This window comes from Quercus suber, unplaced genomic scaffold, assembly GCF_002906115.3.
Source record: "Quercus suber isolate HL8 unplaced genomic scaffold, Cork oak 2.0 scaffold_278, whole genome shotgun sequence".
Classification (NCBI taxonomy): Eukaryota; Viridiplantae; Streptophyta; class Magnoliopsida; order Fagales; family Fagaceae; genus Quercus; species Quercus suber.
Genome location: NW_027069734.1, coordinates 434693 through 506210, shown reverse-complemented (window position 1 = coordinate 506210; position 71518 = coordinate 434693). Strand labels below are relative to the sequence as shown.

The following is a 71518-nucleotide window of genomic DNA, read 5'->3' as shown; positions in this document are numbered from 1 at the left end:
CTTACAAATGCATTGGTATCTCCCATTCTCTAAAACTTTTGTGTTTGATGATTTTTATCTAAAGGTTTTACATTCACTTTTAGTTTTCTCATCCATGGTGCCACTATCCACATATAGCTTCGTAAAAACAGATGTAACCTTGTGTGGGGATATCATGCACAAGGGCTTTTGACAGTTAGAAATTCTTTTTCCTTTTCTTTAACTATTCAGGGACTTTTAATTCTGTTAATAGATTATGTTAGAGAGATAACTTTTCTTTCACTGTACTTAATTATGGTTTCATGTATTACTTTGAAAAAAGAGATATCAAGCCTACTTCAGGCATATCTTCGTACATAAAGTGAGCAAATTAATATTTTCTGTTCTTATATAATTATATTCAGATTTTCCTGAATATTTTCTCCTTTGTTATGGTCCAATACTTATGTGACTATGTAGATCATAATTTATTTGTTGCTGTTAATGCTAAAAGAGAGTTTTTGGAAGTTACCTCCAGTTGCTCATTGTGATTTCTTAGTAACTCCAGCTTGGTGTTGTCCACAACTGGAACCTCTTTAATGACTGGTGGAGCTTCTTCAATGGCTAGCTTTGCTGCTTCTTTCTCATGAATGATTGCAGCATGGGCTTCATCCAGTTGCCCTTGCATTTCATGTAAAGCATTTTGTAACTTTGCAATTTCTTGCCCTTTAGCCTCTTCAAGATCAATCTGCAAAACATTGTTTTCTGATGAACCTATAGTGGACCAACTCATTTATGGACTCAGCATCAAATTGACATGTTCCAGTTGATCTGGACTGCTGTAGAATTGATTAGACTGAATATGGTGACAGAAACTTAGAAAATGTGATACAGGGTTTTGTTGAACCAAATCTAGATGAATTAAATTGAAACTACAATTCAAAAGACGTGTTAAAAATGGCTGAGTCTCCCCAGCTAGAACTGTGGATATGGTACGGACAAGAAAGAGTTCAAGAGAAAACAAGATTAAATACCAAAAGAATCAAGATTTGTGGTCTAGTTTTGATTTCGGACTTTCTTGACACCTTTAATAGGTTGTTTTAGTTATTATTGAGTCTTAGTATTGAGTGTTTTAGGTTGGGGAGCTTTAGAGCAGTTTCAATTAAGTTTACTAGAATAAGGGCAATTTGGTAGTTTCATATTTTATGGAATGGGCTGTCCTAGAGGCCCATGAGTCTTATTTTATGTTTTGAGTCCTACTCCTATTTGTTTAGGAGCTATTACATCCTTCTTTGTTTGTTATTATTATTCCTAGTCATTCTAGGAATATGTTATTTAGAGTCCAAATACATCTAGGAGGGGATTAACAATAGCCTCTATATAAAGGCTTTATTGTATTCAATGTTATTTGAATGGTGATTGATTAATAAAATTCAGCAGCTTATTTAAGTTTCAAGGGTGTGATTGCTTTCTCCTACCTAGCTGTGATTGCTTAGGAAGTCCTAGGTGTGATTGCCTAGTGTTTTATTTATTTTGTTTTCTGTTTTTTCTTTGTTTCCACCCCAAAACAGCCATCAATTGTCCTTCTTTTCTAATTTAATACTCTTTAACATCAATCCTTACTTATCAAAAAAAAAAAAAACATCAATCCTTACTCAAAACTCATTAATAGACCTAGTATAGTGCTGAATTCTAAAAGATCCTGCATCAGGATATTTAAAAACTTTCTTTCTTCTTTCTTTCTTTCTTTCTTTATGACAGTCACAAATGTTGAGTTCTCTCCCTCCCCCACCCTCCCCCAACTCCCTCTCTCTTCCCCTTCCTACCATCGGCTGTCCCTCATATTCCTTCCCTCCCTCCCTATCCTTTTCTATTTCCACCTCAACTCCCACCTTTTGGATTGCCAACATACAACTTTTGTCATCCCTCCATCCCTTCTAGTTTTTGCCCACCGTCACACCCCTTTCAACCATCCACATTGCCTAACAAACCTTCTGTGCCTACACCTCCACTGTTACTCGTTATCTCTCTTCCTAAAACTGTTGTCAAACCAGTTTCAAACCTTTATACCTCTCCATCTTTATCGGATGATGGGGGTAGTAAGTCTCCTTTCTGCATTGATGCAAAACTTTTCTCTTTTTCTTTCAATGGTCGGCGACATGATTCGTATGCTATACATGAAAGTAGCCGACATGTAAAGAACACTATTTGGGTAGGACGTAAAAGATTGGAGTGGATCCTTTCTTGTTTTGTTGATATTCGTGATTGGGTTCCGGGAAATATTTCCATTTGCAAACGTTTCCGGGAAAATAATAAGTTGTTGGAATTTTGTGGGAGGTCGAATAAGGTTGGTGTTTTTGTGGTCATAGCTGAATACTATGGTGGGGCTCGCCGAGGGTGTGTTATGATACCAGCAAGCTCCAACCGTGCAGGTTGGTCTCTGTTTCAAAGAGAGTTGAGGAATTTTTTCACTGGTGCTAAACTGGGTTCTATGGCAGATGTATCCTCCAAAAATGGTGGTGGTGGAGGTGGTCTTTCTGTTGGTGGTGACCGGAGTGAGAATCTTTTGTCTGCTTCTGGTAATCAGCAAAAGATCAGGAATTTTGAAAAATTTGGAGCAATTTTGGGGCAGAATGGGATTCCTGGAGTCCCTATAGGAAATGGTTCTGTTTTAAATGACAATGTTTCAGTCATAAATGGCAGATCCACGCAGGCTTGTACTTTTAAGTTGACTCCTGCATTTTTGGCTTTGAGAGTGTGTAAGTCTGAGGGCGAGAAATGCACTGTGACTGTTCTGGGTGCAAAGGATGTTAAGTTGGCCCAAGGTGTCAAGTGGAGGGCCAGAACTTTTTAATCAATCTGGTGGGCTTGTCAAAGCACATCCCGTGGATACAACTTTAGCACTTAAGGGTACTTTGGTCAAACCCGGTACATTAAAAGCCTCATTTGATAGTCAGTATTTGTGGGCCAAAGGGGAGAACTCGAGAGGAATATCGGAGTTAGTTTCCGGGTCACTGGTGCCAGCAGCGGCGTAGGCGAGTTCATCGGAGGGTTCCGGGTCGCCGATGATGACGGCGGCGCCGGCGAGTGCAATAGAGGGGGTCTGATCTTGGGTTTTTTGGTGTGGAGGTGACAAATCGGAGGTTGAGGGACGTAACCCATTCTCTGATAGCTGGTGTTTTGAGGGTTAGGGTGACGGCGAGGCCTATGGGTCCTGGGTTTGATGCCCAAAACTCTTTTTCTCCTCTGTCATGTTTGGGTAGCGAGGAGGGTCTCTATTTTGGTAGAAGAGATGACTCCATGGTGGTTTCAGGCGACAAGGGAGTAAAAAGGAGAATCCGATTGTTGAGGTAGGGTCGTTGAGCCATTTGGAAGGAGTTGAGTACTTGAATCCAGCTGTAGAGTCGCGACTTCATGGGGATCATGATTTTGTGGGCTCAAGATCATTTTTGCCCCTGGGTAATTGGTGGGCTGACTCTAATCGTTTTTCTATCTTGGCTAACTCGGGTAGAGAGGGGGATCCTTGGTCTGTGGAGGAAGTGGGTGATGTTTTTTCGGAGTCTCAGACCGAGGTGTACGACGGTGGTGCTCCACACACAGGTAAAGAGTTTGTTGACGGGTCGCTTAGTGGGGGGTCGGAGCTCTTGCTTCTCCCACGGGAGCAAAGTGGAGCGTTTTCTAGTCTTTTTGGCAGTGGGGTGCATGAGAGTGGCCCTTTGGAGTGTGTATCATTGTCTTGGTGGGATCCTAAGGTTGCGAAGGATTTGGTGTTGAACAGGGGTGAGGATGAGGGTGCACAATCTAAATGGGTGTCCAATATGATGTGTAGTTTTTGCAAAATGGTGGGTTTTCCTATTGTAAGGCATGAAGCTCAGTGTGTGGCTTTATTTCGCCTCTTGGAACAAGAATTTCTTGAGGTTGTTAATGAGGGGAGTGGTTAAAGACCTTTTAAACCTGGTCAGAAAGGTCTTAGAGAACTTCGGGGTCTAGTTTCCACTGTAAATTACGATGGTTCTTCTTCTCGTTTTAGAGTTTCGTCGAATAGTTTGGGGGCTATTGGCAGTTATAAATGACTTTAAGACTTCTTTCTTGGAATGTTAGGGGGTTGAATAATTCCCGAAAGAGAGAGGTTTGTAAGAATCTTCTTAAGGAATGGAGGTGTGATATTGTTTGTCTCCAGGAAACTAAGCTTTCTTTAGTAAACTCTGTTGTCTTGCGAAGCTTATCGGGTAGTCCTTTCAATGATTGGGCTGTTTTGGATGCAGTTCAATCATCTGGGGGGGTTCTGCTGGTCTGGGATAAGCGGGTGGTCGAGAAAATTGATGTGTTGGTTGGTCAGTTTTCAGTTAGTGTTCTTTTTAGGGGTGTTGTGGATGGATTTGAATGGGTTTGTACTGGCATTTATGGTCCAAACGCAGACCCTCATAGGACTGTTTTGTGGGAGGAGTTATCATGGGTGCATACTCATTGGAACAAGTCCTGGTTTTTATTTGGTGATTTCAATGTTATTAGATATCCTTGTGAGAGGCTTGGCTGTGACTCTTTTAGCCCAGCCATGTTTGCTTTTTCAGATTTTATAGAAAATAATTTCCTAGTAGATTTACCATTAGAGGGGGCTTCTTTCACTTGGTTTAGGGATTCCGACCCGAAGTCTGTGTCCCGTATTGACAGGACGTTGGTCTCTGCAGATTGGGAGGATCATTTTGGAAACGTGTCTCAGAGGGTGCTTCCTCGGGTTATTTTTAATCATTGTTCGATTTTGGTGGAATCTGGTGTTGTGGGGAGGGGGCGCGGTGCTTTTAAGTTTGAGAACATGTGGTTAAAGGTGGAGGGTTTCGTTGAGAAGGTTCAACAATGGTGGATCAGGTATTGCTTTACGGGATCACTTAGCTTTGTTTTGGCTTAGAAATTAAAGGCTCTTAAAGAAGATCTAAAAAAGTGGAATAAGGAGGTTTTTGGGGATTTGGCTTTTAAGAAGAAGAGTTTGCTGTCTGAATTGTTGGGTTTGGATGCCAAGGAAGATATTCTAGGCCTTTCACATGAGGATCAAGCTCGCCGTACTCAGGTTAAAGGTGAGATTGAAGTTTTAGCTTGCATGGAAGAGACTTTTTGGAGACAAAAGTCCTCAGCTTTGTATGTGAAGGAAGGTGATAACAATACACGCTTCTTTCATAAATTAGCAAATTCTCATAGAAGAGCTAATAATATCAGTAGTGTTGAGGTGGAAGGGGTATTATATGAGGATGAACCTGCTGTGCGGGCTTAGGTGGTCCAATTTTATCAGGAACTTTATACAGAAACGGACACGTGGCATCCAATTGTGGATGGGTTGGATTTTGCTAGTATTGGTGAGGATGATAGGTTGTCCCTTGAGAGGGAGTTCTTGAAAGAAGAAGTCTCCTAGGCGTTGGCAGAGATGGAGGGGGATAAAGCCCCTGGCCTGGACGGGTTCACNTTTGGTAATTTGTTTTTAATGTTAACGGTTTTTATGGATTTGATTAAATGTTTTCCATAATAGTATAATCCCTAAAACCTATTTATCTAGCACTCCTGTAATGGTGAAAGAGAGATGAATTTGAATAAGATTAATTATTATGAGTTAAGAACGTCCCTCTTTTGTTCTCTCTGTTTGGTGGCGATACCAGACTCCCCTAGGTGGTGGTGATGCCTAGGGTTTGCAGACAGATTCTAGTTGGTGAAGCCTAGGGTTTGTTTTGTTGTTACTTTCGTATTTCTTATTTTCTACTGTGCTCTGCATCAATCAACCTGCCCAAACCCCCACAACTTTCCATGTCCAAGGTCAAGTTTTCAACTACAGCTCAACTTCAAATCCTTTCAAGTTGTAACAACTTACACTTTAATGATTAAACTTTACAACTATGAAAAATCATAGCTAACAGTTCATGGTTAGTTGATATGAACATTTAACTACAATGAATGCATTTCAGTTCTCAATACAACTTTAGCACTGCACAACCCAAACTCTTTGCAAAAAATTCTTAATGTGATGCTCCTAGCATATACATGTTGCATTTTCTACTTCTTAACAGTCCAGATATCTCTATATATAATAAACTATACAGAAGATCCACCAAGTTTATGGAACAACTGCAACTTTAAAGACCTGTAGAAACCTAGAGATATGTTCAACCCAGAATCAAAATTTAGAGATTGCACTGCTGTCAAAATCAAGTATCATTATGAGCGTTGCAGTGCAATAAGCTGATGAAGCCTCAGGTTTATGATTAATACATCAAGAAGAATTTGCATATCATATTGCACAACGAGAGTCATATCTCCAAGGTGAAAGCTATGCAAACAGCTTCAGAACCAAATACTAGGCAAGATCAGAACTACCAGGAAACTTTTATAATGGACTGTATTTGCAACCTAAAAGAGAATGCTCTGAATTTAGGCTTACCGAACAGAGGAAAATAAATTAGTCCAAAGATAATGTCTAAAAATGGTTTTAAAAAAATATTTAAATGAGCACCTCTTCCGTCACGGTTTCTATGGCAACCACCATAGGAGTCTATCTTGATGTTTGCCTTTTCAAGTCCTTCAAGAGCTTGCAAGCGGAAATTGCGAGCACCACAGTTGGAAATAAAAGCAGCAGCAAGCGCATTCTCAGTCTTTGGCTGCACTGGTGCCATGATATCATACTCAGCCCAGGAAAAATATCCAACAGGAACGTCTGATGAAAGACTAGTTGTCATTATAACATTATATCCCCTCCTAATACAGCCAAAAAAAGAAAAAAGAAAGAAATTAGTCTTACTAACAATCATTGGCCAGGAAAAAAATTTACAACTTAAAGTGATCATCAGAAAACAGCAAGAAATTTGGTTGAGGAAAGTTAATGGTGTTTTATGGTTTGTGTGCTTACCAATAGAATAATATAATAATATGCCACAGAAGGATTGCTCTTAAATGTTTCCAAATAGTTATGCTATTTCTATTGCATTGCAACATGTTTTTGTCTAGAAAAAAAAAATGTATTTGAATAGAAAGAAATAACTGAACATTCAATGTTGTAAAATCTCCTTGAATGCACCAAGATCTTTCTTTTTGAGATCATTGTGTTTGTACTTTGTACAATAAATATCAAAATGGCTTCCTTAAAAAAAAAAAAAAAAAGGGTGGAATAAGATCAAAAAAACACAACAAAAAAAAAAAATAAAAGAAGTTACAACCATAAACAGAAGTTTCTTTTTCTTTTTCTTTTTTTCCCCTTCTAGCTTCTTTAGTCTACTTTGATCCTTAGTTACTAATATTGGTGCAGTTCTCACTTAAATCTGTGGATGCAATAGAAGTGAGGCCAAATATCTCTCCAGTCCAATATAAAAAAACGACACTTTCAGCGGAATCTGTGGACCATCTTCTCATTCATTGTCCGGTAGCTTATGCTTTGTGGGTGCAAATGTTACAAGCTTTTGGGATTCAATGGGTTATGCCAGGTTCTGTGGTGAGTTTGGTGTCTTGTTGGAGTAATTGGTTGGGAAAATATGCTTCCGATGTATGGAATATGGTTCCTGGTTGTTTGATGTGGGTTGTTTGGTTGGAAAGAAACCGGCGCTCTTTTGAGAGTTTGGAGAGAACGCTTGATCAGTTACAAGCGATCAGCCGAAATACTCTTTTTGAATGGGCTAAGTGTTGGGGTTTTTCAAACTGTTCTTCTACTTTGGAGTTCTTTTCTACCCTTAGTAGTGCCTCTTAAGTTGCTTCTCTTATTCTGTTTTTAGTTGTTTTTGTTTGCTGTTTTTTTGGTTCACCATCATGAACACCTGTAATGGCTGTTTGCGTTCTTCTTGTTGAATAAAAGTCTTATTACTTATCAAAAAAAAAAAAAAAACGACACTTTCTGATTCACTGTGGCTATTTAAAGTTAAACATGGTACACACGGTGAAGCTATTTAGTATTAAAATTAGGTCGGTGCCTAACTCCTTCCAACCCCATCAGCTAGTCCCTCAAATCATGTGGTTTTGAATTGTTTCATTCAAATGGACCCATCATTCTTGATTCCCCAGCTAATACTCATAGTTCAATATCTACACATCTTTTCCATGCACTTCAAACAGTATCTGATGAAAAAATGCTTGCTACATCTAACTAAAATTCAGCTCCAAAACTGATACACAATTTTATTTTATATGATTTTTTCTTCCAAACAACTGACTATAGAAAATTACCAACATAGATGGAAACACTAATCAGATTAGTAACTCCCACAGAAAAAGAAATAGCTAATGCAAACAAACTTGAAATGTATTTGCATTTGTTCTCAAATAGTAGGAATACCTAGTTCTGTCAAAATGCAATGAAGCTATATAAGATTGTGCTTACCCACCGTCGTGCCTGATCAAGATTATTCTCTGAATAATACTGAGCTGATTCCATTGACCGGAGAACACTAGCTGTTCCAGCTTGTTGAGGTAAACCAAATGCAGCGTCTGGAGCCCTACTGGGATTAAATCCAAACTGGCATCCAACAGAACAAGAATTCCACTCCTACATAGAAGTGAACCCAAAAAATTAAAGAATATACATTGAGACATAAGCAAACTACTATATTACCTAAAAAGGAAAATGAAATAAGTTACTTTTCAAAGATCCTTATTGAATTCCTGGAAGAAGTTTAACTCAAAATAGACTCCAAAGCTACAAAGATTATCTCATGAACCAAAAAAATAAATTGGAAATAGAATTACTCAGAACCTATATGAATTATATTAAAAGCTAAGAAAAGTAGAAAGGCCCACTTAAACTACATAAACTTTTTGCTTTTCAAATTATCTTCCTATGGACCACAAAAGATAAGCTTAAAAGTATCATTTAATGTAGATAGAAAAGAAACAAAATACTCGTAGGCCTATATTACATTTAAAGAATTTGATTGAATTCATCCATAAATCTGTAATCAATTTGATAGATCACATGCTTAACTCTTCACTGTCACAATTTAAGTAAACAAGAATTTGATCAAACTAGGGAGTTGAGGAAAGAATTATGAAGGATTCCAATCTTCAAAAATGTTTTTATGGGCAGAGCTTTCAACTATCGATGCTTGACATTATAACTTAATAATAGAATTATTAGTGATTACAAACAGCTAATTTCTATAAGACATTCCCAGTCGAACAAGGTAAAATTATTTCAGTCCACAACCATACTCCACCAACATGTTTTTTCTATTGGTAAGTTACACACACATCTAGTGGGTCTTGAACCTAGGCCTCACCCTCCATATCATCATTATGGAAGAAATAAGTGTCATTTCAGCTAGAGCTTCTAAGCCATACTCTACCAACATTTAACCACCATTTCCATGAAAGCAATTAGGGTTATCATGGTGACTCAAGTTCCATATCTCAAAATTTATGTTCTTATGTACCTAAGATTATCATCTAGACTAAGATTGCTTCACCTCGTTGAGTCCTTTTGGGTGGACTCATAATGTTGAAGAGATTGCTTTTACCCACTATTCTTTGATCCTTGAAAATGCTCATCCACACTTCACAATTACAGTTACACAACACTTACATTTCAAATTCCTCCAAATCCACATTCCAAATAAGCAACCAAAATACAATTTTCTAAAACTGATCATACAATTCCATATTTCCATCTCCCAAAGTCATACTACCACTACCCCCATTTTCAAAGTCAAAAATCATAATCCACCAAAACTACAACTATATAACAAAAACAACAACAACCCAATAAAATTACCATCAAAACCAACTAGCTTGACCATAAAAACACAAAAGCTACACACGAAAGAACATGTAATCAAGTTGCATAAAACATTTCCAAAAACAAAACAAAAATAAAAAACTTAAACCTTTTCAGCCCCAGAAACGAAGACGGGTTCTTTCTCAAAGTCCCTAGAATAAACCACAGCATCCTCTTTCTCCAACCAATCCTCGCAACTCTCAGACTCCGAAATACTATTGTTTACACCCCACGAGTCCAACAAATCTTCCTGAGGCGGCGAGCGATAGAACAAGTCAGCCCAAGAATCAACTAAAGCTGCGTTCTTGGCCATGTCAAGACGACCCAGAAAGGCGATCTCTGCTACGACCACAAGAGCCACCACCAAAGGCATCAAATTTGACCATTTCTTCTTTGCCACCGATGAAACCCCATCAGTAATCGGTAAGCTTTCTTGGGTCGTCGTCGATGATCCTCTTAAGCCTCTTAGATTCGAAAGAACACCCATCAATCAAAATCCCCTGTATTTTGTTTGGGTCAGATTTTCCTTTTGCTCTTTCCCGAGAAACTGGGAGAGAAAAAGAGAGGTTTTTCTTTTCTTTTCTTTTTTTTGTGTTGTGGGGGTTAACTAAATTTGCTTATAGCTCTGGTTCAGACAAAATAGTAAAGACTTGAAAACGTGGGTACGAGAAGAGAGAAGTGTTTTGAGGTATAGTTTAGTTTGTGTGTTGGGTTTGGAGCATTTTTTATATCTGACAAACAGCAATATGATAAATCTTTGTGCGTTGTTTGTTCAAAGAGAAAAAAATATGTTTTTTCTTTTTTTTTTAATATTTCAGAATAAAGCAAAGTCTTGAGGATCAACCAACCATAGATACTTTCTTTTTTCACAATTCAAAAAGTCCACGTTGAAATACTGTTACAGTGTATTTGAATATTCAATACGAATAAAGGAGGGTTTGCTCATTATGAACCAGTGTTAGTGTTTTTTTAGGTTCCCACAAAGTCTAATTGAGAAAAGACTGGACCTAAAGGAAAGAACGAAAATTCGAGATCAGAAAACTTTTGGGCATTTTTATTATTCTGTTGCTTTTTTCTTTTTCTTTTTTTGGTATAAGAAAGAAGCTTAAATTCAATATATTCCTAGAAAATTGAAATGCGTTATGAATCTTTTGATCATTTTTTGTAGTCGAAAATAGCCAAATAGCATCTTTTTGCAAAGTATATTACAATCTACTACTGTTTCAGAAATATATAGAAGTCTACCACTTTTTGGGTACTCAAGTTTGGCGAAATCAAATTTCCCATGAAACTCGAGTACCATGGAAAAAAATTTCAAAATTTTTTAAAGTATATTTTTTCAAAGAACTCGAATTCTAAAGAAGTAGTAGATCCCTACATATATTCCAAAACAGTGGTAAATTGCTAAATTTTTTCCTAAATAGTGATAGTGCACCACTTTTGCCTATTTTTGTATGCTTTAAAAAGAGTCAAGTTCGATTTATTCAATTGTGACAATTAGGCCAATTATATGTAATAATGGCAGGGATTAGTTACAACATTTAATAAAAAGAAAGGAGGTTGGTATTTATTCTCCATTTGTTTCGGCAATAGTATTTTCTAAAAAATTAGTCATCTTTTATTAAACTATCACTTTTTCTTATATTTAGTAGCAATCTTAAATGAATTAAAAAATAATATCTTATCTTTCTTTATTTAGCTAATTGAGAGATAGATTTAATTTTCAAGAAAAAGAAATTAGTGAAAAAGAATCTCTAAAATAAAGTCATACTTTTTATATTGATCAAATATAGTTTTAATTTGACTCTTTTTTTTTTATACTATCAAATACCAAAAAACAAGAAAAATTATATTTACATAAATTTTTTCATTAAAACAGATATAACGAGATAATAGGGCGACCTAATAATTACATAATTATATTTCAAAAGTGAACTTATTTAATGATGACAAAAACCTATATCTCATTCTTTGATTACCAGTACTATTTAAGGTGACTAGTGGTAGGAGTAAAGATTGTATCGGTTATAAAGTACACTTTCAAGTCATGTTTATCAACTAACAATTAGGAATTCAAAAATGCTTATCAGCTAAAAGTTGTCATGTTTATCAACTAACAAAAATTAAGCTATAAAAAAGAATTTTGGAATTCGAATGCCTCTAGAATAAAAAGTATTGAGAAAATTACACTTTATCCCAAAAGATATTAGCATCACGCTATATTTAAACCTCTTCTTTTTTTCTTTTCTTTTTCTGAGAAAATAATCCTTTTTTTTTTAAGGATTTGTTGTGATGTTATGTGAGATATTACTCCCCCAATCATAGGATTGGCTTTCTCTAAATGTAGAACTATCAATTTTAACAAAGATTGGAAATTATAAGATGAACCACATATCATGGAATTTCTACCATATTTGCAAGCAATGAATCTAGAATCAGCTTTAGGAAGCTTTTGAAAAGTGAGAATAATACTGAGGTTAGGTCACATTTGATTGGTTTGATAGGATGGCTGGACCATAATTGAAATCTTTCCATCTTCTTGAGAAAACTCATCTCACCTTTTCTTGCAGAGAGTTCACATTTCCTTACTACTCACAAAGACACCTAATCTCTCTACATGCTAATCATAGATCGTATGTATCAAATGTCTCACATCCGATGTAGTTATCGACTGTGATAGTACACTATTAAGAGGCCAACATCCCACTTTTAAGTCTTAACTATGCATATATCTCACTGTTAAGAGTGAATTTCTTGTTATTTAGAAATTGCAGGAAAGCCTGTAGTTGAAAAATCTAATATCTGGGTCCCCATAGATTCGAGTGGTACAAAGATTCAGGAAAAATTAAAGGATTGTACATCTTATAATGGTGATACATTGAGCTTATCAATTAGTTAGTGCTTTGTAAAGTGTGGATTTCTCAATTTATATATCTAAATAACAAATGTGGAAACTGATACAGTATACACTACGCCCACTGCAAATTCTCGTATCAACCACATAGTCACAAATACAAAATATGCGTCCGTATACGTAAAACTTAAATTTCAATCTCCTTTTTCTTTTTTTCTTTTTGGCTAGAAACTCAAATTTCAATCTAGTGACATCCCGCTTTGTGGGATTTAATTCCGAGTTGAATTCCCTTATTTACACTTAACAAAAAATTAAAAATCAACTAGGCGTGCGTTTAGCTCCAGCTTAAAAGGCCAACTTATTATACTATTCAGCTTATTTTTTATATTATTCATGGACCCTATTGCACTTTTTGATATTATTTATAAGTTCTAATGTACTATTTTAGCTAACTTTTACCTTTATCTACAATACTTTCAGCAAAAAAATTTCAATTTCAGCAAAATAAGCAAATCTCAAACAGACCCCTAGGTGTGCTAAATTACATAACAGTTCATTATGGTTTATACCTGAATGAAATGTTCAAAAGTTACCAAAAATATCAGTGAGTCTCGTCAGGTTGCTGAATCTTATTTTCTGGAGACACATTAATTCAAAATTGATCTATAATATGCAAAACAATGAATCAAAGTATGAAACTAACATATGAAAGTTCAAGAAACCTTGCAGAAGTGTGATATCACTGGAAGCAAAAATATTATACAATACGTGGAACACAACGACATGAATGACAATCAGCTAGATGCATCCACACGTTGACCCGTATATATCAATTACATTACCTACTTTATCTGTCTAATAGGAGTTCAAGCTTCACTTTGAAAGCAAAATTGAGGAAAATTATACGAAAAGAAAAGAGAATCTTATCTTGAATAGCTAATCAACATGGCAGTCATCATCAACTTCATGAACTCCATATACATCTTAACGAAGATAGATACTAGATACAAGCAAGCTTCATAGCCAATATGAATTTTTTCTTCCTTCGGAATTTTACAAAAATCTCCTATCAGCATTACCACCACATGAACCCCAGCACCTCTATAAGAAATAGTCACCATTTACATCTTTGAAGTTTGTTGATCAACTAGTTTCTGCAACTCTTAATTTGCTTTTCTTTTGGTGTATCACTGTCAATAGCTATCTATCAAACTTCAGATTCCAAGTCACAACTCAGCTCCCTTTCAAACAATAATGCAGATCAGATTTGGGGCAGACAAAGCTCTCAGGGTGCTCTGACAGCAGTTCATAGGTTCCTTCTTGTTCCCTCTCTGATGAAGCATTATTGACTGTTGAAACATCTGTCATATGAAACTTTCCAAGAGGCACAACCTGAAAGAGCACATTAAGGAGAGGACAAAAGTCAGACTCCAAATAATAACAAGTCTGCAACAAACACAAGATCTTAAAGATAGATGTGATAAGCCAAATAGCAGGAACATTTTCTTTTTATATCATTACTTGATCATTGTTTGTAGCATCAACTGAAGCAGTCTTCAACCTTTTCACCATAGACGCACTGCTTGACATCTCTCCTTGGTCTTCATCCTCAAAGTTCTGATCTGAAACCTCTGCAGACAAACCAAAATGCATAAGAACAAATATAAAAGAAATATCACAAATGACTATAAGAATTAACATAATACACCAAACAACTTGCAAGAAAGGGATTTCTACAGCAATCACAAATGCTTGAGTTCTCAATTATCTGGACATGCAAATTAATAAGTGATATTTCTGGACCATCTTAACTGAATCATTTTCAGTCACCTTAAAGACATCATAAGAAATTATTACTTAATGATTCAAGGATACCTGTGGTTTCATCTTAAAATTGCATTGCTGTTTCGCATAACCATGGACTTCAGAAATTACTATTTGTATTCTCTTTTTTCTATTTTATGACACTAAATTTACATGTTTTCGGCAATGCATATGAATTAACATTTTTTGTGCCCAAGGAACAAGGATTTGATAGTGCCACATTATGGTTTGCCTGGCTTTTGCCAAAGCAAATGTATATAAAATTTATAAACGCTGTTAGCATATTGTCATTGTACTGTCACCAAGAGACTAGGGTCAACCTGACTCATATATATACCTTACTTAGGGTTCATTGTAAATACAAATTCATCATGATAAAGATGTTACTGTCTAGGCTTTCTGCTATGGACGTAGGCCATCAGACTACGTGAACTCCTGCTTTTTTTTTTTTTCTAAAACTCCTGTGTTATTGTTTTCTCTTGCTTCACTCTTTCTCAATCTACAATAAACATCACTCTCTCTTGTTCTTTAGATTTCAAGAAAAACATTAGGAAAAAAGTTAAGACCATGAAGATGCCCAAACGAACTGGATATTTTTTTCAACCGTTGCAGGCTTAACCCATCTACACTGTAACATAATGATGTGTAACCAGAGTTTCTGCAAACAGAATTTGTAACCAAGATATATTTCTAGATGATTATTCAAAATAGTAAAGCTGTTCATCTAATAGGCACCATAACCACAGAATCATCAGATAAATATACATAAAAAAAACTTTTAAGGATAGATAAACAGACAAACATCCACAACTAAACACAGAACACCAAACTTCAAATTTGCTAAAAATCATCACATGTATCCAATTACAAAGCATAGGAAATTTTTTGCAGCCCTATGACCTTGACCCCAGAACAATAACACTATGATATCCCTGTGACATCCAAGAATTACTAGCATAAATATAGAAAAATGAATACGTAAAGGAAAAAGAGATAATGGGTACACTAAAAACTATGCTTCACCCTTCCTATTCATTCAATTACAAGAATTGGTAAATGACCCAAGGAAAATAAGTTCCTCTTTTTTTTCCCTCCAAAAAACTCTCGGTGCCACCTTTCTAATTTTAGCGTTCTCATAATAATTTGTGCTAGCTTTGGTCAAGAAAATTTTAGTGCATGAAATTTCACTTCCCAATGCATTCAGCACATGTTAAGAAGTCATCAGACCCCAGTTCATAAATTCATAGCGCAGATATCTGGGAAATTTAAAATAAGTCCAATAGTTCATTGAACTTCAATCTATTGACAGAAGTGGGGAAGAACAGATCAACTTGTACTAATATCCATGCTATTTTCCAGTTGGTACTTAAATTGTCTCTCTGAATGTCAAGATAAAAACTCTTATCAATTACTTATCATAAAAAAAATAAAATAAAAAGAAAGAAAAAGATAAAAACTCTTATCAGGAAAAAAAAAAAAAAACCGTCAAGATAAAAGCAAATGGAAAAGGGGCACTTTTATTTGAAAAAAATGGTTAACCAGACTCATCAGCTGCTATTGTTGTCCAAGTTCAGTAGTATCAACTATCAAGTATTGAAAATTACATTTATAGAGCAACCAAAGCAACTTGCTAAAAAAAGCTCCAACGTGAGAATTGAGGTGCTTGGGCAAAGAACAAAGCAGATATTCTTAATTTCCAGGTCAATTTTTCTTGAGACCTTAAAATGAGATCTATACTATTAGTATTAGAGCCTTTATGAGTTAAGCCAGTAATGTAACTAAAAAGCTTATTTTATCATAATTCCAACCTGAGAAAAGTGGAGACATTTAATTTTCATGCCACCCATTTTTTTGGGGGCTGTTGAAGTGGTTTTATCAAGTCTGCCTGCAATAAATATACACTTCTCTAACAACCTCTACCATTAGTCAGTATCCTTGGAAATCGAACAATTTTGTTCAGACAACTATTTTTTACCTAGTGAATGACTTGCAGGTGTGTGTGTGTGTGTGTGTGTGTGTGTGTGCGCGCGCGTGAGAGAGAGAGAGAGAGAGAGAGGCATGTGTATATGCATATAAAAAATGAAATTAGGGATTGAAACTTGAAAGAATATATTGGTAATTATGCCATGGAATAACTATTGTATACAAGCTGAGAAGGGAAAAGCTGGAAAAGAAAAGCAAAGCTAGTTAAAATTACCTGTAATGTTGCCAACCAAATCCTGATGGCACGGGTGACAAACAGAGTGCTGCTCCAAACCTCTCGAAGATCCACAGGAGGAAGTGAAATTCTCTTTTAAGAGGACTGCTTTATTGCAAACCATACCATGTCCTTGGGCATCAGGAGACCTCACAGTCCGCTGTTTACTTGAAGATGTAAAACGGCGTATCCATGGAGTTCCTAAAACAACATGAGAATCAGCACTGCTGTCCGAGAAAGTATCATTTCTTTCAAAGTTAATCTTCTGCCAGCAGCCATCTCGTAGAACAAAAAACTGACCATGAATAAAGAAAAAATAAGATTACGACACCAGGGGTCTGCATAAGACGAGGAAAACAGACATTGGACATATTGAACATATGCAATCATTTAATTTCTAACCTGGTCTGAAGAATTACGAGTTTTTGCTTGAGGTTTTTCAGATGAAGATGCCCTCCACATGTTATCTTTTGAGCGCAAACCACGCAAATGCATGGAACGGTGCAACTCAGTAACAAATGATGCCTCTAAAGAATCAAGATATGAACTGTGCTTCTCATCTGTCCACTCTGTCAACTGCCCCTTCTACAAAAATACCAATATGATGGCTAAATATTTTTTGACCAACAATGGAAGAGTACAGCTTTGTCATTAGTTACTGAGCAAAGACGTTAAAAAGAAAAACAAAAATTCATAAACCACAAATGAAATCTTTTAATTTTAAACCCAACATATTGACGAAGATCCTGCTAACATGTTTTTACTCTTCTTCTTATCCATTGGCAAGCAATGGAGGAAATTTTCAAGTGCAAATACTATAACCCAGGCTCAAGGACCAGGTGGTAAAACACTTAATTCTGCCCTGAGGAAGATAAGCATCATAGTAGCAAAAACCTATCCTGTAGCAACATATTGATTTCATCCCTCATGAAAAAGCTTACACTGTAAGGTTCAACGTACACTACAGGATGGAAATTCTGCACTATTTATATAAGAAACGTGGGAGCAAAATCCCCTGTTCCTGTCTGGAGTACACTGCTACTTATAGGCTTAATCCCCTATTCCATGGAGGAATTAGTAACAAAGACCCACCATGCGGGGACCATCAGCATATCCGGATTCAATGGGGGCCTGATATCCAATGGCTGTAAGCAAAAGGAGAGTAGTTCTACTTTCTCAAAACAGGACACTCAAATATCTAAGGCATAACATCATAGCCCTTAATTATTCACACAAAAAACATAAAACAGCTCTTAATAAGATCAGTTGAATTCATGGCCCAACTAAGTATTCAAATCAAATCAAGTGATTACATATTTGGAATCAATATCAATATTTTTTTTTTTTTAAATACAAAAAACAATCTTTTTAATTTTTCATTCTCTGACTGCATCATGAGCACTGAATGATATTCACCACCCAAAAATATTAGAACCTTGTAGCCCTTAAAGATTATTTGCATCTACTCTGTACCTTTCTGAAGATTTAATTCTCATTACAACCTGTCATAGGTAATTATCCTTCCTTTGACGCAATGTCCACTGTATGTTAAGATTTAAATTTAAACCTTTTTTAAGGAGCAAAAGTGGGGTTTCTATAGTGCTCTGCCAAGTATTTACGGCCTCCGATCTTGAAAATCAGGAGGATCTGGTGGTCTAAACAAAGGAAGGGGAATACGAATTAAAAACCTAAAACATACTTTAGTAATATAGAACCTAAAACATCAATGTTAGCCACCTTATTATTCATATAATCATATTACCAGCTAGTGCAAAAGGGAAATGAGGGTTGAGATGTTCTCTTTTAGGTTTTATTAACTGTGTTATTTATATAATCAAAGTTAACAACCATATGTTCCTCTCTAAAAAAAAAAAAATTAACAACCTTATTATTCATATAATTCTTTTAGCTCCACAATCAGAGACAGACCTACATTAAGAGCAATAGGATCCATGGCTCCCCCTGCCTCTATCTCGCTCCAATTTAAATTTTCTTATTATAAATATAATTACATAAATATTTCATTTTGGTCCCTAGAAATTACATCTGACCCCAAGAATCTAATTGGCTCAAAGTTACCACGCCCAAAAAAAAAAAAAAAAAAACTGGTCCATGATGTCTGCTTTTAACATAAAACTTTTTTAATATATTATTTTCTAAGTATTTTTTTTTTGTGTTTTATGAAATTAAAATCCTTTAGTAAAACAAAATCTTTTCCTAATCAACAAAAAAAGGGGACAAACTGAGAAATAAGAGACTAAGAGCTTCAAGCAAGTTTACTCTTTTATTTCTATTATAAAGGTAGTTCCTTGCTATCAGATATGTGAATGTGTACTTTTTTAATCAATATTTCATGTAACTTTTTTTAAAATTAATGGGTTTTATTTAATCATCATTTTTTTTATTGAATTTTGCCAACAATTCATGGTTGGTATGAAGTGTGAACTAAAAAATTAACAACCTACCAACTAGTTTATAGAGTGGTTGCACTTGTGCTTACTCTTCTAAATTCCATTCCAACTATGGAACAAGCTTTTTTTTTTTTTTCTTTTTTTCCTGAAATATTGTCAAAACTGGGCTTCAAAACAGCAAAGGAAGACTATTTTCTAAATGAATATTTGATTATATACATTGAAATGGAAATTACTGCAAAAATCTTAGTATATAAAATAAACTATTTTCAGAATTTAAAATAATGTCAAATTTCATGATATTTGATTGATCTACAGTGTATTAATAAATAATTATTTCGTGTTTTTTTATTATTATTTATATTTAATTACCAATTTTGCATTGAACGGATGCTAGTTTTATTTTCCATGTATTAATTTAGTCTTCAACCTTTGTGTGTGTCTCTATACACACACATATAAATATAAATTATATATATATATATATAAAACCATTAGCACCACAATTATAACTAATATTTTTAAGAAGAGAAAAACATTTTAAAGGGAAATTATTTAAAAAAAAATAGAAGTGAAATCATTTTATATTTTTCTTTTTTTTTTCTTTTTTTATAACACTCATTTCATACAAAATTTACTAATAAAATTTATAAATAAATTTTTTTTTTAAAATCCAATGCGAAGCAAAAAAAAATAAAAAAAATTGTATGATTTAGCAGATAATCTCAAGCAATCAAACAAATAGGTACAGTGCTAACACAAAAATCAGATTTTTTTTAAAAAAAAAAAAAAGATATTTATGAAATATCGGGAAATTTTGAACGTGAACTTTGAAAAAATGAAATTACCGGCGGTGGAATTTGAGAATGAGGCGAAGGTCGTGTGGAAGCAACGGCGTCGACGGTGATGGCGGAGGAGTCGGAGTTCGTACAAGTCAACTCGGCCCCGCAACCCCGAGTTGCGTCAGGATCCGGAATATTCGGCCGGAGATTCTCTCCCATTCTTTCTCTCTATTCTTGTACCCAAAAAAATAATGTCAAAAACAAATTTTTTCTCCAAATAAAAAAAAAATCAAAATTTAGCAGAGAAATTATCAATTTCAATTTTGCGTTTAGCAGAGAAAACTCAAAGCCCTCTCTCTCTCTCTCTCTGTGTCTCTCTCTTTGTTTTCGGTCTCTCTGGTGAAGAAGAGAGAAAGAGAGGGTCTTGGTGTTATATTTTTTTTAGTTAAGGTTGGGGCCAGTAAAGGCTCCACATGGCGTCGCTTTTACACGTGTCATGTCATCAGCCGAACGCCACGTCATCCACTGGGCGATAATATCTTCGGGCCATTGTCAGCCAGATATTTTGTTGGTTTTTACTTCTTTTTTTTTTTTTTTTTTTCTAATAAAAGCCTTTTCCTTTTTTTGTGAGTTTGTGAATTATTGTTGTGAGTAACTATGGCCAGTTGGGGTTAATTGCTACTCAGTCACTCGCTCATCACTCGCTGCTCGTTCATATGTTCACAATACTATAGTAAGAAAGTATGATATTAATTCATTATTACTACTATTATATTTATGATAGCTAGGAAGAACTTTACCAAAAAAAAAAAAAAAAAAGATAGCTAGGAAGAAGCCAAAATTGAGAATATTCGGTCTGGAACTTTTTTTTTAATTTAAAAATAAATATATACACGTATAAATCTATATATATATATATATAATAGCTAAAGTTGAAAGAAAATTCAATTCAATTCTAAATTGGAGTCTAATTTTGCATAGCGTGTTTTATTTAATTTTTAAATTTGTGTATCAAGTAAATTATTAGATGCAAAAATTAAAGAGTTTAAATTCAATTAGATTTTAAATTAAATTTTAATTGAAATTAAATTTTTTGTCACGTGTTCTGTCTAATTTTTTAAATTTTTGTTGCAACTGGATTATTGGGTGCAAAATCTGAAGATTCTAGATCAAATTAGATTCTAAATCATATATATATATATATATATATATATATATGTAATTATGATTAGTTTTAAATATACTCATGCATATGTATAGGGTTACACACTAGTAGCAAATAATATACTAGTATTTAAAAATATAGGTAATTAATATGATCATGATTAATTAAAATTTAAATGTTAAAATAAATTAAACTTTTTTTTCAAAAATCATTGAAATTGCTCGATAAAATACTACTACTACAACAATAAAGATCCTTAGTTCTGACACTTTGAAATCTATTATGAATATTTAATGAATGAATTAACCACGTATATTTTTTCATAGTATAGTATTCTATTTTAAGTATTTCTTTGCTTCTTCTTTTTTTTCCATTTTTTTTCATTTCTTAGGGGTGTGTTTGGATGAATAGGGGAGAGTCAAGGGTAGGGAATCAATAGGCTATCTAATCTAACCCTTCCAAAGCCTCCATTGTTAACCCCTCGCACTTCGGACTTAATTTTGAAAATATCTAAACAAGAGGATGGATATCTATTCCCCTCTTCTTTACTTAATTTTTAAAACATCCAAACAAAGGAAAGAGATAATTATTCCCTTCTCTCTCATTTCCTTTCCTCTACTTCCCTTTCATACTCTCTTTTATCTTCTTTTTCCAAACTTCCAAACACATGATTAACTCAAATGAAATGACTATTTCTTAGTGATTCATTAAGTTTTTTTTTTTTTTTTGGCACATGATTAAATAATTTTAATCAACATTCAATCATCTTTTTATTGATATGAGCCACCCTTATCTATAAACAAATTCATTCATTTTGAATACTACGTTTTAATTACTTTTCACTTATATATCATAACATTTCCATTTTAGTTATACTAATTTTATGAATATTTACTTCTTAATAGCCCAAAATTCAATACCATATTTAATGTTTAGTCATATAGTAGTCTTGTAAAACTTATCTTTAACTTGATAAGTAATGTTATGCTTACATAATACTATCAATACTATCTCCACATTATATATCTTACTATTATCCTATGATTCACATCCTATTTGATATTTTCATCTTTATAAATTATTGATTCAAGATACCAAAACATTTACTCTTCCCTTGACCATCAAGTTTTGCAACACCTCTATCTTTGTTTATCATTTTACTAAACTTCCATTCTACATACTCCATTTTTACACCTAATTAACCTAAATCCTCATCCAGATTTCTAAACTGGCATCAACTCTACAACTAATTTCATTTATTGAAATCATTTGCAAAAATTATACACAAAACGACTCTAATTTGAACTGGTCTATTGAGTTCATCAATAACTAGTAGTCTAGTACTTAGATATACAAATTTTAAAATTATTGTGGTAAAAACTTACTTGTGATGCTTACAATTGTTCTCATATGAAATTTTTGATAAAGAAGTTTCACATACAATAAAATTAACTTAAATTTTTTTTTTTTTTTTTGAAAAGATAGTTATAGTGCTGGACTCTTTTATCAGTTGGAAAAAAAATCTGTAAATATGTAAAATAAAATAACCAAAAAAAAATTGTCCACAAGGCATAAAAGAGAAAATTTAAATAATATACCATATAAAGAGATGGACATTTGGCATAACCACTAGGACACATATTATCATATCAAAAAAAAAAAAAAAAAAGATATGCTATGATACCATTGTCAATTAAAAAAAAAAGATTTTAAGTTATATAGTATAAGATAAGAGTTTGTGAAGAATTAAAATAAATATTAAATTTAGAAAAAGTAAAATTTAACGACAAAATAGAATCTCTTCCAAATCGAGATAGGAGGGTGAGAATCAGGCGGTGGTGATGATGCACCTTGTGCCAAAGGACTGTCCAATCGTTAGCAAGCAGCATAAACGAGTTACGTAAGAAGGTCAAGTCAAAAAAATTAAAAAAAATTTAATTATTAAAAAAATGTTTTTTTTTTATATTTAAATTTCTTGGTAAGTAAGAAATGAATATTATCCAGAGGGGTCCAGATACAAAGGTATAAGATATGAGAGGCCGAAGCAATCATATGGTTGGAAAAGAAACCAAGATATTATGTTATGCATGTAACCCTGTAATTGGAGGAGTTCGTGAAAAATATCTAGCATAATAAACAAATCAATTCCGAGTACCCCGTAAAGCTTGCTTGCTTGCCCCATTTGAATTCGTAGAATGTCAATGGCATGGGTCATAAAATCATAATTGAATCGCACCATTGATGGGATTTGGAATCAATCACGTGAACTTGTCTTGTCATGCACGACATCATATTCGATGATAATACTTAATACATGTTTCACAAATTACAAATCTTTCTTTTTCTTTCTTTTTTTAATATATATTATCCGAATAATATATATATATATTTTTTGGATTCAGTTAATAACCTAATATATGCTCTTTTGTCATACACATTAACCATCTATTTTAATAAAAAATTTAAAAAAAATGGTCAAAAAATCATTTTTTTGCTTTTTCATAAAAGAAATTTCTAGTTTATTATAATATATAAGGGCATATGTTAATAAAACTCACACACACATATATATAATGAATTATATTAAGTTTTTAAAAAAAAAATTTAAATTTAGGTATAAACATTAAACACTATAAAGAGATAAAGGGATAAGGTATATAATGAATATTAAAAAGCCTTACTTGTTTTTAATTTTTTTGTGTAATTTAATTCAGTGAGAAATAAGAACATGGCTTGAGTTTAGTACTCCTATGCACTAAGACCCAATATGATAAGTGAGCCTAAAATCATAGATTTGTAGAAAAATTAGATAAGTAATTTGAAATTTGAATCACTCATGGGCCATGTCTTAAAAGTAGTAGTATTATTTAACAACTGGAATTCATCGTTACATCTATATAATGCATATATGTAGTTCTTTTTTTCCATTTTGTTTGTGGATGAAATGTATATCTGTAGTTCTGTACAATATGCAGGAGATGGTCCATCTGATTCCTTTATTTGTTGTGTACGTCTATCTGAATAAGAAATTGGTTAGTTTGCAAAAGATAAAAAGGAAGAACCTAATAGCCATATATATTTACCCCAAGATCAAATGTAAATCTTATATATTGCCAAGAGTCGTGATTTAAAGACACTATCAAATTTTTCTATCGGGAAAAGCCTGGTTTCAAAACCTTTCTCCCTAATTTATTTTATATATATATATATATATGGTTTTTAAGTACGGTTATACAATATGAAGTTCTAACTTGCATTAGTATTGAGTATGGATTTGGTTTAGGTCAGTACATCTAGTACAATGAACCTAGTCAAATTGTGACACATGTCTAAAAATAGACACATGTCATCATCTCAACGGATCCAGTACTACTGAGCACTAGACTTAAGCCTAATCTATTGAGTATTCAATGGTGAGAAATATATCTTAAAAACTACAAAAGTTTGAGTTTGGGCTAAGTTCATTCTAGCCTAATCTATTGAGTATTCAATGGTGAGAAATATATCTTAAAAACTACAAAAGTTTGAGTTTGGGCTAAGTTCATTCTATATCAATTCTGGCAATTTCAAGTTATATATATATATATATATCCTTATTTATACCCTATATATAATTAAATTTTAAAAAAAAAATAATATGGAAAAGTCCTATTCTCTCAGTTGAGAAACAAACTTACTTGTACAATCATTTTTTATTTTAACGTAAACGAGCCAGATCGGAGTAGGTGATTAAGGTTCAAAATGCACCAAGTTGAGCTAAGTATTAAAAGTTTAGGTTTGTTCATTTAATTTCATTTTGATCACGAGCCGAGTTTAAGCTCATAACCATCAAAATTACAAGTTTAAGCTTGATTTATATTATATATAGTTAATCAATTTTCATGTTCACAAGTTTGTTCATAAAAATATTATTATGTTTGAACTTGGCTCATTTAATAATCTAGCCTAAATTTGGGTTTGAACTTAGTTTGTTTGCTAAACAAATGAATATAAGCCAGCTCTTTCTCAAATCAGGCTCAAACATATCATAAATAGTTTAGTTTATTTACAATCTTAAGACTGTATATAACATGATCATTTATGCCGAGCAAAACATTGACCTACCAAACAATTCTCTATATTTCCATAGTCAATTCCCGTAATTTCAAGTTTACTATAATTTACCCATAAAACTTTACAAAAAAACGATTATTCCAAAAGAGCTAATCTTTTAACCTAACAAAAACAGTAGTGGAGGGAAAAACACGTGAAAAGTTAGGGTAGTCCTAGATTTCAGATTTGAATGGGAAGAAGGTCGCGTTTATTTTATTTATAACCATCCATACCACGACAAAATGTATCTTACATTTCAGGTGGGACTCTGACTCAGGCTCATGGTATCCATGACATGCACATATATGGTCCAACCTACGCGGCTTATTTTCTGTGAAAGTAGGAATATTATTCACAATAAACACATGCAGTGTCAATGATATTAATAACTTGCGTAAGACCGAAAGCTCTATTTTCTGAATTCCATCTTTAAAAAATAGCAAGTTGTCAAAGCTATAATGCATTAACATCTATAACTTATTTGTTTAAATCTCGGAGTGGAAAAAAATAAAAAATAAATAAAAAGTTCCAATTGTAAGTTGCTTACACCATAATAATGTTTGTAGTCCATTCATTAAGCAAAAAATAAATAAATAAATAAATAAAAATAAAAATCAACCTATGACTTCAAAATAAACTTACATGACAATAAAATAAAATAAAATTACATGTACTATTACACATAAAGTACATGTAAGCTTATTTTGAAGTCACGATTTTATAGGGATAAATAAACTTGTGTACCTCTTTTTTAAGAAATAGTTTTAACTTATGACATCCGCTCTTAATAATTGCTCTTTATCATCAGACCAAAATATCAATTAGTTTTTGGTGTAGATAAAAATTAAACTCCAAATCTTTAATTCAATTATTAAAAAAAAAAAAAATTAACTGAAGCCTATTATGTGCACTTTGTACACAACAAAAAGCGTGAACTAACAATTAGCCTCTTTTATTATTATTATTATTATTTTCTTCGTTTCCTTCTTCTTGTTCAAAGTAGTGTACTAAAGAAGTAAAAGAATAGGGTTTCATATTATTGGATTGGAGATATTTTGAGAAAAAGTATAAGAAGGCACTCCTAGATATAGGCATATAGCCTTTATCGCAAGCAACACATAGCGATTAGAATGGGACAGAATATGCGCATTTTCAGATTTAATTTAATCCCACATCATCCGGGCCCTAAGGGAATTTTAGGCTGTGGCTTATGGGTCAAACAAACTGATTCCCTGCATATATGAACACGTTAAAATGCAAATATACTTCTTACGCAAGTTTCCAACCTAGACCGCCCACAGAGAATTTAGTAAGTGGTAGCTTATAAGGCTATAACTTATAGCCTTGTGGGTCAACCATTCTGATTTTCTAAATCCTATGAATAGTTTAAAATGCAGGAATACTTCTTAGGCAAGTTTCCTAGATAGACCAATTCTTAATCACACTTTTACTGAATACATGTATTAAGTATTAACTTTGAATTTTTTAAGAAAATAAATTTTAGTGATTTTATATTAAATAAAAGATATGTAATTCAATATTCACTTATATTAAAAATTAATTAATATTTTGATTTAATGATAAAAACAATCAATTTATGGTGTCGTTAATTTATTCATTTGTTTGGTGGTTTTGATTCCCTAGCATATTCCATCAATTCTTTGTCAGGATTTACTGAAGTATTGATCAGAAGCTGGATTGCATGATGGTGGTGTGGGAAAATATCTTCATTCTTTGGCATATACCCACCCAAATTAGACTACTGCAACTCTCGCTCTCACTGATATTTTATTTTTCCTTCACGACACAAGCAAGGCCCAAGGAAAACTGATATTAAAATGTCTATAGTATAGCATGTGTGGTAGCACTTTAATGAGCCTACTTATTTCTCCTATTTCAAATTATCTATTCCCTAATTGGAATAGATTCAGTTTATAATTTAGAATTCATATTAAATACTAATTTTAATGAGCCTACCTATTTCTCCTATTTTTTTTTATTTGGAATAGATTTATTTTACTGATTTGAAATCATGTTAGATATTGTAAATATAGAAGTATATCAAGTGTTATGTCATTCAATTTTTAAAAAAAATTTTAAATAATGTAGTACTTGCTTCCAAACCTAAAATTATTATATTCACAAAAGTATGTTATTTATTTACCTTGATGCCTTCGAATGCTATGGCAATAATAATAATAATAATAATAATAATCACATCAACCTCTTCTCCCATCCTGACAAGAATGTGCTACATGCAAAGCTGGTGCATATAGGTAAGAGATTTCTTACGAGGGACACATAAAGTCTTGCATAACTGAGAGTTTCTTTACCTTGAAGAATCTTAGCTCAGTTACACGGAGAAGAACTATGATGCTTGACCCACGCAAATGGAGAAAACAAATTTATTTAAATTTTCCTAAAATTTGATAATACATAGACAAAAATCTACCTTTCATATAATTGCTTTACAACAATTTGAAGAAACTTACTTCACACTTACTCTATGTTTGAAAGGATCATCTAATTGCTTTACAGCAATTTACATAGGACAAAATTTTCTCTCCAAACAATTGAATCCTTAACATTACTCTTTCATAAAACATCTAGACACCTTGATGAATTTTATTTTTATTTTTGTTGAGAATTTCCAAATCCTCAATTCCAAGAGAGAGAGAGAGTTAAGAACATAATTCCTGATATTGCCATGTAGGGAATTTAGACCCTGTTGATCACCACCCCACCCTCATTCTCCAACTCTTCACACACCATTATTGATTGGGAAAGAATTCAAAACAAGAACACAAATAATAATTTCAAAAATAATAATAATAATAATGAAAATGAATAGAATTTATAAGTAAATTAGAAAAAGTCAATTTGTACACTAGAAGAATTGAATGTCAACTAAAGGCAAAGAAAAAATGTATCAAAACACTGTGGTTTTGCGGTGTACTACATATCATGTTTCTAATCATGTTCCGTTTGCTGTTGAAGATGATTGGCGTACCGCGCAAGCAACCACTTGGGCCCATTGCCTCAGCCTCGTCTTCACCAGCTCAGCGTCCTCGCCTAAAAGTATCCCCAAATAAGAATAATTCAATCAGTCACAACCGTTTAAATTAAGAAAACTCCACAACCAATTCATAAATAAATAAATAAATAATACGGTAGAATTCAATTCAATTGCTTATTTTTAAAAAAAAAAAAACAATTTTTATTAGATTTTATTACTAGAAGGTTTAAGAATTTAAAATAATTTATGTTATTTACTTTAATTTTGAAATATTTATCTTAATTTTACATGTAGTTACTTTCGGAATCTCATGAACATTATATTAGAAACATTTTTTTAATATACTTAAGATAAAGAGTGATGACTTGAGTTAGCGTCTTCCACCTTATTATTTTTTATCATTAGACAAAAATATCAATTAACTTTTTATATAGATAAAATTTGATACTTAAATCTCTTATTCAATAATGAATTTTACCAATTTTTCAGAAGTTTATAAAAAAAATTTATCAATTGAAGTAACAAATCTGGCTATATGGATATTATGTTTTATTCTAGTACTAAAGTTTCTTGTTATATAAAGCACAATGTTCATACGAAATGTAAGAATGATATTAAGCCAGATTTGACATTTATACTTAGATCACATATTTGATGTTTCAATATAAACGTCACAAATTTGATCAATGTGGACATGATGCCTCATTTTTTTACACATTGGTTTATATATTTTTTTCTTTTCTTTTTAAATTTTATTAATTAATAAATAATTTATGAAATTTTAAAAATAATTTATTCCAAAAAATATAATTCTTTTGAAAATTTTGAAACACTTATTTTATACGATTTAAAACTCTGTTATTTATCAGATTTCAAAAAAAAAAAAACTCTGTTAATGTATACTACCAAATTATAAATATATATATATATATATATTTTTTTTTTTTTTTCTCTTATAAAAAAAGTGATCTATCATCTATGTTTAATTTTTTTTTTTAAACATTTATTAATTACCTTGATCAATAATGGTGTTGGGAGTTTCAATCTCGGTATCAGAAGCCATTAACGACGAAGAAGACGAAGACCTCGACAAGCTATTACTGTACTGCTTATTAACAGCGTAGTAAAACTCCAAAGCCGGAATAGTATCCGATAGCTTTGGATCCACTTCCGGAGAATCGAATCCGAACCCGAGTTCTATGCAAGCCTTCAACTCTTCCAAATCATCGTCCGAAACACTCTTATTGCGGCGGAGGCCGCTGCTATTTTTATTGCTGCCTTTGCGTCTCAGCCACGCCTCGTCGCGGTGGATATCGGGCGACCACGAATGTTGCTTGTGGAGAGGCCGTGGCGGCGCGTGAGGTCTACTCGACATGGTTTTGTGGGGAGGCTGAGAGGGTTTTTGCTTTGTAGAGAGAGAGAGAGAGAGAGAGAGGGAGGCTTCTTGTGGTTTTCTTACAACAACAACGTAGGAATATAAATGTGCGTTTGTGTTTGTGTTTTGGTCAAATATATTGCTTTTGGCTTCATCAAAAAAAAAAAAAATATATATATATATATATATTGCTTTTGGCGGCGGAGGGGAAGAAGGGAATTATAATTTTTTTGAGGGAATAAGGCTTTTAATCTATACATATGTATTTATATGAAAATGTCAACATAATTAATACCTACTTATTAAATTTTTTTTATTAATAAATTTAAAATACACATATTAATAACAATTATAATTGTATTTTTAATATTTTTCTATAAAATTATAAGTATAATTGTGGGTACCTTAGACATGCTTCACAACGTCCTAAGCAAGCTAGGTGTGCTTCGCAACGTCCTTGGCATGCATGACAACGTCTTAGGCCGTCCTCGGACGGTTTTTGTAACGTCCTATGCATGCTTAGAAACGTCCTCGGACGGTGTCCTAGGAGTCCCACATCGAAGGAAAACTCTCCCACTTGCTGCCTTATAAGCTTTGAAACCAAAAGAGTAGTAACTATAAACTGATGGTACACTACTCCCTTGGCTTCAAAGTTTATAAGGTAGTAAGTGAGGGGGTTTTCCTTCGATGTGGGACTCCTAAGACACCGTCCGAGGACGGCTTAGGACGTTGCCATGTATGTCTAAGACGTTGCAAAAACCGTCCGAGGACAGCCTAGGACGCTGCCATGCATGCTTAGGACGTTTCCAAGCACGCCTAGCTTGCTTATGACGTTGTGAAGCATGCCTAAGGTACCCACAATAATAAATGCCTATTAAAAATTATGACAAATAGCTTAAAAAATAACATGATTACATATTTTAAAAATCTAATCATTGATTTAAAAAATTTACACATTTAAAATTTTGTGTCATTCTAATTGCTTTTACTATTTGATCTATAAATTTATTTTTTATGCATAATTTTATACTACAAAAACTAAAAATGTAAACATTTAATTGATGATATAACTATTATTTTTTTATTTTTTGAAAATTTTGCAAACATGAAGAATATAAGAAGATAATATAATTCAATGATATATTTGTCAAAATTCACATCCAATATAAAAATATTGAGTACGGTTATAGTCTATTGGTCCTAAAAGGTATCATAACTTTCAAATTTTATATTTAAAACTTAAAATAAAATATCAAATTTCATAGTTAGTATTAGAACATAATTAGAATAAAAGAATATTAATTACAATCACAATTATTAAATTTTATATTCATGTACAAAATAAAATAAAGAGAATCAATTTTTTTTCAAAGAGGAATAATGTTTCATTGAACATTTCAATATTCGCGGAATAATAATAATTTGAATTTTGGGAATTTCCTGGCTGTCACTTGCCACTTGTCAGTCGAGTCAGAATGAGGTTGGAATGGACCTCGAGGTGGGCCAGTGGCAGCTGGGGCCAAATTCTTTTTTGGTAAGTGGGATCCAATTCATTACTTGGCTGAGCTTTTTAAGCATTGCCACCTAAGCACCAGGTCACCAACCACCTATTTAAGCAAAGTGGAAGTTTGGAACTATGTTTTGCTGTTTAATTATATTTTTGTAATGTTTTTTCCTACTCTTTTACAGTCAAACTTAAACCCAAAAAAATAAAAATGAATCAACCGAATCCAATAAATTTAGATCTTTTTCTTTCTCTCATGTACACTGAAAAGGAAAATAGTAAGCCAAACAAGTTAGCCATCTTGTACTGTTTTGACAGAAGTTTCTATTAATTCAATAAAATTATCATCTTGTTTCTATAAAAAAAAAATGCCTAATAACATCCACACGAAAGAAAACCAGTATGATGAGGATTTTAAACCAATACATTTTCTATAATATTATAACAATACTATAACGTTTAGTGATTAAGTAGACTCCAAGTCATTCATTTTTTGATGGACAAAGTTTAGCTACAAAATCGATTGTAGCTTTAGGCTACAAACTCACTCAATATCTTTTTATTGGAGGTGAATTTTGACAAATCTACCATTGAATTGCATCTTTTTCTTATATCTTCCATGTTTACAAAATTTCAAGAAAATTAAAGATCAATAGCTATGTCATCAATAAATTTTTAAATTGCAAGTTTTTCTAACTTAAAATTATGCATAAAATATAAGATTATAGATTATATAGTAAATGATATCTGATTGACACAAAAATTTACATGTACATTAAGAGCGTAAAGAACATGTAATTCAATAGTTAGATTTTCAAAATATGCAGTAATATTTATTTTATTAAGTGAGTTTGTAGCCTAAGGTTACAACCAATTTTGTAGCTAAACTTTATCATTTTTTGATATCCTTAAAATGCAAACAAACAAGAATGAGTTTTAATATGAAGTAAAAATATGCAGAATAACATTTAAACAAATGTTAATTATCACAATTTTGATATTTATTTAAATTATTGATAATGTGGTGAAATTCAACTAGTTCATTACAAAATGAATGGATAGAATTTTAGGAATTTCATGGTGGAATTACCCTAAAAACCTAAATACTTAAGAGGATACTAATTCAAGATTTTAAACCATTAAGAGATGATACAATATATTCATTGATCAAGTTGAATCCAACTCATTCATTTTTTTTCATGTTCATGAAAGCAATGAATGAAGAATGAGATTTAAATGAAAATTGGTAAAAGTAGAAAGTTCAAATAAGGTACGGAATAGTCAATAACCACATAATTTAATAGTACATCTCAAATCCTTTTAAAACGTGAAAGTTAGAGATTTTATGGATTGGAAAATTCCAACCTCAAGGGTCTAGACAGAACATATATATATTCTTTCCATTAAAACCCTATAACTAATACCAAAGATGAAAAGTATCTAATAACTGCATTGAGGTACAAATAAGCCTACCAAATTTGACTCATAGGATATTGGTGGAGAATTAGGTACAATAAGTGCATTAATTGTTTCTTATACACTTATTTTCTCTAATCTTCTGAGGTGTATTTGCTCCTGAAATTTTGAATAATTTTTCTGATCATTGCAAGGATGAAAAGAGAGAGAGAGAGAGAGAGAGAGAGAGAGAGAGCGAGAGAGAGAGGGGGACAGGCTGGAAAATTGAATGGCTAAGGTAGACCCAAAGGTCAATGGTTATGTTCCTTGATTTCTTTCTTTCTTGCTGGCTTGACAGTAGGGGTGGCAAAATCAACCCAAACCCATTTGCCCACCCAAACCCGCCCACTTAAAATAGACCCAAACCCACCCAATTATTAGTTGGGTTAAATGGGTATTAACCCAAGTAAACCCAATTAACACTAATGTTTATTGGGTTTTAATTGGGTACCCAATTACCCAACCCCAAAACTACTAAAATTACAAAAATACCCCCTCAACCTAAAAAATGACCAAAATAACACCTAAACCTGCAAAATGACCAAAATACCCCAAAAACTCAAAAAATGACCAAAATACCTCCCGAAACCTAAAAAATGACCAAAATACCCCCGAAACCTAATAAATGATCAAAATAACACCTAAACCTACAAAATGACCAAAATACCCCTAAACCCCAAAAAATGACCAAAATACCTCTCGAAACCTAAAAAATGACCAAAATACCCCTAAAATCAAAAAATTACCAAAATAACCCTGAAACCCAAAAAATGACCAAAATACCCCCGAAACCCAAAAAAATGACCAAAATACCCCCAAAAACCTAAAAATGACCAAAATACCTCTGAAACCCAAAAAATGACCAAAATACCCTTAAAACCCAAAAAATGACCAAAATACCTCCGAAACCTAAAAATGACCAAAATACCCCTGAAATCCAAAAAATGACCAAAATACCCTCAAAACCTAAAAATGACCAAAATACCCTCAAAACCTAAAAAAAGACCAAAATACCCCTAAAACCCAAAAAATGACCAAAATACCCCAAAACCCCAAAAATGACCAAAATACCCTCGAAACCTAAAAAATGACCAAAATACACCCGAAACCCAAAAAATGACCAAAATACCTCCGAAATCTAAAAATGGCCAAAATACCCCTAAAACCCAAAAAATAACCAAAATAACCCCGAAACCTAAAAAAATGACCAAAATACCCCTGAAATCCCAAAAATGACCAAAATACCCCCTAAACCTAAAAATTACCAAAATACCCCTGAAATCCAAAAAATGATCAAAATACCCCCGAAACCTAAAAATTACCAAAATACCTCTAAAACCTAAAAAATGGCCAAAATAACCCCAAAGCCTAAAAAATAACCAAAATAACCCCGAAACCTAAAAAAATGACCAAAATAACCCCGAAACCTAAAAAATGACTAAAATACCCTCGAAACCTAAAAAATGGCCAAAATAACCCCGAAACCTAAAAATGACCAAAATAACCCTAGAACCTAAAAATGACCAAAATAACCCCGAAGTGTAAAAATTGACAAAAATAACCCCGAAACCTAAAAATGACCAAAATACCCCCTAAAACTATAAAATTACCAAAATACATCCTAAAACTAAAAAGTGACCAAAATACCCCTGAAACCTAAAAAATGACCAAAATACCCTCAAACCTCTAAAGTGATGAAAATACCCCTAAACCTTTGAAATGACCCAAATAAACCCAAAACCTCTAAAATTACCAAAAATACCCTGAAACCTCTAAAACAACCAAAATACCTCTAAACCTTTAAAACGACCAAAATACCCCTTAAAATATCTAAAATGACCAACATACAACTAATCCTGTAAGATGAACAAAATACACCCAAAGCCTCTAAAATTACCAAAATAGGGGTTTGGGGTATCTTAGTCATTTTTTAGGTTTAGGGAGTATTTTGGTCATTTTTTAGTTCTACGGGAGATTTTGGTAATTTTTTAGGTTTAGGGTGTATTTTTATCGACTTACAGGTTTAAGGGGATTTTTTGTCATTTTATAGGTTTCGGGGTATTTTGGTCATTTTTTAGGTTTCGAGGATATTTTGGTCATTTTAAGGTTTAGGAGTTATTTTGGTCGTATTTAGGTTTCAGAGGTATTTTGGTCATTTTTTAGGTTTCAAGGGGTATTTCAGTTAATTTTTAGGTTTCAAAGGTATATCGATCATTTTTTAGGTTTAGGGGGTATTTGGGTCATTTTTAGGTTTAGGGGCTATTTTGGTCATTTTTAGGTTTCAAGGTTATTTTGGTCAATTTTTAAACTTCGTGGTTATTTTGGCCATTTTAAAGGTTTTGTGGTTATTTTGGTCAATTTTTAGGCTTCATGGTTACTTTGGCCATTTTTAAGGTTTCGGGGGTATTTTGGTCATTTTTAGTTTTCAGGGTTATTTTGGTCAATTTTTAGGCATTGAGGTTATTTTGGCCATTTTTTAGGTTTCAGAGGTATTTTAGTAATTTTTTAGGTTTTGGAGGTATTTTGGACATTTTTTTGGGTTTATGGGGTATTTTGGTCATTTTTAGGTTTTGGGGGTATTTTGGTCATTTTTTAGGTTTCAGGGGTATTTTGGTCATTTTATGGGTTTTGGGGGTATTTTGATCATTTTTAGGTTTCAGGGGTATTTTGGTCATTTTTTGGGTTCCAGGGATATTTTGGTAATTTTTAGGTTTCGGGGGTATTTTCGTCATTTTTTGGTTTTGGGGATATTTTGGTAATTTTATGGGTTTTGGGGGTATTTTGGTAATTTTTAGGTTTCAGGAGTATTTTGGTCATTTTTTGGGTTCTAGGGGTATTTTGGTCATTTTGTAGGTTTTGAGATTATTTTTGTAATTTTCAGGTTTCGGGGGTATTTTGGTAATTTTTTAGGTTCTAGGAGGTATTTTGGTCATTTTTTGGGTTTTGAGGGTATTTTGGTCATTTTCTGAGTTTCAGGGGTATTTTGGTCATTTTTTAGGTTTTGGAGGGTATTTTGGTAATTTTAAGGTTTTGGGGGTATTTTGGTCATTTTAAGGTTTTGGGAGTATTTTGGTCATTTTTTAGGTTTTAGGGGGTATTTTGGTCATTTTTGGCTTTCAAGGGTATTTTGGTCATTTTTTGGGTTTTGAGGGTATTTTGGTCATTTTTTGGGTTTTGGGGGTATTTTGGTAATTTTCAGGTTTTGGGGGCATTTTGGTCATTTTTGAAGATTTTAGAGTACTTTAGTCATTTTCACTTTAGTGGCATTTTGGTAATTTTGATAATTGGGTAATTGGGTGGGTTGGGGTTTACCCATAATAATTGGGTTGGGTTGGATTTGAGTTATAAGGAATTAGTTAAATGGGTTTTAAATGGGTAAATGGGTTTTATATACCCAACCCAATTATGCCCACCCCAAACCCACCCAAACCCGCCCATTTGCCACCCCTAGACTACAACTACAACACAATCAAGTTCTCAAGTTACAATCTTCTCAAAGAGAAAAAAATAAAAAAATAAATAAAAGTTCTCAGGTTACAATGATCAATTAGATCTGAGATAGAAGTAAAAGAAAATGAAGCCTGTGGTGGATAGTATATTAGCTCATGATAAAGCTAACGTGTTTTGTAACAGAATAGTTAATTCCTAGTTTAATGCATTTTTCATGGTTTACCAAAAAAAAAAAAATGAAGCCAAAGCTAGAATCCAATCAAGCAAATATTTAAAGAATAACAGCTTAAGATTAGGAGTAATCCATTCACAGCCCTCAAATCTGCTTCGATTTCTTTTCCACCAAATACACCACCTTACACAATAAGACACTACTTTCCAAAAGGCTATGTTCCGATGGAGTCTAAACTCATATTCATGCACTCTCTGTGGCATAAACCATTAAACACCAAACAAACCAAATACCGTAAGTCCACAACTCAATAACAAGTAAATGGCCCCATGTCTCCCCAACTACATTCCCATATATAACACTAATTTAACACAAAGAATCAAACCTCAAAGAAAAAATAAAAAATAAAAAACACACAAAGAATCCATTTTCACATTTAACACTAATTTAACACAGCAATCCGTTTCTTCAGTAAATTATCACTAGTTAAAATCTCCCCCAATCCACAAAAAGAAAGCTACTTGAGGTGATACACTAGATCTCCCTTAACACTTTACCTCATCTGCAAGTGAAATATAAAATGGACAATATGAAACACATTTGAGTAGTTAAATGGGTAATTTTGCCAAACCATGACTATATTGTAGTGTGCCTCATAGAGACAATACAATCGTAGGTCTTCCATCCTAAAAAAAAAACGAAAAAGACTAGCCAATTTGAACACCCATTACCAACACTGCTCCAGCCTCTTCACTTTCCCAAACAAGCAATTTATCCAGTGACAGTGACCACCACAAAACCAACATGTTTGGTACTCATATCACCAACATTGATGTAATAGCCAACCCAAATTCAAACGCAGCTCATAAAAGTTGGGTAAACCTGTAAGTTATAAGATGCAATTCACATACTCAACCAGCCCCATGTTTGGAGGTCTCAATCCATGTAACTGGCATGTTAAATAAGATTCTCAATGCCACTGCCTACAAGGTTTGAACATAGATCAAGTACTCTGATCCTTTACCACTAGGACAGTAAAATCTCAATTTATTGAACCAGTTATGGTTTCAATCATAAACAAAAATAAAAACAACAGCTTGAGTACATGTTGATGAGTGAAAATAAAGATACAGGAAGCATTTACATATCGATGCTTATTCATAGTCAACATCATCATTTATTACTAAGAACTGAAGAAGAGCTCAAGCGATTCCCAGTGCCTTCTTTACGTCCTTCTGCAAGAGGAACCCAAACTTTGTAGTTAATCAGATAAGCCAATTATAAGATAAATGAATGTACAATGCCACAGACCGGCTTTACCTCAATGCTCAGTGGGGAAGTAGTGGGGGCATANTTCTTTTTTTTTTATGCGAGTTTTTTATTTTATTTATTTTGGGAAAAATTAATGAAATATGAATTTTTTTTTTGTAGGAAAATTCCGGTAACACGGAAATTGTTACCAAAATTTTCAACGAAATTGTATATTTCAGTAGTAAGATAAGTTTGTGAGAGAATATATAAATTTTTCAGAAAATTTAGTGACACCAAAATTGTTACCAACCTTTTTTTTTATTGAAATTGTGTAATTTTTTGTGTTACGATCTTTCTAATAAGATAAGTTTGGGAGAGAATATGTGAATTTTTCAGAAATTCTGGTAACACCCAAATTGTCACCAAATTATTTTTTTTATTATCAAAATTATGTTTTTTTTTTTGTGTTCTGATTTGTATAATCTTATGTTGTGATGGGTTCTGGCAAAGATAATTTTGTGAAAAAATATGTAAATTTTTCAGAACTTACGGTATGAGAGTGATCGATAGCTCGACGGCTATAAGTGGCAAATTCCCCTTTGCTGCAACAGCATTCAGATTTTAGAGTTGGCAGTGTTTGGTGCTAGAAAGAGAGCGATTGCAAAGTTAAACAGATCCCCAGTCTGATAAAATTGGGTCTGGGTCTTGAATATATATAGATATATATGGACATAAAATAAGTTTCAGACTTTCAGAGCTTAATGTGACGGTGGTCTTGTATTTGGTTCTATGAGTGCAAAGTGCAATTGGCACTAGTTTGGGATGTGGTTGGTGAATGGCTCCTAATTTGGGAAGATGCGTGAATAAATTGGGCAATGTGCTGTCTGTCTGTGCTGCAAAGCTCTTATTTGCTAACTTTGTCCTACAAATGATGGCATATCGTGTGAACAACCTTTTTTTTTTTTTTTCCTTGCCTAATATAAGTCCACCCGCCCCAAGATATTGACTACTGACTTCACCGACCATCCATATTCCATATCTAAAATGTTAGTTATTACGACTAGATTGGGAAAATCATTGACGTAATGAATTTCTCAATAGAAAAAGTGCTTCCAGATATGAAAGAAAAGTTTAGATGTTAGTAGGATGATAAAGATTGATCATCGTAGAACAGATACCACATATTTCAAATCTTATCTCATATATATATATATATATAAGAAAAGGCTAAATGCCTATGCCTTTGAGATAAACAAACTCAAGTGACTCTATAATATATTGTAAGATAAACTTTTAATACATCACAATTTTACATGTCAAGATTCTATTTTTTTTTTTTAATTGAGTTTAAATTCTATCATATATTTAAACTCTCAATTAAAATTTTGCCTAATCATATTTTCTTTAAATGATAAAATTGTTTTTGTTGAGAAACAATATCTATTTAAATAAAAATTAGAATAAATAGTTCCACATACAAATACAATCATAAATTCATAAAAATATCTATTAATAATTACATAAAAATATCTATTAATAATTACATAATTATATTTTTAATAATTTCATTTAAAAACACAATCATAATTGTGAGGGTCAAGATCTCAAACATAAATAGATATTTAATATATGGTCTAAGTTAAATGACTTGCACAACTAATTTTTCATTAAAACGAGGTAAAAATTCCACAATGGGAAACTCAAACAACTGATTAAGCTAGAAGGAATAGAGATAAGATGTTTTATTCTATACAAATTGTTTTCTTGAGGAGTAGGGAATGAGCAAGAAAAGGAAAATACAACATGACTCTCTTCCCTCTATTCTAGAGTTTCTTCTTTGTATTTTTTTATTCTCATTTTCTATTGCAACCTCCTCTTCTTTTATAGGCCTTTTTCTTTCCTTTATCTCTCCAGCTGGCCTGCTCCTAACTGGATTTTTTGGAGATACTTATCCCATCTTCCATTGGTTCTCCACCCTTTTCATCATAAAACAAGACTTTTAGGGGGAAGGGGTGTCTATATTGTTCAAGTTGTCCTATATGTATTTAATGTGGAAAAGATTACGTAGTGAACCTCTCATTAATGCGGAGGTGACAATCTCTGTGATTCTTATCCCTTTAGGGGGTTTCTCGAGGTATATATGGTGAGAGCGGCATCTCAACTAAAGAAGGGGATTGGTTCCCCGAGAATCTTCTTTTGTCCACTATAGGGTCACCCATGTTTATGACTTCAAACAAGAGTTTCAGTATTGGTGGCATACCTAGAATTCCGCGGGAATCGTATGGGCATGCTTCCTTTTATTACTCATAGAGATAGGCCTAGCCCATCTTTTCAAGTATGATCCTCCAAGCCCTTTGGGCCTCGGTTTGGAATTTAGTTCATCCCCCCTACAATAATAAATAACTTTTTTTAGAAAATAAATATCTATTAATAACTACCATAATTATCAATTTCATATAAATGCCTGTTTAGGAACAGTTTATTTAGCTAAAATTAAAATTTTTTTACCGAAAGTACTGTAAATAAAGCTAAAAGATAGCTAAAATAGTACAGTGGAACCCATGAATAGTATCAAAAAGTACAATGGGATTTGTAAGAGTGATATTTGAATTCAACACCCAAAAATGAAAAGAACTAAGGCCTAAAGAGCCCAAAACAATGAATTCGTAGAGAGTTGGCTAGAAACTGAATTCTAATGAGTTGGACAACAATCACAGTAGGCTAAATGGTACAATAAAGTAGGAATAAATTGATTTATGCAAGGAAATTCCACCTCGGCAAAGTCCAAGAAAAACAGTTTTTATATATTTCTCTTGGACTTAAGCACAATTATAGTTCTTGTATGTACAGTCTTCTTTTTTTCTTTTTTCTTTTTTCAGATTCTCAAATGATCCCCTTGTAATGGAGTTTTTCTTCTTTATATTTCCCTTCTTTACTTTATCTCAGCCCTCCACGTGCAGATCAAATTACTGGTTTTGATAATTGTCCCATCAACCCCTTCCTGAAATCTTTGTGGGTGGCTATAAGGCTAAATGTTATTATTCAGGTATCACCTCCACATTAATACGGCTAAAGAGTTAGCTGCAGAGCATTCAATACGATAGTAACAGGTTTCCCCTAGATATTTCTCAGCTTTCCTTTGTCTTATTCCCTTTTAGTGCTTATCCTTATCAGTATGATCGTTTGGTGTGTTGTTTTTTATGAAAGGTCGAACCTTTGTCCTCTGCTCTGCTTAGTTGATGAGGTATTTCTCCTTGGACTATATAATCTCAACCCTTCATCACCAGACTTCTTCTACGGAATATTAACTTGTATGCCCTCACTAGTGTTTACCTGTCCTCGAACATTTTAATGTCTTTAGACATGGCCCACGGCCCAATATCCACTTCTAGGCCATTTATCCCTACAAGATTTATAAATAGTAGCAAAAATAAGTTGAATAGTAAAAAAAAAGTAAGATTTTTAAACCAATGTCAAACGCACACTTAATATTTCATACACAAACACAATCAAAATAAATGTGTATTAATAATTATTATAATTTTCAAAATTTATATTTATATATGTAAGGACCTGATTCGGATCCCTAGCCCAAAAGGTGGATGAACTTAGGCCAAAAAAACCAAAACAATGAATTTGTAGAAAATGGGTTGGAAAGACTGGGTTTTAATGAATCAAACAAGTACTAAAATGGATTCAAATCACAAAATGATGAAAATAAACAAGTTTAAACTGAAGAAAATTGTCCTCGGCAAAGTCCGAGGAGACTGATTCTTATATATAATGCTTAAGTTTGATTACAAATTTGGTTCCTGATTGCTACAGTGTTTCTCTATTGATTTCTCGATTCTCTTCTCTCATTATCTCTTTTTTCTTTTATACTCTCTTCTCCTTTCATCTTTGTCCTCTACGTGCATGCCAAATGGCTGGTGTTGATATTTGTCCCATCAGCACCTTCCATAAGTCTTTATGTAATAGATATAAGATTGATAACTATTGTTCAGGTATCACCTCCACATTAATGTGGCTAGAGAGTTAGCTGCAGTGCATTTAATGTGGTGGTAGTAGCTTTCTCCTTAAATATTTTAGGACTTCCTCTTATCTTATGTCTTTGCCATGCCTATCCATACCAACAACTGGAATGTTCCCTGGAACAGTAGACCATTTCTCTTGACCTCGGCCTTTATTATCCGAGGAGGCATTCATCCTCGGCCCACCCTCCTAGGCAATTATGATCAAAACTAACTTCTTTATTTACTAACACAGACTCCCTTAACAATGTCTACTCCTCTTCGGATGACCTCTGACTGGGCCTCAGGCCCAATATCCACATAAATAACGAACTCCTGGCCCAATACACATACAATATACAAATAAAAGATAACAGCATTCTTAGTCTAATGATAAAGAGTTATCATTCGGAGTAGACACAATAAGTAGAAACTCTAGAAAAAAAAAAATAACATCATTTTTTAGATAAAAATATAAAATCTTTTTTTTTTTTTTGGTTGAGAAAACAATATAAAATCATATTTTATTAAACTTTGTGCGCAATGCATGAGTTATTGAGTGATTTTCTGATAATATATAGTGTCATTGTTAGAGTTTGTATGTCACAATCTTTTTTTTTTTTTTTTTTTTTAATTTTTAGGTTATTTTATTTAAAGTAATACCACAATCACAAACTATTTTACAATATTTTTACAAAACGTTGATGTGGCCAATCTCTTATTTGTTTTCATCTAAGCCTACTATTAATATCACTTTTTTATTTATCAATAATCATTTACCACATCAATTTGTAAAAAAAATTGTAAAATAGTTTATATCTCTAACATTTTTCCTTTATTTTTGTAGATTTTTATAAAACCTCACTCTTTCCCTTTTCAAATATAAATATATTTTAATTCACTTTCAACAAAATAAATTAATTAGTGAAAAGTCAAATGAATTGATTCCAAATAATAAGTTTTTTTTTAAAAAAAATAATAAATAGCATCAAGTCCAATGATGCCCTCCATATCGTTCTCTAGTTACAGATCATTCCCGGGTGATTAATCATTTTTTTTTCATTTACCTCTTTCTTTATTAACAATAACAATAAAAACTTCGTGTATATGTGTGTGTATATATATATATATATTTATTTTTTTTACTTTTCGAAATTTTTATTATAGCTTCCAAAAGCTTGGACCAAATTAAAATCTCGATTTTCTTTTTCTTTTTCTTTTTTTGCTAACTTAAATCTTAGAGTTCGCAAACTTTTTTTTGTTGACAAATGCATATGTTCAATTTAAGGTGTCAAAATAGGCGGGCGGTAATCTCCCCACTAAGAGCATCCGTAGTAGCCGTGGCAAAAATTATGCCATTTTACCACACCAAAAGCCTACTTTATTATTTTACCACATTATTTTACAACATACCATTTATCAGATGTTCTATATTTCAATTCTATACATTAAAATAATATTTACTACACATTAAATTAATATATTATCTCTACCCATTATCATCATCAACAACAACAACATCAACGGCCCAACCACCAGCCACCAATATCCACGGCCACAATAACTCCGACAGCCACCACCAGCCACCAATACCAAATAAAGAAAAAAAGCTTCATACCCCTCATCTGGGGGTTTGAATGAAAAGCATAAGCAAATCCAAGAACTGAAAAATAACAAGATTGCACCAAAAATTAAGCTCAACACAGACAAAATCCTTCAGAGCTAAGACTCACATCAGAATTTGCATATGCACAGCAACCCAATCAAAACCCTTGAGAATCAAAGTAAACCAACATCAAAAAAATTGCATCAAAATTGCGAACAGCCTAAAATAAAATCATTGACCCATATTAGAAATTGCATCAAAATTATCAAGCAACCAAGCAAAAAATGAAAATTCTTGAAAAATAAGCAAAACCCACATCAGAATTTGCATAAAAAATCATCCAGAAGCAAAAATTCTTCTAAATCAAATCAAACCCACATCAGAACCTCCGGGGGCGGACCTCGCCCTCACGAACACTCCGGCTTGATGAACACTTCGGCGGCAGACCTCGCCCCCACGAACCTCGCTTACTGCTCGCACGCCGATCTTCATGGCTTCGCCGCTTACTGCTCGCACGCTGATCTTCATGGCTTCGCCGTCCCTGGCACCAATCTCTACCTCGCCTCCATCGCCGATTCCTTTGTCCTTCGCCAATTCCTTTGTTCTTTCTAGGTTTTGTTTTGAACTGGGAATTGGAGTTTGATTTGAGGTGCAAAGAGAGAAGAAGGAAGATTTTTGGGTTTGATTTGAGGTGCAAAGAGAGAGAAAGACGTTTGAGGTTGAGGGAGAGGAGCTGGGAATCTGATCTGAAGAGGAAAGAGCACCGGTTGGGAGAGAGACAAATCGTGAGGAGAGAGAAAAGTCGAATAAAAAATAATAAACGCATATGCAACATTTCATCCGTACCGTGGTATATTTGTAACGTTACTGTTTAATGTTGCAAAAATTATAAGATTTAGAACATCTGATAAATGGGGTTTTTTGGTGTTTGGTGTGCTAAATGTGCCAAATATTTAACATTTGGCACATTTAGCACATCTAGTGTGGATGCTCTAAAGAGGCAAAATTTTCTTATTCTTTGCTCTTTTACATATGATTACAACAGATGATAGCTGCATATATATATAAACAAAGTGTTACAGATGGCTTATGCACTTAGCGATAAATTAAGCTTCATCCCCAAAACCTCTCCTATGGTATAAAGGAGTAGCCATCAAACTTAAAAGAAAAAACTCTAAAATCTTCAGTCATCTACGAAACTGTATCTAGCCTGCTCCTCTGTACTTAACAAAATGTTTTTAGCAGCCCAACCAAGTCCCAACATCTGTTCATTCAACAGAGACAAATCCCTTTGGGCACATCTCTTGCTATCCTCGATCACTTTGAACCATTCATTGAGAACAAAATCAAGCGAGTCACCCAACTCCAAGAATGTTTTCCCACCAACTGCTTACAAGGAGGGCCTTACGGACGTAGCATGCTTAAACAACACATATATTATTACAAATTACACCAAGTGTAAGATTATTGAAAGTACAAAAAGGGAAATTAGCCATAGACTAGGTTTCCATTCAACCAGCAATAGCAAATAAATTAATGAAATGGTAATGGTGTGTGCTTTACACAATCAAATATCAAAGCTCTTAAAAAAAATCCAGTTACCTGCAACAAACCCATGATAATATCTTCAGTGCCAGCCCCTTCCCGTAGACAAAGAAGTATACCATGCTACAAGTTCATAAATAAGGGGACAAAAGAGAATGAATTTGTGAGAACATCTCTATAGTTATGGTGCTCCATGATTAACTATGTGACAGCCTAGGTCATAAGTTCCCTGATACACTCACCTGCTTAGTTCTTTTTGCTCCTTTGCAGAAGATCTCCATGCATATAAAGTAATAATCCTCACCTCTTGAATATTGCATTGCCATCATCGACAACATGGGTATCTGATCCTTCGGATTTAAGCACCCTATTCTGATGGGCCATATTGTTTTGTCTGACTCAAACCGCAATAATTGGGTATAAGCTTCACTATTGATGTGCACTAAATTCTATAGCAGTATATATCATAGCATTATACACAGCTAGAGAAACACAGTAGTGAGACCTCACCTTTGCTACACAAAAAATCAATTCCTTCCTCTTTACTCATTTCTGCAGGTGAAGGCACATATCCTGACTCAATCCAAATATTTAGTATGATCTCAAGTCTATCCTGAACATAAAAGTGAGGTTACAGTCAGATCATGAGCTTCATAATTTTATGAAGAAAAAAAGTATTAACACATATGTTGTAAATTTTCTGAAAGCAAAATTGTCCACGGAAGGATCATAGCCATTCCCCCTGTTCTTTTTACCCACTACTTAAGCCCAAGTGTCTGGGTGCATATTATGATTTGTAACATGAAGGAGGCTATTTAGTGTGAGCCTTAGGAAGCAAAAGCAAATTAAGCCTAGGAGCAGTGACTGAAGAAACCTTTCATCCCAAAACCAGGGATGTAGCAAATGCAGTCGAACACTTATGTGTAAGCAAAAAGAAAAGCCAATGAGTAAAGCAAAGGCATTTGAATATGACAGGATAATTAGCTATTAAATGTCTTTAATCTAACATGGACAGAAAATTCTACTAATAAGTTCCAGCTGTCTAAAACTGGCCCACCGAGTAAAAAATCTGGATAAATAATGGGTGTGGGTCATGTATATAGCACAGATGGAGGACAGAATCCTTTGTACCTACAAAGTTTCCCAAAAGCAAAAACACATTAATGTAACCAGTCAATTCAATCCCTTAAGCACCCCCAGTCTTCTAAAACTTACTAACACTAACCCACCTTTGTTAGTGTCTGCAGATGGACATGCTTAAGCCCCTGATATATTCCGAAAAGGTCAACTGCTGAGAAAATGGGGAATATAACAAAAGGTAAACCTGCTTGCAAGCTTCAATTATGAAAACATTGAAAAGTCAGGAAACCATGGAAGCACAATTATCTATAACGAATATGGTATACATGCCAAGCACAGGTAAAAATAACATGTAACATTGTTTCTCCTATAAATAAAAATAGGTACCATTCACATTTTACAATTTTATTAATTAATCTTACTCAAATGTAAGACAGCAATTTTCAATTTCAAGATTTTACTTTCATAGAATGAATGAGAACCTTTAGTGACTAGCCAATGGAGGTCAATATAATCATTATCAGTACCTAACTGATAACATACCAATGAGGCAGGATGTTATAATATATTTTAGCAAAAGTATAAGCAGACAGTCACACCCATGTGCAGGTTTTAATATTACTTGGTTTCTAACTGATAATAAGATTTAATTTAACAATATAGTGAGTTCAAAAATACAAATGGGAAGAAAACCTTTGATTGTTCTTTGGTAATATATTCAGAACAGCAGCAAGCAAAAGGCCAAGGTTATCAAAGCACACTGTTTGAATCTGAAACCCATACCAAAAATTAGGATATAATTCCATGTTATCAAAGAAATACAAAACATGCTAGGGAAAATTATAACAGACCTGTGCCTTTGCAGAAACTTCACCAAGGTTATCTGCTATTGCAAAGCTTCGGCGAATAGCTGTCTGCTTAAACAAAGTAACAACATTAAAACTACATATAAAAGGTTGGAATATTCTGTTACAAGCAAAAATGCTTTCCAAAGCACAGTAGCCTCTTGATTAATTATGAAGCAGGTAAGTCAGTAAAGATTTATCCAAGTATGTCTTAAATAAAGTTGTAAACCCGCCATACTGTTGTTAGACATTTAAGTCTGAAGAAAAGTTGTGTCTGTTTGAAGAAAATAGCAAAGCATTAACAAATATTTTTGAACTTCTGAGGTTGAAAACAAATGATCAATACAAGAATACCTTTGATAGCCTTATACATATTTAATGTATTAAGTAATTAATATCTCTAAACATGGCCTGAAATTGCTGAAAATTTTGAGTTATCTTCAAAATAGACTTTGATCCACTTCTTTAATAATATTGATGTTCTTTTCAAGACAACAATATTCTTTATGCTTTTTTTTATTATTGGGACTTCAATTTTTTCCCTTTTCCCGCACTTGACACTTATTTGATTCATTTTATTGCAAGAGATAGGGTATCTAATGGTGCAATGTTTTCCTTGAATATAGCATGGACTCTCAAAAAGTAGCCATAATTTTTTTAGGGCCACATCTGTCATCAAGCTTATAGCATTTAGACTATTCTTTGACTCCAAATTAGTACCAAAAAAGGAAATAAAGCAACAGCAAATACAGAGGAGTATTATTGGAAATATAACAAAGCATTAACCCGAGAAAATTTTAGCAAAGAAAAGGGTTTTTTTTTTCTTTAAAAAAAAAAAGTTATGTGACGGTGTAACTTCTACTGTTCCCAGCTCCAGCAAGTAATATGATAGCAATCAACAGAATTTTTTTTTGAAGATATGACAATTCTAGTTACAAGAAAAGGGCTTGAGCCTTGAGGTCTAAATACTTACATTAGTCGCTAGGTAGGATGCAAGGCTTATTTGTTTGGCAATGTTGGCAACAGATGCAAGAAGCAAAAAGTACCGAGGAAAGACAGGAGTCAGCGGCTCCACTCCAATGCTTAAACTGAACATGACAGATGCTGAGAACCTAACTCTCTTCAAACAGGATAACAAAAAATAAATGATCTGCCAAAGCTATAGATTTCAAATTCTAGAGAATACAAACAAGATTTCTCATCTTGCAGTTCAACAATAACTGCCAATAAAGAGGCTTAAATATATACAACCAATTATATAGAACATTTTAACTGAATTCTAATGGAATAGAGGTCATACCTTCAAATTGGTATCAAAAGCAGATGCTATGCCAGCAGTATAGATGCACCTACTTAGCCGTCCAAGTCCATCCTTCAAGACCCAGTTAAGGGCAGCAGCAGAGGGAAGTGAACGAGAGTACCCAATTCCTATAGCTCATAACATTGCCTGATATCAGTACATTCCAAAAATACTTAGAAACCACACATAGCAAGTCTTCATCTCAACAGTAAAAGGGTTTGGGAGAGAGCACTGAGCAGAGTTTCAATAAAACGCTTATAACTTTCTATAATGACTTGGTGAATATTCTCAAACTCACCAAACCTGATTAACACAATATGTGAATGGTTTCTATAATTCAAAAGACTTATTACTCAATGTATATCAACAAGTATCCATCAAAGCTTTTAAAGTCAGTTCAAACGCATAACTAAAGAGGTTTAAACTATTTCTCTAAATATAAACATATTCCAACAACACCTTTATACCATAATCATAAAAATTCTATACAAACAATTGCATTTGAGCTCAAGGCACCATATATGCACAATTAGCCCAAAAGATAACACTTAATCCACACCACTACCTTTAAATTTCAATAAAATTATTCAACCCCAATATATATATATATATAAATTTATATTGTAATGCAAAATTTTATTACCTGAGTGGCAAGCACCTGGAGTGCCGAACTGAAAACCCGGTGTAAAAGTTTCCACTTCACATAGTCCATGTAATTTCCACTAACTTGCTTTGTAATAAAGAAATCCTGAACAGCTGAACTACAAAGTCTGAACATTTTCTGAAACCCATCATCAAAATCAGACGAAAATGATGACACACCGCCGTCCACACAAACCAATTGCAAACAATTCCCATCCCAGAAGTACCTAGAAACACTACCAGACCTCCGAATCACCACCGGGAGTCAACTTGGAGGGGCAGGTTTGGGTTTGGGTCTTGGTAATAGTTCAATATATTCCTCAGGTTCATAGCCGAGCGGGATTCTCAACGAATTGGTTAGGGTTAGGGTTTTGAATCGGTTTTGGGGTTTATAATAAGGAATTGATTTCCTGGTTATGCAATTGGGTTCCAGAGATTTCCATTGAGGTGGAAAATGGTGGGAATTGTAGGCTGTGTAGAAAGTGGATTGCATGAGAGAATTAAGGGTGTGAACTTAGTTTTACAATTTGAGGCAATACTTTCCTGCCAAAACTCAGTGCTTTTCTTCTAATGGTTGTGGTTTATGAGGTTATCTTACCATGTATTACAGTATACTCATTGCCTACTATGTACTGCACACAGCTGGAGGGAAAAATAAAAAACAAAAAGGTATCATCAGAGAAGTTAATTGAGTGGCTGCTTATATAAATTACTAGAATAAATAAATTTTAAAGCATTGAACAATAGAAACCTAAGTATGAGGTCAATTTAATATGCGTGTGTGTGTATTATTTTCAAAATTTTAGTAGGTTGTGCTATATCAAGAACTTGTTTGTTTTACTTTTCTGATTTTATCTTTAAACAAAGTGAAATATTAACTATTGAAATCAATACACCTTTTTTTTCCCAGTACTACCCATTCCAAAAGGTGGCTTCTCGTCCATCTATTCTTTTGGCTCACTTCCATCCTCTATGCAAATGGCTCAAAGACAATTGCCAAATGCATCAGTGCTGCCCATGTAGCACAATAGTTTGATTTCACTAATTATATAAGACAAAATACAAAAAAGTATTGCCATGGAGAAGCTCAACCCTACAATATATCAAAAGTCCAATTTTCAAGAACAATCAAAGGAATTCACCCAAAAAAAAAACAATGCAAACAGAAAAGGAACAAGGTGAGCCTAAGGTGGATGATTAAAAAGTCAAGACCAAGGAAGAAAACACGATAGTGCTATAGGTCAATTTAACAAGCATTTCAAGTTATAAACCTTCCAAACCATTTACTTCTATCATTCCAAACAACTTTAATGATATACTGGAATAAATTCTTTAATCTTAATTCCAAAGATGATTGAAGAGTCAAAAACACTAACCATTACATTAAAAATAGTTTAACATAGAAATTAAAATTAAAGAAAACGTTTGTAACCCACAAATGAAAAGGCCTTATAATAATATATTAAAATGTTCACAGCCAACAATATCCACAAATGATTGTTGTTTTTTATCTTTTGCTAGGCAATTGTGGGGGATAGAACCATAATACAAGAACGCAATAGGGGCCTGGCCCCAGTTGCCAACTGGCCTAAAGGCCATTGGCGATTCCTACTCATTATGAGTGTAAACCAGCTCAAATAAAGGGTTGTTTTTCATAGGGCAGTAAGTTCAACTCGCATGAACAGGTATATGCAGGCCCCACAGCCCCACCAATACATCACATTAACATGAAATCATTTAAATGGGATTGTAATTTGCTTTGATTTGATTTGATATGCCTTGAAATCTAGTTGCATCATGGACGGCCAACCCGAAAAAGGAGACAAATAGACATTTACCAAATTTTACATTTTCAATCTAATGAGACTATAGACTCATCCAAACATAAAACATCATCCTCCTTAACCTAGACCACCTAATTCCAGATTATCTACAATAAGAAAACATAACAGCAAAACAACCAAAGTGATCAATTTCACATAATACCAGCCGCATCAATCAATCATGTTCATTATAGCATGTGAGGTGTATCACATCAAAAAAAAAAATAGCAATAGCCCAATAAGCCTAACTAGATTTCGCAGGAGAAAAGGGAGACAGCCTAGTTTTACCGAATGGAAACTGTTAGCAAACAACCCAAACAAGAGAGGACAAGGAACTTCATCTCAATTTAAATTATATGGAAACAAATTTGTCACCCACAACACTCTGATCAACCAGTGCCCTGTTCCCTTGCCGATATGATATATTATTGCTCAAGGAAACCAAGGTACCAATTACTTTTCGTGAGATAACACTAAATCCACAAATGAAGTTAGCCGTTCATGAAACATATTACTCAAATTTTATCAGCAAAAGCTGAAACTTGTATTTCCTACTTAACCAATGAAGAATCAAGATAGAAGACAAAAGATAGATAAAGCATGTTAAAAATTTCCTCAGAGCACAGAACAAATAGAGAGCTACCTCACAAACTAATTAACGGCACACACACGACACGACACTAGAGAGCACGAACGAGCAATTATTGAAGCCACGTGTATCACGTAAATAAAAGAAAGAAATGGTTACCTGAGATTATATGAAGGCAAGGATTCATTCACGGTAGCGGCGCCAAAATAAGAAGAGACTACTGGTGTTGAGACTTCCAGAGAGCATAGGGTACAGTATAGACGTGGTGGAGGTTGGTTTGTTTCATAATTTAGTAAAGCAAATACTTATTAGAGGGTAGTTTAGGCATTGTGAACTTATAAGAAACGCTTTTGCCGCCTGTAACGCAAATTTATAATAATAATAAGGCGAAAAGCACATTTTCGTCCCTACATTTTCATGCAATTTTCATTTTGGTCCCTAAATTTTTTTTTTACCGCTTTTAGTCCCTATCCTGAAAAACGCGTCTCGTTTTTTTCCCTGCCGTTACATTAGAAACGGAAATTACACAGGTGGCAAACGGAAGATGACGTGGCCATTAAAATAATAATAATAAATATTATTTGACATTAAAAAATGTCACGTCAGCACCTAAATTAAAAAAAATTAATTTATTAATTTTAACTAAAGAAAAAAAAATTGAAAACTAAAAAAAAATTAAAAACAGAAAATGAGAAAACAACAAACCAAATTTACATACTTTTCTTTTCGTTAATTTTTTGGAAGAACATGTTCACGTTCTTTGTGATCTTTCCCAGAACATAATTTTACATGTTCTTTGGAAGAACTTGTTTTATTTTCTTTTCTTTGTCTTTCTTGTATTTTCTTTACAACCAAACACACTAAAATTCAAAACTCAAATCAAACAATAATCACATCAACAAATCGATAATCTGAAATTGAAACTAAAAACCTAACCCAGAAATCGAACCCATAATTTTGAACCCAGAAATTTGAACCCAACGCACACCAATCAAAATCAATAGATTTGCATCCTCTTTGTTCACAAAATCAACACCAATCTCCAAGTTGGAAACTAAATCCACAAATGAAGTTAGCCGTTCATGAAACATATTACTCAAATTTTATCAGCAAAAGCTGAAACTTGTATTTCCTACTTAACCAATGAAGAATCAAGATAGAAGACAAAAGATAGATAAAGCATGTTAAAAATTTCCTCAGAGCACAGAACAAATAGAGAGCTACCTCACAAACTAATTAACGGCACACACACGACACGACACTAGAGAGCACGAACGAGCAATTATTGAAGCCACGTGTATCACGTAAATAAAAGAAAGAAATGGTTACCTGAGATTATATGAAGGCAAGGATTCATTCAAGGCAAGGATTCATAATTTAGTAAAGCAAATACTCATTAGAGGGTAGTTTAGGCATTGTGAACTTATAAGAAACACTTTTGCCGCCTGTAACGCTTTTTTTTTTTTTTTTTAAATCAATTTCGCGCCAAATTTTTGGATAATTTGGGATTATAGTGTTTTATTTATTTATTTATTTTTTTTATAAACAATTTGAGTTTAGTTAAACAATATTCACTTATAAGAAATATCATATAAGTTTAACTCCAAAAAAAAAAGAAGCCAAAATTGGTAAATTCTTGTTATTTTAATAATAATTCTTTAAATTTTATATAGATTTTTTTATTGTGATTTTTTAACTTGTTTTTCAAGATTTAAATTAGGAAAATACCAATGACACTATAATTTTTAATAAATAAGTTACAAACAAATATGACAAAGAGTGTGATTCGGACCACTTGAACAACATAATAAATGAATATTTTATTACCTTTTTTTTTTCCTTATTGATATTATCACTTGCACCTACGAATATTTTGTATTAATTAGGTGAATAAGAAGAAACGTGCAGTTGCTTTTGCTTATATATATCCGAGATCCTAAATGTATATGTTTATATGGGATCCTACGAATATAGGTTTACACTGATGTTCATGATGTAATGGTTGCTGTTAAAATGCCATTGATATTGGTGCCAGACATGTCCCAAATGATTTGATACTTCTTTCCAAGCATGCTAATGGATTCTGGAGAGTTGTCTTATCCTTTGTAACTTGGATTAGCTAGTATGCTGCCTGCAATAATGCTACTTTTGTTTCTTTGTATTTTATCTGTACTGCGGATGTTTTGGCTTCTTTCAGATTAATTTCAGGAAGTTGCATATTGCAGCACCAGAATTCTGCATATAGCAAACATTTCCAAGCTGCATGTCAACTTTAGAAAGCTGCATATTGCAGCACTAAAAATATTTTAGCAAACACATTTCAGGATATTGTCAATGACAAGTAGTTACTATTCCAGATGAAAAGCAAAATGTTTACATAATATACCTATATTGCAGATCAAAGGCAAACTGTTGACATCATATACAACAGCTCTTGTCAACATATACCCTAGAAGACTAATCCATTAAAACAGCCTAATATACCATAATTGTCATATTGCAGTATCATATCTATTTCTGGGTTTGTGTTCTTAAATCTGAGTTTGTGTTTTGAATTTTAGTGTGTTTGGTTGTAAAGAAAATACAAGAAAGACAAAGAAAAGAAAATAAAACAAGTTCTTCCAAAGAACATGTAAAATTATGTTCTGGGAAAGATCACAAAGAACATGAACATGTTCTTCCAAAAAATTAACGAAAAGAAAAGTATGTAAATTTGGTTTGTTGTTTTCTCATTTTCTGTTTTTAATTTTTTTTTAGTTTTCAATTTTTTTTTCTTTAGTTAAAATTAATAAATTAATTTTTTTTTAATTTAGGTGCTGACGTGGCATTTTTTAATGTCAAATAATTTTTTTTATTATTATTTTAATGGCCACGTCATTTTCCGTTTGCCACCTGTGCAATTTCCGTTTCTAATGTAACGGCAGGGACAAAAACGAGACGCGTTTTCTAGGATAGGGACTAAAAGCGGTAAAAAAAAAATTTATGGACCAAAATGGAAATCGCGTGAAAATGTAGGGACGAAAATGTGCTTTTCGCCTAATAATAAAATATATCAATTTCGCGCCAAATTTTTGGATAATTTGGGTTCATAGTGTTTTTATTTTTATTTTTATTATTTTATAAACAATTTGAGTTTAGTTAAACAATATTCACTTTATAAGAAATATCATATAAGTTTAACTCCGAAAAAAAAAAATTAAGCCAAAATTGGTAAATTCTTGTTATTTTAATAATAATTCTTTAAATTTTATATAATTTTTTTATTGTGATTTTTTAACTTGTTTTTCAAGATTTAAATTAGGAAAATACCAATGACACAATAATTTTTAATGGGAAATGCTAATGAATGCCCTAAGGGCACTCGTTAATGATCCATTTAAAGAAAATTTTTATGAAGAATGAAAAAAAAGTAATTAATATTTTGACAGCTTTTTTTATTTCCCAATAAAGTAGTATCTAAACTTTTTTAAAATTGATTATTAATAAATGTCTTAAGAGCACTCGTTAGTATGACCTATTTTTAATAATACAAACAAATATGACAAAGAGTGCGATTTGTACCACTTGAACAACGTAATAAATGAATATTTTATTACTTTTTTCTCTAATTGATATTATCACTTGCACCTACAAATATTTTGTATTAATTAGGTGAATAGGAAGACACGTGCAGTTACTTTATTTTGTATTAATTAGGTGAATAGGAAGAAACGTGCAGTTGCTTTTGTTTATATGTATCCGGGATCCTAAATGGATATGTTTATATGGGATCCTTCAAATGTAGGTTTACACTGATGTTCATGACGTAATGGTTGTTGTCAAAATGCCATCAATATTGGTGCCAGACATGTCCCAAATGATTTAGTACTTCTTTCCAAGCATACCGATGGATTCTGGAGAGTTGTCTTATCCTTTGTAACTTGGATTACCTAGGGCCTGTTTGTTAGAGTTATTCAAACACACATTTTTAATTTTTAAATAATATTACACATATTTTCACACACTTTTTCACTCAAATGAATTTTAAAAAACCACAAATAATATTATTTAAACTACTCTACCAAATGGGCAGCTAGTATGCTGCCTGCAATAATGCTACTTTTGTTTCTTTGTATTTTTATCTGTACTGCAGATGTTTTGGCTTCTTTCAGATTAATTTCGGGAAGTTGCATATTGCAGCACCAGAATTCGGCATATAGCAAACATTTCCAAGCTGCATGTCAACTTTAGAAAGCTGCATATTGCAGCACTAAAAATATTTTAGCAAACACATTTCAGGATATTGTCAATGACAAGTAGTTACTATTCCAGATGAAAAGCAAAATGTTTACATAATATACCTATATTGCAGATCAAAGGCAAACTGTTGACATCATATACAATAGCACTTGTCAACATATACCCTAGAAGACTAATTCATTAAAACAGCCTAACATACCATAATTGTCATATTGCAGTATCATATCTTAAGATATACTCTCCAAGCGAGTGATGGCACGCAAGCTGGTAAAAAATAGAACATAATATGGACAACAGTATCTCTGTGCTTTATTTGTTTCATTTTATTCAACATTTTCAAAATATAATCCAATGATGTTTGGGTATGCTAGGCTCCAGTTACAATACACAACTGGAAAGAATTTTATGACATTAGCTTATTCATTAAACTTGTTGTAAACAACTATGAAAGCATGATCTCTAAATGAATATATTTTATATATATGCAAAGAATGCTAAGCATCAATCCAATGATGTTTGGGTATGCTAGGCTCCAGTTACAATACACAACTGGAAAGAATTTTATGACATTAGCTTATTCATTAAACTTGTTGTAAACAACTATGAAAGCATGATCTCTAAATGAATATATTTTATATATATGCAAAGAATGCTAAGCATCTGCCACCTAAACTTTTAGGCTGTGCAAGCCCTCTGTACATTGCTCCACTTCTACAGAATTACTACAAGATGTAATGCTTTTTAATGCTCCTCTCTCTAGATGCTCAAGGTAGTCCATAACAACAGGATCAGTCCAGGGAGCCCCACGTGGAGCATCAACACCAGCAACCCACCCTAGATGGCCACCTTTGGGTGTCACTATCAACAAACAGTTTGGATTTTCCTACAACAACAGCAATGGAGATAATAAATAAGGTAAAAATAGGAAACATAAACAGGAGAAAAACATCCCCAAAAAAAATTGAATTATTTTAAGCAGCAGTAACAGGAAACTCAAACCTGGTTAGGTTCATGTGATCTAGTGAAATATCTTTTAAGTAGAACTTTCCAAAAGAATTAATCCAGAAAGAATCGTTGTATATAGCAATTAACAAGGTGACAGTCCTTAATTCTACAGGTGACAATTCAAACCCAGCATAAGTCTATTTTTTCTGTTTTTCTTTTCTATTTTCCCATTTTTAAATAACTTAACCATGTTGCAAGGGGAACTTCAAATGCAGCAAACTTTAAATAGTTACACTTAATCAAAAACAGCCCACAAAACACCAGCCTTGTTTCTTCCTTTTCCTCCTCTAAATCATAACCACATGGGGCAGGCTAAATATCATATAGGAGCCTTATCAAGTTCTCCATGGCCATTTTTATCACTTCTTGTAAGTCAATAAGCCCTTCAAGTTTATTCTCCACAAACAAAAGTTGTTTTCTCAGATTTTTAAATATTGTGTTCCAGGAGTAAGAATCAGGCAGACTGACATTTACAAGGGATGGAAGATTACTGTGGGAGAACAAATTGAATATTTGATATGCAATACAAGCTTTGAGTGCTTTTGAATGTTTATTCCTAGGAAATGGAGCTTGTCCATGTCAAATCGTTTAAAAGTTCTTTTTGAAGTTTCAGGAATAGGGAGAGGAGGTTCCCAAATGTTACTGAGTCAGGAAATCACCAAAATATTCACAAGTTATTTACAAAACAAACAAATCCCAGCAAGTATAAACAATAATTTGGCAATATCTCACTAAGTTTTTTGGATCTTATAATCTAGTTTTGAGATGGTAGGAAGTAGGAAGTACATGGAAGAACAAAACAAATTGGGTTATATTAAATTTTGTAATCCAGATGAGATGTCATAATGGTCAAGTTGATCTGGACAAAGACTTGCGGCAAATTATCTAAACTAAAAGCTTTAAAGTGATTAAAATCTCAAAACCTGGAGATTTTTTGATTGAATTCCCAGCTGATCAACAAAAAGATGATTAAACTACTTCTACGATTATGAAATATTGTGGCTGGAAACAGGACCTAGGGGCTACTTAGTATTAAGAATAAAAGTAACTTTTCTAACAGATATTTGAATAAAATAAGTCCTTACATGAAGGCACAAAGCTAGGAAAACAAGATTTTGTAGGAGAACTTAAGTCATAAGGTAAAGGCTTTGTGGCCAATGAGCTATGGCTCAAATGGCATGTCCTCCACTTGTAAGAGAAATGTGTGAGGGTAAGATATTGGGTTCAAGACCCACTGGGAGTATATGTAATTTACCAATCAAAAAATAAAAAGGAAAAGCCTTTGTATATTTAAGTTGATAAATTTGACAATAGCAGTTCGCCATCTTAGGAAGAAGGAACAATTGTGACTTGAGAGATAAACATAATTTGGTATATAAGGGAATCAAATTAGTATATGGCTTAAGAGACTAAGGAGCAAGCCACAAACCTTGATATCTTCACGAGGGATTCCTCTAGATGGAGCAATTGGATCATTTGCTGCCTGCACACCACTGAACACGTAAATCTATAGCACATGCAGAATTTCACTCAACACGATTCTTAAATTTCTCTATAACTCATGCCCCAGAAATCCATTATGATAAGTAAGCACAAACAGTTCAAAACAAAGATGGTGACTCAGGGTGAGGCCATTGGTGGAATATCATGTGGGTGCACGATTTATGTATTTACCATTTTACCTATGTATGTGTGTGTGTGTGTCTGTACACCAAAGATGACCGAAGTCTGAACTGAAAAAATGTGTGCTCATACAGTTCGACATTGTTAGACATGGGGTTCAGGAAACATATTTTTAGAAGTGTATAAGTCGTAAAGAAATTACCTGAATGCAAAGCAAAGGTATGCGAACATGCTTTATTGTGTCTGAACTACTAGAATTGGAGTAGTAATCATCCACTGACTTGAAACCAAATGAAACTGTGAAGTTTTAAAAGGTGTTGTAAGACCATGACATACCATTATATCCATAAACAAAATTCCACTCTCAAGTTCAAGAAACACATACCACGGGTCAGTCCTTGATCAAATTCCCTAACAGACTTCGCATTGGCAGCCAATGGGATATTGTATTCACCACCTATGTCTTCAAAGAGAAGAGCATGACTGCAAAAACAAAAGATTTCAGGTGACACTTTCTACAAAGATAGAAACGACTCCAAACATAAATAAGTAGCAAGAACAGAAAATCAATATAACATGCATTACTTCTTGAAAATATTGCAGAGAGATTTAGCAAGAGCTTTGTCATAGACATTGTTAAAGCCCTTATGGAAGTCCTCATCTGCAATGACCAAATTGAAAGGATTACACAGTGACACAGCTCCAGAAAGAGGGGAACTATGAGATTCCTGCAAGTAACACATAACAAATAAAAAAAACTATATAAATGAAACTGAAGCAGATATACAGTAAAGTGGAAAGAAGCAAGCAAAGAACAATCCATTCCAGGAGTGACTCCTTACAACCAGACCAACCAGAAATATGACATCAAATTTCTTATCTAGTTTACAATATTCTTTGTGAAATGGTTTTCTACTACCCAAAACTCCTAATTGGCTTTTCCCTTGTCCTTTAGAGCCTCCAAATTGAACAGTGTTTGACTAAGAACAGCTAAGTGGCATTTGTTAAACATACAATGGAGTAATATCAATGAAGGGGATAGGTTTCAAATAGTGGAAAAAGAACAAGTCAAATGCAGTACAAGGAAAAGAGGAAAAAATCAGTGCAGAGAGGAAAAGACAGATTGGCCTATGATCTAATGGAGAATGCAGCCTTAGTTAGAGCATAATGGAGAAAAATGATTTTTGTATTTCACATGGTTGTTTGGATTTTAAGGCATTGATGATGAGTTGAGTGGAGCAGGAAACAAATAGTAATCAAAACAAGCAGAATTTATCACCATATTCAATCTTTGACTCACAACTCACAAGGTAGCATTATGCAAAATTAAGACCAAATCTACATATCTCTTCAAGTCAAAAATCACAGAATAAAATACAGAGAGTGTCAAAGAAAGCATGAAAATACAAGAATTTAAAATCTTTTTTTTTTTTTTTTTGATAGGTTAAAAAAAAAAAAAAAACACTCAAATAACGAACAATAATGATTTTACAAGAATATAAAATCATTAAAAAAAGTCAGCTATACACAATGTATATGGATTATGAGGTTATCCTACCTGACCCAAATAACGAACAAGAATGTTGGCCCCAAGAGACCAACCAACGGCATATAAATTAGCTTTTGGGTACCTAGAAGAAACATGCTCCACCACTTCATGCATGTCTCCTATAAACGAAGCTGAATAGAACTGCACCATCAGAGTGATAATAAGTTAACTAACCACATTATACTTTGTTAGAACTTAAAGCCTCTCAGAATTCAAAATGCATAATCAATCAAGCTGAGAGTCAAGTACTAAGGAGTACTACCTGAGGAGTGGTGACTGGGCTATCCGCACAACCTCGGCTATTGAACACCACCACACGCCAACCTTTGCTTCTCGCTCTAACCAACATGTGCCTCACGTAAGAGTCCCCACTCCCTCCCGTTAAACCTGGCTGTAACCACCATCCATCCATTTCATCCGCTAAAATATATACAGAAATTTTTATCGCACACCGTGAAGTGCACACACCGTACACACAGCACTTGGAAATGGTGCGTTCAAAACACGATTTCAGTTATAAATTTTAATTTGGTGAAATCTTGCTCAATTTTACCATTAAACTGAAATAGTTCGTGTTTTGAACCCATGATTTCAGCTAACGCACGCGCACACACTGGCGAGTGATTAACAATGCTCAAATATATATTCACATTTTTTGAATTGGTCACATGAATTATATGGTAAACTTTTTTTTTTTTTTTTTAGTTAGAAAAATTATACAGTAAATAACTCTTATAACCAAGAGCAAAACTAGCACTTAAAATCTCTCCGCACCAACTATCGAATAAGAATAATAATAATAAAATGCCAAATTACTGTTCAGTCCATGAATTATGCAAAAAGCATATAGATTGAATTGAATGAGTGACTTGTACGCTACGTAATTAATCTATACATGAAGTCTTAAGTGTTACAATTACTAGAGTTAAGAGACGACGAACCAGCAAAATGAGTAGCGGAGAATCGGGTGGCAGCTGACGGTCGTCACCGGAGACCCAATCGAGGGCGACGGAGCCGTTATCTTTGGTACGGAGGCACTCGCGGCGGAGTCTGACGTCAGGGCGGGTCCGGAAGAAGGAGGCGTAGATGGTCTCCACGTGGCGATTCCACCCGAAGAAAGGAAACGGGTTGTACGGATTTCGGGTCAGGGTCGCGTTGAGAACTGGGAGGATTGACTCGGTTGCTCCGCCGACGATTTCCAGCGACGGATGAGCCCGAGCTTCGGGAAGGTCACTACTGGGCATTGTGGTGGTGGTGGCGCTGACGTGGACGGCTGAGATTTTGCTGGTTTTGACTGTTGGGGAGAGAGAGAGAAATTGGTTTGGTGAGGATATAATTGGACTGCGATGGCGGAATGTAGAGAGAGGTGAGACTGAGGTAGTAGTCGCCATTTGTGGGCGCGGTTTTTAAAATGTTTTTGGCCGATACCGAATATTTACAGTGTACGATACAGCCGCGGTTTTAAATAACGAATTCCCGTTGTGGTCTCAAAAACTCTTTAAACTGTGCAACAATTTTTGAAACCGACGTTTGTGGCTGTGTAGAAAGTGCTTTCAAAGTAAAATGTGGAACATGTAGTATGTAGTTCACATGTATGTGGTGATACACGTGCAATTAGCACCACTTATGGGACAGTTTTAGTTTGGCAAATGGATTCAATTTTTTTGGCAAGGTGAAGAAAACGTGTGACTGAATTGGACAATGTGCTGGCTATGCAGCTATCTTTGTTAACTTTGTTCTTTAAAAATCGCATTAGTGAATTACCATTTTTTTTCTTGGATAAATTCACCTACAAATATCATCTAAAAAATTCACCTACCAATACATGTGACACAAATAAATTCACAATTTTATTTCAAAATGTTGAATCAATGATTCATGATGGGCCTCTTTGAATATAATGTTACTTCAATTACAACTTATCACTTTAATGAATTGTGAAAAAAAAAATTATGGAAAATTTTGTGTCATTGGCATTACTCATTCACCTATCCAACTAGATAAGAACGATAAGTCGATTACCCACCAACCACCCATAATTCAAAAATCTTTGAAGAATCACCCCTTTTATACAATAGATGGATTTTCTCAATATTTATTTTGTGTTTGGATAAAGAAATTTGAGTTGAATTTTTATTTCCTAAGTTATAATTTGTAAATCTCAAAATTTGATTTTAGTTGTTTGACTTAACAAGAAAGGCATTCAAATTTTTAAAGGGCATTTGAATTTGGGGTTTTTAAGCATTCAAATTCCATGAGAGAATATGTCGTTTGCAAATTCTTCCAAGATTACTACTCTTCATAGTATCACCAATGCTACTATCACTACCTCGCTAATGTCGTTATAGTCATTATTGTTAGGGTAGAATACACTAACCTACCCTGAGATTTAAGGTAATGCCAAGCACATCCAAAACTTCTTAAAAATAATCAATTTGGTCCTTGAAGACAAACAACATGTTACACCATTTGTGCACTCTTTAGACCCAAACTTTATTTTTTTTTAATAATATCTTTTCTCCTTTCCTTCTTCTTATCCTCAGTAGTCAACACCACACCTCCACACACCTGGCCCTCTCTCTATCTCTTGTTTCTTTTCTTTTTCCTTTATTTCTCACTTGATTCTCTCTTTCTCTTTCTATTTTCTTTGCCTTTGCCTAGCCAAATCTTACCCTTATGGATCTTCTTTCTCCCATCTCTCTATTTTGTTGATGGAAATCCATCGATATTGGCTGGTGGGTCAATAGTTTTCGATAGGATGACTAGATTTGACTTTAACAGCAATATTGTGGTGGAATTTTAGACCTTGGTTGATGTGATTGGGTTAAGGTCATTCGGGTTTTCATCAGTTTCTTTGTGAAGGAGATGAAGTTTTTCCTTTTGGTTTTCTTGGCAACCAAACACTGAGCAAAGGAGTCTAAAGAGTAGATAAGACTTTATATGGCTCTTCCTTTTGATTTTTTTTGGCTACTAAATTAGGAATGAAGAAGATTTATGGGTTTTACTTTTAATTTTCTTGGCTACCAAACACAAGATGGGGAAGATCTATGTGACTTTTTCTTTGGATTTTCTTGGCTACCAAACACAAAATTATTAATAATTTTATTTAAAGAAAAAATCTAAGAAAATCGTTGGTGTGGTGTTGATGAAACATGAAATGGTGTGGTGTTAATGTGCCACTTGTTTGCTATCTTTGTAGTCTTCCTTTAGAAATCCCAAGTAGCTTTGCACTGGGAGAGAATGCACAAATGGCCTTACAGACCGTTAGTGTTTAAAGGACCAAATTGGACATTTTAAAGAAGTTTTGTATGTTTTTGGTATTATCCCAAACCTTAGGGTAGGTCTTTGTATTTTACACTTATTGTTATCATTGCCATTTTTGTTGCCACCACTACAATCTCATTTTTAGGGATGCGTAGCCAATCCACTAATTTGCTAAAATCGATCTCATCCAACACGGTCGGGTTTTAGGGGTTGGTGGATTGGGTTGGGTTATGAATCTATATATATATATATATATTACAACGAATCTGGATCATAAGATTCACAAATCCGTCTAATCAGACCTGACCCACCTATATTTAATATACATATAATTTAATATATATATATATATATTATACAATCTTGTTATTTACTTTTTTGCCTCTCTTTCTAAATAAAATCCAACCTTAAGTTCTTCTCATATAGTTTGTATTGTTTTGGTGTTATGCTTAGGATTATTTGGTTATAAATTTGCTCTTATTTTTGGTAGTGTTGTTCTAATGCTCAATTTAATAATAGTAATAGTAATTTGAAAAAAAAAAAAAAAGACTAATCCATTGTTCTAACCTGATCCAACCCAATCTATGTGGATTATGTTAGATTTTTTTTAACCCACCATGGTGGGTTGGGTTAAAAAAACTCATCAACCTGATCTATGCACACCCATACACCACCTTCAACATCACAATACACCATGCATGGTGCCATTAACATAATTTTTTTTAACTACTATAATACTTTCTTTAACATATATTTATCCCAATAATGAAAATTTAAATCACGTCAGTTCGAAAATTCTAAGATTTTTTTTTTCAAACTCTTTATGTAAAGTCCAAAAGACAGTATTGTCGAGGGCGAAAAAGTTTTCCTTCTGACAAATAAGATTTATAATGGGTTGGAGGTCTAAACTGAAACTCAACAATGGGCTTGATGCATGGCCCAAAGGCTATCGGTGAAGATCCAAGGAATCCACTATATTTTATGCCTTAGGCCTAGATTAGAACTGACAAGAGTAGCCCATAAACAATCCCTACAGCAGACACGTCAGCAAGATTAAAAAGCATGTCGTAAAAATAGCCCAGCAGTAAAGTGTTTCTGTAGAAAGTAGCCCAGCGATAGAGTGTTTCTGCAGAAGATAACCCAGCGGTAAAATGTCCCAGTGGTAAAATAAAACAGAACAGAATAAAACCTCAGTGGTTAGCTACTTCACAAATTAGGGGAAATATCTACACTTTTAGACTCATCATTCGTTAGCTCTAGAGAAGAGTCTTCTAATACAACAATATGAGGGAAAAATTCTATAGTGACAGTTACATCATAACCATTAATAGTAAATGAATAAGTAAATATCATGGGTTCCATAATAACAAATAATGGAGAAAACTTAGTGTGAGATGAAGGGAGAGAGAGAGATCTCAGCTAGCGCAGTAAGATCATTATGGTGCCAAGACATGCTCGTGAATATATAGTGAGTAATCAGTAAAGAAAGTCATTTGTGAGTAGTATGAGCAATGAGTGAGTAGTATAAGTAATGGGTGAGAGTGTATAGCAAAGTTGATGGAGCTTTCTGCAGGGGTAAGTAAGTGTTTATGAGTAGAGTTATGAGAAGTGTTTGTGAGCTTTAGANCATTTCTTCATCGGTGCATGGAATGGGAGGATACTCTTCCCTTTCTCCCTTTTTCGCTTCTCTCCCACCATTAGTTCATTGGTGGAAACCGTGAGAGCGTAAGGAGCATTTTTCTTTTCTGACTTAAGCTTTTCAACTGTGGAAGGCTTGACTGATACGGTTGTCTTACGAGCCTTCTGGAGCAGTTGGGCAAACTGCACAATATCAAGATTCTCCAAATGGGCTCGGTACTCATGGGACATATTATCAATGCAAATCTCAACCAGCTCTTGTTCTTTGAACTGCCCGTAGCAATCAAAGGCAGCATCCCTGAACCGCCGGATGAAATCAAGGAGTCCTTTGGAGGACTTTTGCTTAGTGTTGTGAAGAGTGAGGATAGTAACCTTTTCCTCTCCATGAAAATACTTTAAGCAGAAACTTTCAACCATGTCATCCCATGTGGCAATGGAACTTAGCTGTAGAGTGGAGTACCTTGTGTAAGCACGGTCGGTAAGAGATTTTGAGAATTCCCTTAGGCAAAGATCACAATTTGTAGAAAAAGGTCCCATAGAATCAAGGAACTTGTTGACATGCTCGATTGCATTCCCTTTCCTCCCATCATAAAGAGAGAAGGTGGCCTACGAACAAAGTGCCTTGGTTCCTTTGGCTGGCTAAGCCTTTCCCTTTCCAACAAAGCAGTAAGATCAGATAATGTAAGGAATTGAGGAAGAAATGCATTTTGCTCACTAGATTGGGGGTTCCCAGCGGCTGATCCCTTCTTCGGCTGTGTTTTACGATCCGGTTCTTCAGGTAATGGCTGGGGTGTTGGCCTTTGAGTTTCTCTTAAGACCTTTAAGGATTCAACAAATTCGAACTGAGCTTGTTGCATTCCTTGTATTGTTTCCAAGAGTAAAGAGAATCGGCGATCAGAATCTTCTTGGTTGACCTCATGTCGGTCAGCTTGTTCTCCTTGTGGAGCTTGACTGTGATAACTTTGTGCTGTTGGGAGACTGGTGTCTCTAGTCCCCTCTTGCTGGGTTGTTCTGCAACCAAGGAGGCATTGTGAACTCTTGGCTTCAGCAGACTCCCCAGTGGAGTCGCCAAAATGTTGAGGGCGAAAAAGTTTCCTTCTGACAAATAAGATTTATAATGGGTTGGAGGTCTAAACCAAAACTCAATGATGGGCTTGATGCACGGCCTAAAGGCTATCGGTGAAGATCCAAGGAATTCACTATATTTTATGCCTTGGGCCTAGATTAGAACTGACAAGAGTAGCCCATAAATAATCCCTACAGCAGACACGTCAGCAAGATTAAAAAGCATACTGTAAGAAATAGCCCAGTAATAAAGTGTTTTTGCAGAAAACAGTCTAGCGATAGAGTGTTTCTGCAGAGAATAATCCAGCGGTAAAATGTCCTAGCGGTAAAATAAGATAGAACAGAATAAAACCTTAGTGGTTAGCTACTTCACAAATTAAGGGAAATATCTTCACTTTTAGACTCATCATCCATTAGCTCTGGAGAAGAGTCTTCTAATACAACAATATAAGGGAAAAATTCTATAGTGACAGTTACATCATAACTATTAATAGTAAATGAATAAGTAAATATCATGGGTTCCGTAATAACAAATAATGGAGAAAACTTAGTGTGAGATGAAGGGAGAGAGAGATCTCAGCTAGCGCAGCAAGATCATTATGGTGCCAAGACATGCTCGTGAACATATAGTGAGTAATGAGTAAAGAGAGTCATTTGTGAGTAATATGAGCAATGAGTGAGTAGTATAAGTAATGGGTGAGAGTGTATAGCAAAGCTGATGGAGCTTTCTACTGGGGTAAGTAAGTGTTTATGAGTAGAGCTATGAGAAGAGTTTGCGAGCTAGGAGCTGGGGAACTCGATTTTTAAGCTTGAGATTGAGAACTCAGTGACTTTTCAGAGTTTAGAGAAGACTTTTTGCAGAGAGGTTAAGTAAAAATCTTGGTGTGTAGCTTAGTGAGTTGGTTGTTTGTCCCTTGATGAAGCATTAATGGAGAATCCCATTTATAGTTGGGTTTTAGGGGGTGATTAGCAAATAATCTTTGCTAAATCTTTCTCAATCTTTAGAAAATCCATAGAGAACCGTTCTTACGATTTTAGCTAAGAGTAGTAAGCTCAACTTTCAGAAAGTTCTTGCTGTTTTGGGCAATAACAACTGGGTTTTTGGCTTAGCATTGAACGCTGATTAGCCTTGGTTAATGGGATTAGAGCGTGCTTGAGGCTAATATCTTGGTTATACTATAACTAGAATCAAAGTTCCCTAGGACAGGTTGTATCACCCTAAGCCAGGTGTCTACCTTGGAGCCCTTACTGGGAACTCTGTTGGGATCCCCTTAGTGCCCTCAAAACCACATTTCCCTAAGTTTCCCCATTTGGGGTTCATGTGCTTGGTTCATGAACTAGAGAATACACATTTTTAGTATGAAGATGAGCTGATTTTATGTCGTTTCAAGAGCTTCACTAGCCTGGGCATGGCAGCTTTGGGCTCTTGATCGAATGAGTTGAAGGAGAAAGAAGTGACAACTAGCTGAAGCTTTTTCAGCTTTTTGTCACATCACCTTTAGCTTTATGTCACTTGAGAAATGATGAGATTTCAACTTGTGGAGAAATGATTCACTCCTTGGTGGACACGTGTCTGTTTTCTGATCTAATTGGACAAGTTGGGACTTGATGGGAATGAGCTCCAGTTGTTCAATTGTAGCTAAAATTTGGTTGACCAGTTCACGTATTTTCCAATTGCTAAGATTTGTATGTGGGCTGGCCTGACCCAGCTGAGCTTTGTAGATAAGCCTTCTTAGGCTTGGTTAACCCTACAAAATGAGTAGTTTTGACATGGGTGATATTCATGGGTTTTGTAGTTAATTGATTATGGAAAGAATCGACATAGTTCCCATAAATTTTGTGAAAGCAATATTTTTTTAAGAGGTGAGTAATTTATATTTCTCATGAGTGAGGGATTTAGTAAAAACAAATGTCAAAATAGTATTTGATTTTGTAAATGTGTGCCAAAATAGCATTTGGGCTTTATGAGATAGTTGCCAAAATAATATTTGGGCTTTATAGAGTAAGTGTAAAATTAATAGTAGTGCCAAATATTAATATTTGGGCTTTGAGCATAAAGTAATTGTTTTTGCCAAGATAGTATTTTGGGATTTGGAAAATAGTGTCAAATTAGTAGTTGGGCTTTGTAGAAATAGTGTAAAATTAATATTTGGGCTTTGTAAAAATAGTGTCAAATTAGTATTTGGGATTTGTAAAGATAGTTACCAAATTAGTATTTGGGCTTTGTAAGATGGAGTAATTGTTACTGCCAAAATAGCATTTTGGGCTTTGGAAAATAAGTACCAAATTAGTATTTGGGTTTTGTAAAAATAGTGTCAAATTAGTATTTGGGCTTTGTAAAGATAGTTGTCAAATTAGTATTTGGGCTTTGTAAGATAGAGTAATTGTTTTTGCCAAAATAGTATTTGGGTTTTGAAAAATAAGTGTCAAATTAGTATTTGGGCTTTGTAAAAATATGGCCAAGTTAATATTTGGGCTTTGTAAAGATAGTGCCAAATTAGTATTTGGGCTTTGTAAAAATGATTTTGAGATTTTGTAACAGGCTTTAGAGGTGCCATGTAGCAACGGACTTTAGAGGTACCGTGTAGTAACGGGCTTTAGAGGTGCTGTGTAGCAACGGGTTTTAAGGTGCCATGTAGTAACAGACTTTAAGGTGATGTATAGCAATGGGCTTAGTAAATATTGTTGTGTAGTAACGGGCTTAGTAAATGATATTGTTGGGCCTTTTTGGGCTTTGCCCACAAGGTAAATGCGCTTGCGATTTTTTTTTTTTTTTTTTTGTGGCAATAGCATAATTTTGTGAGAATGCCCAAGGCAATTTAAGGGCTTGCGTATGGAATATTTGTGAAGACCCAATAGCATAGAGAATATTTGGGTAATATGTATATGAGAATATTTATGTGGGTTTGGAATAATGCGTGGGCTCATGTGGGTATTTTTGTGAGTGAGCTAATAAAATCAAGGCCCAAAAATTTGTACCTTAACAAGTATAAAAGTAATCATAATACAATATTTTGGGATCATATTTATAAAATGGGAATTACATGATTGGGATCCTTGGATTTCCCTTGGGGCGATAAAGTAAAAAAAAAAAAAAAATACTTGCACTTAAAAGTTTTAATCTTCAAAATAAAAAAAAAAAAAAAAAAATTGCCTACAATAGAAGAATTAATACATTATTTCTGATAGTGTCCCAAGGAGTAATATTTAGGTACTCCCAAAACACAAAGAATGGTGCTAGCTCCTTCTCACATTCATTGTGGGTAGGGGCGGAGCTAGAAGGGGGTGAGGGGAGGCACCTGCCTCCCTAACTCCTCCGAAAAAGTCTACTATATATATATATATATATGCTTGTGTTAAGTGAGTTAGCTCCTGGCATAGAATATAAAAACAAAGAAACGGTTTCCCTAAACAATTAACAAACTATACATGACATGAAATAAATAATAAAATAACAAATCTTCCAATTGAGAAAGTCTACAGACAAGAAAATCTCACAACATTTTCACAATACTCTTATTTTTAGTTGAGATGAATCTCAAAAATAATTTTTTTTTTATTTTATTCTGAGCAATGATGTACTAACACCTCAATTTATTGTAAAAATATTATGAGATTTTGTGGTGTTACAAAAACAACTCCCCCCACTTTAAACAAATAAATGCCACCAAACTAAACTTGTAAAAGCTGTTTACACTTTTGACCAATATTAATTCTTTTTATCTTTTTCTTTTTCTGGGGGTTACCTAAATTTCTTTCTTTTCTCGTTTGAAGTTTCCCATGTAGCTCTAATTACACATAATAATAATAATAATGTCTTATATGGTACTAAAGCATTAAAATGTCCATTACTTTTCTCTCTTTCATCTCTTGCATTTTCATAGTTTCAAAATTTGAGTTTCTACCATAAATCCAAAATTTTAAAAAATTAAAAGAATAGAGAAAAGTTAAAATTTATTTTGAGGAATCAAATTAGATCTCTAAACTTTATGTATATAGATTAATCTCTTACTTTGATGATTAATCATCAATAACTATGAATTAGATGTTTTACAATTGTTTATTTATTTTATAGTTGTTTAATTTAATAGGCTTTGTACGACAATTATTGTTTGTTTATAATTTTATTATTAATATCAATTAATAATTTTAGGTTATTTTTTATTATTGTCTTTTGATCTTGCTCCCTCTAAACTAAAATTTTGACTCCACCACTGATTGTGGGATTTACTTATTAAATTCATGGTAAGGTCTACTATGAATGTGAAAGGAATAAGTACTATTTATTCATATTCTGAAAATACTTAAGAATTTTCTTTCCCAAAGATGCCAAATTGCCAATATTAGTATTCTTTTTCTTTCTTTTTTTTTCGCTGGAAGCCAATATTAGTACTCCAAAGACTAAAAATGAAGTTAAATCCATATTGTTGTTAGTGAGCTCATGCATAGAAGACGTGGGCTATTGACTAAAATTAACTGCAAATAAATTACTGGGCCTTATTTGGAAATATTCTTTTTTTTTTTCTTTTTTCTTTTTTTTGGCTGAGAGCCAATATTAGTATTCCAAAGACTAAAAATGAAGTTAAATGCATATTATTGTTAGTAAGCTCATGCCTAGAACTTTTTTTTTTTTTTATATAAATAATTACAATATGTTGCTAACCCTGCAACTCGAACCATTTTTCTCATAAATCTCCAAACATTTTGTGCATGGGAAAGTGTCAATTTAACTACAAGACCTTTGTCATGCCTAGAACTAGAAGACGTGGGCTATTGACTAAAATTAATTGCTAATAAATTACTGGGCGTTATTTTATGTTTCCAATGTTCTTATTATAAATTTGTTAATGTACACTCAATGTATATAATTTTACACATAATTTTCACATTTTTTAAGTATGTACATATTTAATACGTGAAATGAGTGATGTGTATGGATAATATATACTAACAAATGTGCTATAATCATACCCTTAATTTAATAATTCATATCTGTTGAATTCCCCAAAAAAAAAAAACAATTTAATTTATATATATATATATATATATAATCGAACCTAACATTCTCAAAAATTAAAATTCCCCAAAAAAAAAAACAATTTAATTTATATATATATATATATATATAATCGAACCTAACATTCTCAAAAATTAAAGGATGAACTCTTGTTATTAGTTTGTTACCAGGAATCCTGGAGGACCAAGACAATAAAATAGAGACAAAACTTAGTGAACACGCTAGATAGCAAGATGACAATAACTATTGATTATTCTTAATTATTGAATTTATTGTATGGTCCACTAAAAGGATGAACTCTTTGATGCGCAGTTGGTGAAAACTGATCAAAAGAGTCATACAAGATATACTAGCTAGTAATCAAAACAATAACAACAGAAAATCTGTAGGGTTCCAACTCAGATCAACACGAAACCAGCAATGAAAGCAAGATCGATGTGTCCCATATATGATCATGAACAAACAAGTTTAATTCATTTAGTACTATTGGCCTTCTCCTCCAAATACTTTTGCTTCTCTTCCTCACTCATGAAAGCTGTAACTGGGAAAGACTTTCCAATCCCCATAGGTGTCTTGAAATATATTTTCTTGCTTGCAGGGTCATCTATGCTCATCTCAGTTATAGGCACCCACAAAAACACTTGCTTGCTCTTAATACCAGTCATCTTCTTCATCTTGAATTTCTCCACGTATGCTGTCACCTCTAGGGAATAACTCACCCGGGTGTTGCTCCCAACAAAGAAATGCTCATATGGGGCCTTTTGTTTCATCCAAACAAACCCTGTTTCTCTAACTCTTCCGCACTCTTCAAGGTCCTGCAATGGAAGAACACCCTTGGGGAAACCTAGCTCTTCCAAGAGATCTATGGAGTGGCGGTAACATTCTTCAGGACCATGCACAATCTCTGCCCCAGCACGCTCGTCCTGATCCCTTGATGTAATGCGATTGCTAGCCATTTTGAGTTAGTCACAGAACAAATTTTTTATGGGTTTGTGACTTTGTGTGTTGAGGAATGGAAAACTTGTATGATCAGATTTGTATATATGATGTATGGCATAGAGTCATAGACTATAGGGTTCGAGAGGTGGTTGGCTGGAGGTTGAGCTAAATAGGGTTATTGAAGAGAGTGGTTAACCAAATTAACGGGTACGTGCTGACTCTGTTGGCGTACTCAAGTTACCTGTACTGTATTTTTTTTGGTAACCCACCTGTGCTGTATTCATTCTTTGAAAATAAGAACTCATTACTCGCTTTATTATGGGTACGCTTAAATTCTCTTCCTTAGCTTTTAAGTAAATAAAAGTTACCAATACATGAGTTAGCTAGCCAAACACGCAAGTTCGGAGTCTTTGATTGCGTGACTATGCGTTTAATTTGAAAATGAGACGGAGTTTGAAATGGGTTTTGGGCCTTTTTGGGGGAACAAATGAAGACTAGTG

The 71518-nt window shown here is 33.6% G+C and overlaps 7 protein-coding genes, 1 long non-coding RNA gene and 1 pseudogene across 8 annotated transcripts in view; 1 reads left to right on the top strand and 8 right to left on the bottom strand.

Moving 5' to 3' along the window:
- Positions 1-751, bottom strand: part of LOC136071015 (myosin-12-like) — a 1158-nt gene extending 407 nt beyond the window's left edge. Inside the window, exon 1 of the mRNA XM_065781791.1 lies at positions 491-751. Coding sequence (XP_065637863.1) covers positions 491-751 — 261 coding nt within the window. The remainder of the gene's footprint in view (positions 1-490) is intronic.
- Positions 752-4027: 3276 nt separating this feature from the next.
- Positions 4028-5224, top strand: LOC111996948 (uncharacterized). Its single transcript, XM_065781790.1, has 2 exons — positions 4028-4804; positions 4865-5224. The coding sequence occupies exons 1-2, from the start codon at positions 4028-4030 to the stop codon at positions 5222-5224; spliced, it is 1137 nt and encodes a 378-aa protein (XP_065637862.1).
- Positions 5225-5794: 570 nt separating this feature from the next.
- On the bottom strand, positions 5795-10446 carry LOC111991662 (putative fucosyltransferase-like protein). The gene is made up of 3 exons (XM_065781780.1): positions 9801-10446; positions 8307-8467; positions 5795-6693 (listed from the first exon to the last, which is right to left on the bottom strand). Exons 1-3 carry the CDS (start codon positions 10176-10178, stop codon positions 6312-6314), a joined length of 921 nt encoding a protein of 306 aa, XP_065637852.1. The 5' UTR covers positions 10179-10446; the 3' UTR covers positions 5795-6311.
- Positions 10447-13257: 2811 nt separating this feature from the next.
- Positions 13258-20178, bottom strand: LOC111991661 (cold-regulated protein 27). The gene is made up of 5 exons (XM_024023458.2): positions 19826-20178; positions 16969-17151; positions 16567-16861; positions 14067-14176; positions 13258-13937 (listed from the first exon to the last, which is right to left on the bottom strand). The coding sequence occupies exons 1-5, from the start codon at positions 19976-19978 to the stop codon at positions 13779-13781; spliced, it is 900 nt and encodes a 299-aa protein (XP_023879226.2). The 5' UTR covers positions 19979-20178; the 3' UTR covers positions 13258-13778.
- Positions 20179-27848: 7670 nt separating this feature from the next.
- Positions 27849-29564, bottom strand: LOC136071012 (uncharacterized). The gene is made up of 2 exons (XM_065781779.1): positions 29047-29564; positions 27849-28088 (listed from the first exon to the last, which is right to left on the bottom strand). The coding sequence occupies exons 1-2, from the start codon at positions 29405-29407 to the stop codon at positions 27991-27993; spliced, it is 459 nt and encodes a 152-aa protein (XP_065637851.1). The 5' UTR covers positions 29408-29564; the 3' UTR covers positions 27849-27990.
- A 7332-nt stretch (positions 29565-36896) lies between these two features.
- On the bottom strand, positions 36897-37343 carry LOC136071011 (uncharacterized). Its single transcript, XR_010632311.1, has 2 exons — positions 37309-37343; positions 36897-37223 (listed from the first exon to the last, which is right to left on the bottom strand). It is a non-coding gene; the product is annotated as an uncharacterized LOC136071011 (long non-coding RNA).
- Positions 37344-43853: 6510 nt separating this feature from the next.
- Positions 43854-50968, bottom strand: LOC112022172 (protein root UVB sensitive 4-like; annotated as a pseudogene).
- A 4563-nt stretch (positions 50969-55531) lies between these two features.
- LOC112022173 (embryogenesis-associated protein EMB8) lies at positions 55532-60722 on the bottom strand. The gene is made up of 8 exons (XM_024054749.2): positions 60037-60722; positions 59358-59486; positions 59105-59236; positions 58132-58274; positions 57932-58029; positions 57749-57843; positions 57353-57406; positions 55532-55801 (listed from the first exon to the last, which is right to left on the bottom strand). Exons 1-8 carry the CDS (start codon positions 60484-60486, stop codon positions 55586-55588), a joined length of 1317 nt encoding a protein of 438 aa, XP_023910517.1. The 5' UTR covers positions 60487-60722; the 3' UTR covers positions 55532-55585.
- Positions 60723-70313: 9591 nt separating this feature from the next.
- On the bottom strand, positions 70314-71109 carry LOC112022183 (uncharacterized). The gene has a single exon (XM_024054760.2). The coding sequence runs from the start codon at positions 71033-71035 to the stop codon at positions 70553-70555; it is 483 nt and encodes a 160-aa protein (XP_023910528.2). The 5' UTR covers positions 71036-71109; the 3' UTR covers positions 70314-70552.
- Positions 71110-71518: the final 409 nt, after the last annotated feature.

Excerpts from the sequence above, each read along its gene's own strand:
- LOC136071012 (XM_065781779.1), bottom strand. The coding sequence starts at position 29,407 with ATGTCGAGTAGACCTCACGCGCCGCCACGGCCTCTCCACAAGCAACAT. Across the intron at positions 28,089-29,046 it reads CAACACCATTATTGATCAAG|GCGAGGACGCTGAGCTGGTG; the intron begins GTAATTAATAAA and ends GGATACTTTTAG.
- LOC111991661 (XM_024023458.2), bottom strand. The coding sequence starts at position 19,978 with ATGGGAGAGAATCTCCGGCCGAATATTCCGGATCCTGACGCAACTCGG. Across the intron at positions 14,177-16,566 it reads TTTGGTTGGCAACATTACAG|AGGTTTCAGATCAGAACTTT; the intron begins GTAATTTTAACT and ends GTTTGTCTGCAG. Across the intron at positions 13,938-14,066 it reads ATGCTACAAACAATGATCAA|GTTGTGCCTCTTGGAAAGTT; the intron begins GTAATGATATAA and ends GTGCTCTTTCAG.
- LOC112022183 (XM_024054760.2), bottom strand. The coding sequence starts at position 71,035 with ATGGCTAGCAATCGCATTACATCAAGGGATCAGGACGAGCGTGCTGGG.
- LOC112022173 (XM_024054749.2), bottom strand. The coding sequence starts at position 60,486 with ATGGCGACTACTACCTCAGTCTCACCTCTCTCTACATTCCGCCATCGC. Across the intron at positions 58,030-58,131 it reads CTCTGCAATATTTTCAAGAA|TCATGCTCTTCTCTTTGAAG; the intron begins GTAATGCATGTT and ends TTGTTTTTGCAG. Across the intron at positions 55,802-57,352 it reads TCCCTCGTGAAGATATCAAG|GAAAATCCAAACTGTTTGTT; the intron begins GTTTGTGGCTTG and ends CTGTTGTTGTAG.
- LOC111991662 (XM_065781780.1), bottom strand. The coding sequence starts at position 10,178 with ATGGGTGTTCTTTCGAATCTAAGAGGCTTAAGAGGATCATCGACGACG. Across the intron at positions 8,468-9,800 it reads TCGTTTCTGGGGCTGAAAAG|GAGTGGAATTCTTGTTCTGT; the intron begins GTTTAAGTTTTT and ends ACTTCTATGTAG. Across the intron at positions 6,694-8,306 it reads AATCTTGATCAGGCACGACG|GAGGGGATATAATGTTATAA; the intron begins GTGGGTAAGCAC and ends TGGCTGTATTAG.
- LOC111996948 (XM_065781790.1), top strand. The coding sequence starts at position 4,028 with ATGACTTTAAGACTTCTTTCTTGGAATGTTAGGGGGTTGAATAATTCC. Across the intron at positions 4,805-4,864 it reads TGGAGGGTTTCGTTGAGAAG|AAATTAAAGGCTCTTAAAGA; the intron begins GTTCAACAATGG and ends GTTTTGGCTTAG.